General features: G+C 38.4%; 7 protein-coding genes across 10 annotated transcripts in view; 4 read left to right on the forward strand and 3 right to left on the reverse strand.

The window, feature by feature from the left end:
• The first annotated feature begins 329 nt into the window (after positions 1-329).
• On the forward strand, positions 330-3,287 carry LOC149407493 (mannan endo-1,4-beta-mannosidase 2-like). Its single transcript, XM_089614151.1, has 5 exons — positions 330-1,405; positions 1,911-2,108; positions 2,206-2,328; positions 2,469-2,680; positions 2,763-3,287. The coding sequence occupies exons 1-5, from the start codon at positions 1,019-1,021 to the stop codon at positions 3,166-3,168; spliced, it is 1,326 nt and encodes a 441-aa protein (XP_089470277.1). The 5' UTR covers positions 330-1,018; the 3' UTR covers positions 3,169-3,287.
• Positions 3,288-3,885: 598 nt separating this feature from the next.
• LOC149407494 (microtubule-associated protein) lies at positions 3,886-4,705 on the reverse strand. The gene has a single exon (XM_089614155.1). The coding sequence runs from the start codon at positions 4,616-4,618 to the stop codon at positions 3,965-3,967; it is 654 nt and encodes a 217-aa protein (XP_089470281.1). The 5' UTR covers positions 4,619-4,705; the 3' UTR covers positions 3,886-3,964.
• Positions 4,706-12,947: 8,242 nt separating this feature from the next.
• LOC149407495 (putative ubiquitin-conjugating enzyme E2 38) lies at positions 12,948-16,072 on the forward strand. 4 transcript variants are annotated; one of them, XM_089614165.1, is made up of 6 exons: positions 12,948-13,314; positions 13,959-14,056; positions 14,153-14,578; positions 14,646-14,709; positions 14,846-14,985; positions 15,251-16,072. In XM_089614165.1, the coding sequence occupies exons 3-6, from the start codon at positions 14,225-14,227 to the stop codon at positions 15,890-15,892; spliced, it is 1,200 nt and encodes a 399-aa protein (XP_089470291.1). In that variant the 5' UTR covers positions 12,948-13,314; positions 13,959-14,056; positions 14,153-14,224; the 3' UTR covers positions 15,893-16,072. The 4 variants fall into 4 exon arrangements, with proteins under 4 accessions (XP_089470291.1, XP_089470299.1, XP_089470287.1 ...); XM_089614173.1 differs by having other exon boundaries at positions 13,998-14,056; XM_089614161.1 differs by having other exon boundaries at positions 12,948-13,211.
• A 12,078-nt stretch (positions 16,073-28,150) lies between these two features.
• Positions 28,151-29,811, forward strand: LOC149407496 (putative ubiquitin-conjugating enzyme E2 38). The gene is made up of 4 exons (XM_089614184.1): positions 28,151-28,447; positions 28,525-28,588; positions 28,660-28,799; positions 28,909-29,811. Exons 1-4 carry the CDS (start codon positions 28,253-28,255, stop codon positions 29,569-29,571), a joined length of 1,062 nt encoding a protein of 353 aa, XP_089470310.1. The 5' UTR covers positions 28,151-28,252; the 3' UTR covers positions 29,572-29,811.
• A 789-nt stretch (positions 29,812-30,600) lies between these two features.
• LOC149407497 (putative ubiquitin-conjugating enzyme E2 38) lies at positions 30,601-32,479 on the forward strand. Its single transcript, XM_089614181.1, has 5 exons — positions 30,601-30,800; positions 30,882-31,256; positions 31,364-31,427; positions 31,517-31,656; positions 31,736-32,479. Exons 1-5 carry the CDS (start codon positions 30,777-30,779, stop codon positions 32,339-32,341), a joined length of 1,209 nt encoding a protein of 402 aa, XP_089470307.1. The 5' UTR covers positions 30,601-30,776; the 3' UTR covers positions 32,342-32,479.
• A 14,927-nt stretch (positions 32,480-47,406) lies between these two features.
• LOC149407498 (MLP-like protein 423) lies at positions 47,407-48,472 on the reverse strand. Its single transcript, XM_089626621.1, has 2 exons — positions 48,245-48,472; positions 47,407-47,888 (listed from the first exon to the last, which is right to left on the reverse strand). The coding sequence occupies exons 1-2, from the start codon at positions 48,414-48,416 to the stop codon at positions 47,599-47,601; spliced, it is 462 nt and encodes a 153-aa protein (XP_089482747.1). The 5' UTR covers positions 48,417-48,472; the 3' UTR covers positions 47,407-47,598.
• A 21,071-nt stretch (positions 48,473-69,543) lies between these two features.
• Positions 69,544-70,465, reverse strand: part of TPC1 (two-pore channel 1) — a 7,166-nt gene continuing 6,244 nt past the window's right edge. Inside the window, exons 21-24 of the mRNA XM_089614195.1 lie at positions 70,448-70,465; positions 70,299-70,336; positions 70,082-70,189; positions 69,544-69,866 (exon numbers count right to left, since the gene is read on the reverse strand). The exon at positions 70,448-70,465 is cut by the window's right edge and continues 57 nt beyond it. Of these exons, the coding sequence (XP_089470321.1) occupies positions 70,102-70,189; positions 70,299-70,336; positions 70,448-70,465 (144 nt within the window). The 3' untranslated portion in view covers positions 69,544-69,866; positions 70,082-70,101. The remainder of the gene's footprint in view (positions 69,867-70,081; positions 70,190-70,298; positions 70,337-70,447) is intronic.

The following is a 70,465-nucleotide window of genomic DNA, read 5'->3' on the forward strand; positions in this document are numbered from 1 at the left end:
CCATAATCAACAAGAATTCAAAATCCATAAGAAAAAAAAAAATTCAAAATCAGGAATAAATATGTCAAATAAATAAATTTTAAACACTTACATTTCTAAAAACTAAAATACAGATGTACCATGTATACGTATGTGTGTGTGCGGGTGCGTGTCACATTTCCCCTAACAAGTATAACTTGTCTTGGGCATTTGTGAATTTGTGATGTTAGAAATAGTGCATGCATTTGTCATAAATTTGATGATAAATAAATAGCAATCATGTGGTAAAATATGATTTGAAAATGTACTACACATATTTACAAGAGTACATTATTAAAGAAAAGTTGAAAATGCTCAGTTCTAGATTTGCAAGAAAGAAAAAAAAAAGTCTGATTCACTCATTATTATTCACTCATCAGATCTGAGCCTGAAATCGATTCCAACATTTCACCGCCCAAAATACCCTGCCCACCACCACCCTGACAACAACCACCGTCTTCACTTATTTTCACTCCTCTCTTTCGCTCATTCACTCGCTCACAAGTCTCTTGACCGTTACTTTTTCTCCATTGTTAAGACACATCAAATACGTTAGGTGTGTGCGTGTGTTTTCTTTTACCCGTCTCTTACACATTCGCGTATTGTATTGACTCATCTCTTCATTTCTTGTCCCGGGCTTTATTTAATTTTTGTTTCTTCCTCCTCTCAGTTGGTTACAATAAAAGCTCTCATTTTTAGCAGAGCAGACCCAACAAGAGCTAAATAGTAAATACCAACAACAACAGAAAAACCACCATTCTTTCTCAAAGATACAGTCTTTTGTGCGCTCCGGGAAATGGGTATCCGCCATTATTGATTGAACGTCACAGTGGATCTGAAATCCAAAAAAAAAAAAAAAAATCTCATCTGGGTATCATCGATTCCCACGTTTCCTTGGATTAAAGCCAAAACGGTGTCCAAAATTCGCTATCTTTTGCGTCGCCACCGACACAAAAAACACTTGGTTTTCGCTACCGGGTTCGATTCCGATTCCGATTTCATGACTCGGAAGAAGATGGGAGGTCTGAGTCTGAACGGGATGTTCTACCCAATCGTGGGATTCGCGTCGTGTATGGCGTTGATATACCTGACCTTCGGCGGCGTGAAGATAGGGAAGATCGGGTACGACGAGGGGCCGAAGATGGAGTTCGTGGAGAGAAATGGGTCCCACTTCGTCGTTGAGGGAAAGCCGTTCTACGTGAATGGCTGGAACTCGTACTGGCTCATGGACCACGCCGTAGACGATTACGGCCGGAGCCGGGTCGGAGCTATGATGCGGACCGGCTCCAAAATGGGCCTCACCGTCTGTCGGACTTGGGCTTTTAACGACGGCACTTACAACGCTCTTCAGATCTCACCCGGTGTTTTCAACGACCGAGTTTTCCAGGTTTGCCCTTCAATCGTTTATTGCTTTTCGCTTGATCTGTCTCTTTGTGCCCATGTGAGAGGTTTTTACGTTCAGTCAATTAGGAAATTTACTTGTCGGTGTCGGTGAAGTAGTTGAGCTGATTTCCTGTTTATTTTTAGAGTGAATCCCCAATTGTTTCAATTGTGCAATGTAACTAAATTTAAAATGTTGTTGTTGATTTCAAGAAAGCTTATGATAACGTATAATGATGCTGTAAGTCTCAACGTTAGAGAGTTTTTTCTGCATCTTTTCTTTTTAAAGGGTTAAGCTTGAGAGTTGAAGTTGAAATATCCGGGTTTTTAGGAGAGTGATTATTTCACCAATTCAATTATGCAATCTTGCTAGATTCAAAATTTAGGAGTTAAAAATCAGATGAGTAATCATGAATGAATTGTATCCGCAGGTTACATAATTTTTTTCAAGTATTTTCGGGTTTGAGACGAAAGTAATCTGACAGTGGCTGTGGTGGTGATTGTTGTGGCAGGGTTTGGATTACGTGATAGCAGAGGCGAGACGGCAAGGGATAAGGCTGATTCTGTGCTTGGTGAACAACTTGCAAGCCTACGGAGGCAAGACTCAGTACGTGAAGTGGGCTTGGGAAGAAGGCCTCGGCTTGAGCGCCTCCAACGACTCCTTCTTCTTCGACCCTTCCATCCGTGACTACTTCAAAAATTACATCAAGGTCTCTCTTTTTTTTGTCTATATATGCATTACGAGTCTTCTCGGGATTTGGGGAATACCCATGTTCTGAAACAGTATATGTATTTCTGTGTTTTCAGGTTGTCTTGACGAGGAAGAATAGCATCACGGGTATCAGATACAAAGACGATCCCACAATTTTTGGGTGGGAGTTGATCAACGAGCCCCGATGCGTCACCGATGCTTCTGGCGACACTCTCCAAGTATGTTCTGAAACCCAATATTTATGTTGTTTTTAATATTTCGAAGCTAGGATCTTTATTGGAGTATTGGTTCTAGTATGGTAGTGGAATTGTCCATCCAACTATCCCTAGTATTGATAATGGCGATGTCGAAATGGCAGGATTGGCTTGAAGAGATGTCGGCTTTCGTGAAATCGATCGACAAGCGTCACTTGGTGACTGTCGGTCTCGAGGGCTTTTACGGCCCGAAAAGCCCTAAAAGGTTGACCGTCAACCCCGAAGCCTGGGCTTCCCGTCTCGGAGCAGATTTCATTCGAAATTCCCAGATTCCCGACATCGATTTCGCCTCTGTCCACATATACCCCGACCACTGGTAAGAAGAAGGGAAAAAAAAAAAAAGGTGCGAGACTATTTGTTGACCTAATCCCATCCAAATAACGCGGCTTTCGATGCAGGTTTCACGGGCTGAAGTTCGAGGAGAACATAAAGTACTTATCGAAGTGGATGTTGTCGCACATCGAGGACGGAGAGAAGGAGCTGAAGAAGCCGGTGATGTTCACGGAGTTTGGGCTTTCGAGCTTGAACAAGGACTTCGAGCACGCCCAGAGAGACCAGTACTACAAGAGGATATACGACATCATGTACAAGTCGGCCAAGAGAGGCGGCGCCGGAGCCGGGGCTTTCATTTGGCAGTTTCTGGTCGAAGGCATGGAAGAGTACAACGACGATTTCGGAATGGTCCCGCTAGAAAAGCCAACCATTTACTCACTCGTCGTCACTCACTCTTGCAGATTGGCCTCCGTCAAAGGAATCGTTCAACCACACACCGACATGAAATCCGTGTGCTCTCAGAGAAAGTAGTGTTCCGCTTCCCGAATTATTATTATTTTTTTTCCATTTTAATTATCAAATTTTGTGTTTGATTTGGTTCGTCTTATATTATGGGTTCATTGAAAGGAGGCTTTTTTGTGCCTTCTGTAGTTCTGTTTCGTTTTTTTTTTCCCTATTGTTTTATTTACTCACACTCCACTACACAAATATGCACTTCCTGAAAAAAGAAATAGACTGAAGTACATACAGTTTCCACTTTGTATCTCTTCTAGCAAGTGAAGTAGAGAATATGATATATGTATAAAGATATATATAAACTTATGACTTGTTATCCTTTCTGTTAATTTGTTTTCAACAGATCATACTTTACAAAGGGACAAGAGCTATATATATAATATCATTGATGACCGTTGTCTTATAGGACTTGTATGATTGAAGTTATGCAGACCTGTTCATGGCTCTACATGACAAAACCCCACATGGTGACTCTAATGTCTAATCTCTCACCGTGTCATCACATTCATCAGTTGGTAGTACAATAATTTCATGTTTAACCACATCTCAAGTTGATCCAAAACATTCCAACGTAATTGCTTGTTTTGATGCGATCTAGCCCAAACCATGATTGTGTTATTGTGGTTAGGAATTCATGCTCTGATTTTAGTCAACTAATCATCACTTTTTATTTATTTATTATTATTGCTAATGTTGTAGGACATAAAATATCATTCAAATCCCATTTCACAATCACAAGAAAACACAAACTTCTATTCCACAATGTAAATATAGATTAAAAGCAGATTAATAAAAACTATCTAGCTCTAGCTCAGGCGGATTTAAACCTAGGAGATGTCCTGGGCTTGGTAGCAGCTGATTCCTCCCTAGACTTGGTCTTTTTGCCCCCAGACTTCACCTTATTTACAATCTCAGCCCCAGACTTGATAGAATCAGACCTCTTACCCTTAGACTTCACCTTATTTACAACCTCAGCCACAGCCACGTCATCATCCTCATCCTTGGCAGTCTCCGAGGCGACTCGGTCAAAATCATCGTCGAGCTTCTTCACCAATCTCCTCCTACGAGCCCTTCCTCTCCTCTCTTCAACCTCTTCCTCTTCCTCTTCCTCCTCTTCGATCATCGCCAAAAATCGGCGGCGCTTGACCGCCATCGGAGCCGGCGGAGGCGAGTCGCGAATCGTCGGCGGAGGCGGCGGCGCGGCGGCGGAGGAGGAGGGAAGACCTCTAGTCTTGCTGGAGCCGCGGAGCTTGGAGATCGAGCCTTCGATCCGGCCTTGGAGACGGAGACGCTTGAAGCTCAGACCACCCATGGACCAGTGAGCCTCGGAGGCCCAAGAAAGGAGAGGATCGCTCACCGAAACCGGTGGATCGACTCGCTCGTCGTTGAATTTGATATCTGTGTAGATCCGCGGCCGAGGCAGGCTCGTGCCGTAGAATTTTCCAGGACCTAGAGGAACCACCATTGCCGAAGCAGAAGAAGTATTAGGGTTAGGGTTTTTGGGAGTTTGAATGTTGTGGATCTGTCAGGAAGAAGATGATTTATATGTGTGAGTAATATAATCAGTGTATATTTATATAATACGGTATTTTCATTGTTCGCGCGGGTTTTGTTACTTGGCGGGAATGGTTTTGGCGGCAAATTGCGATCGAGATTTTGGCGCCAGAAGATGAAATGTGCTCTTTTGCGGGCCGGTCGTGGGAGGCTTAAGCCCAGTTCAATTTCGGGAGCCCACTTATGAAGGTTGATTTTTTGGATTATTCTTAAATTACGATATCAGACCAAAATTCAATAAGTTAAAATTAATCTAAAAATATTACCTTTATAAATATGTAAGTGTAAGTATAAAAAAACCCTTAATGAAATATTTTTTTATTTTTTTTTTTGTATTTAATTTTGTTATTTACTTAATGATCACAAAAGCAAAGTTAGAGATCATTTTTCATTCGGTATGTAAAGTTTTTTTTTTAAAAAAAACCTTGGAAAATTTAAAATATGAAGAAAAATAAATTGGTTTGAAAATTTTAAAAATTCATTTGAAGATTTATTGACATTTTGTTATTTTATTGACATGAATGTCAATAATTCAACAAACGATTTTGGAAAATTCTTTGAAGATTTATTGACATCGTTGTCAATAAATTTTATACATGTCAATAAATCTTCAACAGACCAAATTATTTGAAGATTTATTGACATCTAGAAAATTTATTGACATCGATGTAAATAAATTTTCAAAGAATTTCTCAGAATCGTTTGAAGATTTATTGAAATTGATGTCAATAAAAAAACAAAATATCAATAAATCTTCAAACAAATTTCTTGGTTCTTAAAATCAAACATTTTTTTTTTCAAATTTCACAAATTATTCGGTATATACGAGGCTTTGGAGGGAGTGGAATCGTGAAACACGTTGATTTGGACATAAATCGCTCTCTCTCTCTCTCTCTACGTCAATTCCTCTTCTTCTCCATCATGATGTCTTCTTCTTCTTCTTCATCCAAAATGACAAAAAAAAACACCAAAACTCAAACCTAAAGTTAAAGCCATGACAAATAAATCTAAATAATCGCTTGTGGACAGAGGCTCGAAACGAGATTGATTTCAAATGTGTACTTGTTGATTTTCGTTTGGTTTGCTTGAATATTTTTTTCCCAGATTTTTCAGGTTTCCAAAGAAAATCGTAATGTCGAAAATGTCAATAAATCAGGTAGATTATTGACGATCATGTAAATAAACTAAACAAACGAAATATTAGTACCAATAAATATATGAAAGTCATACTTTTAGCTTAATTTTAACATATTGGATTTTGGTCCAAAAGTATTGATGAAGTCATAGTTTAGGAATAATCCCTTGATTTTTTTAGGATTAATTTTATCTATGATTAGAGTGACTGCTTCATTCAAATAATGGTAGCACGACCTCAAAGGCTTAGCTTGAGTGGCAATATCTCCTATTTGTGAGGTGGCCAATGCAATGTTCAATGTAATTGATGATATAATGTATGATGTAAAAATCGAATTATTCAGAAAAAAAAAAAAAAAAAAATTAATGGTAGCACGTCAACAAAAGTGTTTATACAAGAAGAATACTCATTCAACCAAGATAAATTTTTACGAAAATAAAAAGATAAATCAGCTAAAACACATTACTACAAATACAGTTTTCCGGTGCGGATGACTTTTGGGTGTGATTTTTCGCACCTAAAAGTCGCACCAAAAACGACTTTCGGGTGCGAAAAGTCGCATCCAAAAGAAATTGAAGCAACTAAATAATTTCGTTGATTTTTTTAAATTTTGGTGTGAAAAGTCGCATCCAAAAGTTCATTAATACGGGCAAAGTCGAACCCAAAAGTCCAAATGTTTTTACGCGGTCTTTTTCCCCCGTTAATCTAAATTTTGACCGTCAGAACATTGGGTGCGACTTTGTCGCACCCAATGGACCTTTTGGGTGCGACAAAGTCGCACCCAAAACACTACTAGAAGACTTTTGGGTACGACTTTGTCGCACCCAAAGGTATTAATGTTTAAGCGGTCTTTTTCCCCTTTTGTATAAAGTTTGACCGGGCAAAAACATTGGGTGCGACTTTGTCGCACCCAAAAGGTCTATTGGGTGCGATAAAGTCGCACCCAAATGCTAGGTCTGCTTATAAAAAAACTTTGCATTCTGACAATTCTATCTCTCACTCTCTCAAATTTGGCGGGTAGGGTATTTTGGGTGCGAAAAGTCGCACCTAAAAGCCTACCGGCCAAATTTTGGGTGGGTGCGAAAAAGTCGCCCCCAAATTTGGCGGTTTAGCTTTTCGGTGCGACTTTTTCGCACCCAAAAGTCAAGCCTAATAACTTTTGGGTGCGAAAAGTCGCACCCGAAGGTAAATGCCAAAGACTTTTGGGTGCGAAAAGTCGCACCCAAAAGCTTACCCGCCAAATTTGGGTGTTTTTCGCACCCAAAATAATTTTCCGCTACTTTCAGTCAGATTTGGGTGCGAATATGGGTGTGAAAAATCGCACCTAAAAGTCGCACCCGAAAGTTCTGACTTTTGGGTGCAATTTCTCGCACCCAAGACTTTTAGGTGCGGACTTTCGGGTGCGAAAAATTCGCACCGAAAGGTATTTTTGGGTGCGAAAAAATTCGCACCAAAAAGTCTTTTTGTACTACTGACATGTGCTGAGTTGGTCCTTTGTCGTCGGGGTTTTAATGATTTCGGCACCATCACAAAGTAAGAAAAAAAATGTTTAAGATATGGATATCTCATAAACAAATTATTCTCTGTAACGAAGTCTTCCACTTTTCTTTATGTAATAAATTTCATATTGATAACAAATTTATTGGTATTAACACAATAAACACAAATATACCAACATTAACACAACTATACTGATATTAACACAAATTTTATTTTCATTTTTAAATAAATTAAAAAATAACTTAGAAAATTAATCAAATAATTTCTCCATTTCAAAGTACACTTGAGGACATCTGTATTAATTCTCTTTCTCTCTCTCTCTCTCTCTCTCGTATAAATTTTCGGTGAGGAAAAAATATAAGTTGGTCCAATACTAGCTATGGGCAATGACGCAAGTCTTTAGGGCATTGTATAGAGACCCATGTACCCATAAATATTGGATTATTCTTTATTATTATTGTTGTTCCATAGAAAATTTTCAACTTACCCTCCTCTCAATTTTTTTATAATATTTTAATTATTTATAAATTATATATATTTTAACATTAATAAAATTTCATTACTTAATCTAAAATTGACTGCGATATAAGATGTGTGACAACTAACTCATTTGCTTCTCCGCGATCAAGGACCAAGTTACTCGTCATGTACTTAAACTAATATGAAGTATTATAATTGATTTGGACGCACGTACGTCATCAAAATGACGTGATCGCATGAGCTTCATCTAGGATCGAGGTCAGACTAGTTGAAGCTGAACAATAAGCTACAGAAACAACATTGTAAAAAGCCACATCTCTTATGAAGAAGTTTTCAACAGAGAAGATGATACATGGATGAAGATGCTGAAGGGGGGCGATGGTGGATAAAATGAAGCTGGACACCGTGGGATGCCAACTCGGAACTCGTTGAAGTTGTGAATCCCAACTCCTGATAAACATGCATCAACATATTTATAATCTCATTCACGTCCCCTCTAAATCTCTTTAAACCCAACTCCCTTTTTCTTCTTCCTTCTTAAAAAAATCCAATTTCTTGTCCACATAATCCATCCAGGGAAGCTCCGTCGCCATAGGCCTTACATATGCCAATGGTGTCTCTCCTTCGCCACTCCCGAAGTGCCACGCCACCAGGTCAGCGATGATTTTTGTCTCCACAACGACGAGAGCCACCAATAGTAAGTAAACGCCACTGCAATCGGTCGCCATCGCGATGGTCCAGAATCTCCAAGCGCCAATCGCATCTAATGGCGCCCTATGCACCACCCACAGTCAGAGCCTCAACCTCGCTGCATGCTCTCTTGCCGGAGATGAGTTTTTTTGCAGAAGGAGATTTCGATGGTGGAAGTCGGTGAAGAGGAAGCTAAGGACGAGGAAGGCACCGAGTTCGGGGAGTCTTAATCTCCATGTACTTCATCTCGTGCTTATGCTGAAGGAGGTTCAACTCGACCGTCGCCTACTAAAAAGAAAATGAGGTACTTCTCAAACACATTCAAAGTTATCGTTAAATCAATTCGGGATTACCTACCTTCAAAACCGTGGCATGGGCTTGGCAGTACTGCTCGAACTCGACTAATTCCTTTATCGAAGCCAGCCTGATCCCGGGCTTGTTTACCTGTCGGAGGAGAGCAGCCGTCGCCATCGAATCTTTGTACAAGGGTCTCGAACCCCTGTAGTCAAGCTTTATCAACACGTGAGGAGACCCGGACTTAGTCATTTGAGCTTATCACTCCTTTACCGAAGCACGAGGATTCTTCTGCAAGCTCCCGTTTTGCTGACCCTTCAGCGGCCTTTTTTGGTCGCCGTTGCGAGCTACGGAGGAGTCTGAGCCTCCCTCTCCGAAGAGGAAATGCCCTTTGCCTTCACCCCATTCGGGGTCACAATGGTGACCTTCTTAGGAGCGGGCTGCGAAGCTCATTTTCTCTTAGAATGGACCTCATATTCTCTTCCTCCTCATCGTCCTCTCCAATCTTCTTCTTCCCCTTGAATCCCGCACAGGTGGCGGAGGCCCGGTCGGCTCGGGATCAGGATGAGAGACCATGTGAGTGATCACCACATCAGAATCATCAGAGCCCGCATGCAACGCGGGCTATTCTATTGTGGCGGCGGCTACCACGACCTCCTTCCTCTTCGCAGAAGACGCCAAGGAATCCTTCTCAACGGCCGCCTTCATTTCGGCCGCATGTTCTGCAGCCTTCTTCGCCCCAGCCTCCCATCGTCGCTACTTCCTTCCTCGCCCTCCAGCCATCAGCACAAGCCTTTATCTCTTCTTTGCTTAGACCCTCTTTTCTTGGATCTTCGGACTCACTTGTTCTGGTCTTCGTCTTCCCGCTCTCTATCCGTCTGGTCTTTGTCTTCCCCCTCTCTATCTGGGCTCGCTTGTCTTGGATCTTCGTCTTGAAAATTGGCTCGAGCAGATAGATCTTCCACAGCTACATCCAATAAAAGAAAAATTATGTTTCTCGGCCCGATATATTGAAAAAAAGGGATGGGAGTCGAGAACCCTTACCAGGAGTTTCCAAACCAAGAAGAGCCCGGTCAAACCGCACTTGTGTAAATTCTTCCCACTCCACAGATCCACTCCGTAGCATCCTGACGAGCTCTTCGAACCGGTCTTCAGAGGCGATAATCTTCAGAGAAACTGCAGCAGCCCATAAAGCAACATCAAGAAAAAGTACACCTAAGACGATGAAGAAATCCGAAGCAAAAGACAGCCTAACCCGATCCCCTAGACCAATTGAAGCGGACCAGAGCGGCATAACCATCCATGGTGAGCTCGAAAACTCAGGCATAAAAATACCTCTCCGCCCACCTATCGTCCCTCGTGGGGGGATCCCATGAATAATGGTCATTGTGGGCTTCCACGAAAAATAGAAAGTTCCAAGATGACGGGAATTTCTCTTACTCGTGATGAGATGGACCAGGTCGTATAGGGAAAATTTATCCCCCAGTTCTTTGGCCAAGGAAAGTAACCCGCATACAATCCTCAGGGAAGACAGGGTGAGTTATGGGAGAGTAACCTCCACCCGAGCCATAAAACCTAAAAGAAGCTTAGGAATCGGAAATCTAAGCCCATACTTCTCTAAGAAAATTTTATGAACACACAAAAAACTATCTTTTACGGTCTCGACCATATCGCCAAGACCAGGCAACAAAAGCTCTATATTAGACGAAATATTAAATTTGCGCCTAATACGGTCTAGATCGGCTCTGCTAAGCAAGGAAAAGGGGCATTCATGAAGAAAACTCCCGTGAGGATGCTTGGGTCATCGAGACTTAGTTTTTTTGGTTGGGCTAGACGTAGACGCCATTGGAGTAGTCTTAAACTAAGGTTTTCGAAAGAAAGTTTTCTTTATTCTAGAGAACCAGAAAACCCGAAACCATAACAGAAAAAAGAACAATAAAGAAAAGAGAAAGGTTTGGACTTTAGAACATACCTTTCTTCAAAACGAGGCGAGACGAATAAATAAGAGAGGCCGATGAAGACTTCCCTTAAATTTATCGACACGGAAGCCCAACAAACTCGTATTCAATGCGCCGCCATGTCATGTCCAATCGTATCTTACCAAATCAAATATTTTGTAGAATAAATCCCTTGATCTTCTCGAGATAAAATCATTACGGTTTGAATATTATATAATATATTCACCTGTTTCCAAGGTAGCACATCACACGTGGCATAACTAGAAGTCTATTCCAAACTAGGAGGGTGGTCAGTTCATTTCTTGACCAGCTCGTATATGTTTTTCGTCTTTAGTTCCATTATTATATATTAAATAAACCGGTGGACTGACTATTGATGTTGGACTTCATCCTCCATCTAACAAAAGAGAGATTAGGCCAAGTACAAGTTAATTTGACCCAAACCCATATGTTTGTCTTTGGCATGTTTCGATAATGCGCCATCCCATCAATAGATTTAAATGCTAGCTCGAGATAACCATCCCTGAAGACCCGGATATACAAAACTCGTCAGCCCGATCGATATGCAACCGCCTCTCATACGAATAGGTCCACAACGACAGGTGTCCCGAGACGCAGTAATGAGTTCCAACTGACGCACGATGTGTTTCAAACAATTCGGAGCTCATAACCTTATCTTCGCCCATTTCGGGCACGTTACTTTCCATTTATTATTGTTATTATCAAATTCTCATCTTTGTACTGTTCTTGAGCAATCTTAATAATGTTGATGCCAATTTTGGGATCGTCAACAATCACAAATGAATATACGATATATTTGTTTGATTTAATAATAGATCTCAGAAGACTTCCTATAAGAAACAAAAATAAAATCCCGATTTAATTCAAGAGAAATACTGATAAGAAATATAAAAGAAATGAGATTCATTAATAATACACATTTACAAAGGGGGCGAAGTGCCGAGATCAAGAAGGCAAACTCAACAAAGACCGAGAGAATTTGAATTAAAGTCGAAGATAGAGTACAAGCTTATATCCGCGAAAATGAATACAATAGTCGTTATTTATAAGCGAAGAAATAATCATCTCTTGGACACATGTTGATCAGCTCGTCCTCGCCACGTCGCAGGTTGGTCAGGTCTTAGATCTGGTCTTCTCGGCGACGTTCCAGCTTGACCACAACTTCGCTCCTTGATTGGATCAACGCGGGCGATCTGTTCTCCTCAGTGAGCTGGGCTTGGGCTTTTCGCTTGGAGCCGGACTGGATTACTTATTGGGCTTTGGCCGAACTAAAGTCCAATAAATGGTAAAAATTAATTTTTACACCCCCACAAATACAATTAGCCCCGAGCTAGTCTTACATCCTGCTTTCCATCTTTGTTTAATTACATGTTTAATTTTCAATTCTTAGAGAGATCAAATTTAGTCTTGTTACGGAGAATTGAGGCTCATCTATAAATCAAAATCGACCCAGTTTTAACCACAAATTTGTCGTGACTGTTTTGGTGTGATTTCTTGCATCAACACTTATCATATAGACATATTTTCGCCATCCATATATACGCTTGGTCACATTAGATATAAATCTTAAAATAAGGTTGTTAACATCTAAATAAATACATTTCATGACTTATGTGTCACGAAATGCGTATGAAATCAATCAAAACCAAATTTTTAGAGAATTAACAGAAATGCATTGAAACCACTTTCAAATTGAATGAAATCATTGAAAATAGTTCATTATTTGTTAAAAGGGTGAACTAACCCAAATCTGGTGGAAGAAGTTTTGGATCTCGACCCAAATCTCTAGAGAAAGGTTTTTGAATCAAGGTAAGGACGATTTACTCTGAGACGATGACCAACGAAGAAGACGATGTATATATTAAAAAAATTTGGGCATGAACTCAAATTAGGTTTAACATTCAAACTTGAAACTTCGACAAAAAACAAAGCTACAACGAGGGTGAGCTGCAACGAAGACAACGAGGGTGAGCTCTATTTGCGGTATTCTGGCGAGCTCCATGACGGAGTTCCGGCGAGCACCATAAAATGAGATTGCTCAAATGGATTACTTGAAAAGTGTAAGAGAAAAGAAAAAAATACTTGAAAAATGTAAGAGAAAAGAAAAAAAAAACGCGTGATAAAAAAAGAGAAATATGTCAATATTTGATTTTTTTAAAGTTGATTTTGGGTAAGCAAATAATATTACTGCTTTTTTCTCTCTCCCTCGCTCTCTCGTCCAAGGCCATGCTAGAAAAACAAACAAAACAAAAGAACATAAAAGAGAGAACGAGGGAAAAATAGAGAGGGAGACCGAAAAACAGAGAAAGGAAAGAACGGCGATTCTCGCCCGGGAAGGGGGAAGAGGGACGTCCGAGAACTGGTCCATCGTCGAGTCATGTGTCATATCCTTCATCTTATTCGAATCTTGAAGAAAAACACTTACGGTTTGTGATCTTTTTTACTTTTTGTTGAAATTAGTGATTTTTGTCGGGGTTAAGTGAATAAAGTGAGGAAACAAGCTCGCCGGAGTTCTGATTTCATCTAGAGGTGAGAGAATCCTCAAAATCTCCCTCGTAGGTCCGAAACGTGGAATGAAAAATTAGGGGTTTTTATTGCATGTTCTTGAATGTGTAATTTAATGCTTGGGGGTTGATTATTTGCGAGTTACTATGCGTTTTAAGGAGATCTTCACCTCCAATTTTAGGTTTAAATTTCAATTTAAATTCTGAAAATTTGGGGATTGTGTTCCATGCTGTTGATTTTTAAATCTTTGTTTTCGAAGTAGTTATAAACTGAGTTATGGGTGAAGGGTTATTGTTTTGGTTGATTTGAATTTCATTTTTGATATTGAGGGTTCTTAGTTTGTCTGATTTTTCAGCATGGAATTTTACTTAATTTTTTGAGGTTCTGTAATCGACGGTTGCGATTCTACGCGAGGGCAGCGTTGTGGCGTAGACCCATCAGGTCTCCAATCTTCCTCAGTCGAGTTGGGCAGTCCCTCTCGGAACTTCTTAACTTAGCTTCCAAGTCATATTTGACTTGATTTTTATTTTTAATTATATTTCAGTAAAAACTTCCAAGTCATATTTGACTTGATTTTTATTTTTAATTGAATTTGGGTAAAAAATGCTTCAAAGAAAGAAGCTAAGATCTATTGATGAGTTGATTTGTGTCCTTGTTTGTGTTGCTAGTTGGTTTCTTTTGATGAAGGTTGGATTTTCTTGAAATAGGAGTATATGCAAGGTTAAGGGTCGATTAAACCGGCCACGAATTCCTCGACCCGTGGCATGTAAGATTTCTAGGAATCGAGAAAATATATTGTTTTTAATGTATTAATGTAATGCTTCTAGAAGTTTAATATCAATATCGTATTGTTGTATATTAGTCCAAAAGACTCGTAGTATATAAATACGACTCGGAGTCTCCAAAAGAAGCCTGATTCTGTCGACGAACCACCATGGATGTTGTTGAAGATTATTACCAAGACTCCGACACTGATGCTGTTGAAGAAGATGAGGACTACTATAGTGATTTTGTGGAGGAAGAAGAGAATAAGGAAGGGGATGATTACTCGTTATTGCAATCTCACTTCGATAAAGCAGATATGCCCAGCGGTGTCGAAGCTTCACTTCCCTCATTGATCAACCTTCCTTCAAACCCAAGCCCTAACCCTGATTCTGGATTCGATGCTGCCCAGTCTAGCTCCGTCGTTAACTCGATCGACACTCTCTTGGAGTTCGTTCATTTTCGCCGATTCGATACTGTCGAGTCTTTTCCCGATCATCATTATGCTACTAAATCGGGACTAAAGGTGATTATTTCAAATTTACAACAGGTTTTGTTAATTATAATAATTAACAATCTTTTCTTTTATTCAGGGGGATAAGGCGTGGGCGAAAAGAATTAGCAAAGAGTGGTCCAGTCTTTCATCCGATTTGCCGGGTTAGTAATCAATTTGATTTTCAAGACCTAGTCTTCATTGTCTCTCACTCTAGACTAATAAAATACCTCTCTAATTACTCTGGTTCATTAGAGACAATACTAATAAAATACCTCTCTAATTACTTTGGTTCATTAGAGACAATATTCGTAAGAGTGGCTGAAAATAGAATGGACCTTTTGAGGGCGGCAATGGTGGGACCTGCAGGGACTCCATACTACGGCGGACTCTTCTTCTTCGACTGTTACTTCCCTCCGCAATATCCTCAAAAACCTCCCGTAAGTTTTTATTTTTTATATTTTTATATTTTTTAATCTCATCCATTAATTACCAAGCTAACCATATTTTTTTTTTATTGTTGCTGCTACGACAAACCATATTTTATAAGGCTGCTTTCTATTGATTATCTGCTTGTTGTTAATTGCTTAACTTGGCGTTGATTAATCTTGTGCACTGGCATGGCATTGAAGAAGATGGTGTATAGTGAAGAACAAGCCAAAAAAAATGTAATTAATCCAATTTTTTATTTTTATTTTTTGGCAGTCGGTTCATTACCACTCGGGGGGTCTTCGCATAAACCCTAACCTGTATGATTGTGGGAAAGTGTGTCTGAGTCTGTTGGGAACGTGGCCCGGCCAAAAAAGTGAGAACTGGGTGGCCGGAGAATCGACGATGCTTCAAGTCTTGGTGTCGATCCAGGCTCTAATCCTCAATGAGAAGCCTTTCTTCAATGAGCCCGAATACGAGAAACGGTTCGTCAGAAAGGAAGGGGTAATAATGTCCAACAATTACAACGAGGGCGTGTTCACTCTCTCGCTCAGGACCATGGTGTATTCCATGAGAAACCCTCCTCGCCACTTTGCTGACCTGGTGACGTGGCACTTCCAGCGGACAGGGAGAGAAATCCTCGTCGCCTGTAAGGCCTACGGCGACGGGGCTTCCCTTGATTCTGTGGACGAGAAATTCAAGCTCTTCGAAGACCCGGAAGAAAAAAAAGGAGGAGAAGAAGAAGAAGATAAAAAAGAAAAAGTGGGTTATAAGGGTTCATCGTCTTTTAGGAGTGATGTCAAGGGAATCATGAATCTTCTGGTGGCGTGCTTCTCGCGAGTTGGGACTCAAGACATCAACGAGTTCCGCTATGAACCTAACTCCAATATTCTTATAGGAGACACCAATAACGCTTGAGGACCCAGTGTGTTTATTTTGGTTAATTATTCAGCTAGTTAGTGGAACCTATATACATATCAGTATATAACATTTTTAGATCGATTCATCCTTGTAGTTTTATGAATCTTTCTATTAAGGGCTATGTAGATATAGTCATATAGAAACTTTATATTTACTAAATAATCATCGTTTGAAAAATTATAATTAAGGGCTATGTAGATATAAAGTTTCTATATGGCTATATATCTACATAGCCATCTATTATATCAACACAAGGGTCTATTAGATATATAATCTTATTTATTTATCTGATTTGCTATTTAGTCAATTTTTAATAGATTTTTGATAAATAGTCGTTAGTCATTATTTACACCTTTAAAAAGTTGTAGCAACAAAAAAGAAAATAAAAAAGTGTAAAAATGTTAAGTCCACGTCTATTTATCTAATATTTAACGAGAGTTGGCTAAATTAAGTCTGTACCGTTTTTTTTATCAGAAAAATAAAAATGTCTCCAAAATATTTTAAATACATTTTTTTAAACCTAAATATTTCTAGACATGTCTCTATATATTTCTTTCAGCAGACTAAAATATATTAATTATTCTGCAGTAATGCGCAAGACATACTGCTTGTATTTAATGAAAGTTGGCTAAACAACAATTTCGAAAGTCTAAATGAGTTTTCTAATTTTTTTTATGAATAAGAAAATTTTTCCAAAACCGTTTTTGCCTAGCAATAAATTTTGTTAAGATTAATAGCACTTATTAAAAATTGTGAGAAACGAGGAATAAAATTCACTCAACTACACAGCCGATTTGCAATTCAAGGATAAAGCCGAATTAAATATAAAAAAAATGAGAGTTCATTGCGACGAGAAAGGAAGGTAATGTGTTTTTGTAAAACAAACTAACGGTTCAATTTGGGACCAAATATTCGTTTTTAGGATTTTCTCTTAAATATGAAATTTACAAAAATTAATAGTTGGAAATCATAATACGTGTTTTCTCACAATCGTCAATGATGAGAAATCACATTTTGATATTGTTAAGTAGCCACCTTTTTTTGTGTTAAATATTTTGCATGTTAGAATTGTAAGAGGAATTTTAGAGAAATAATATTTATTTCTAGTTTACGATAGTGCAGGAAATAGGGTCCAACGGCTATATAGCCCAATATAACTTAAGTTTTTGCAAAATAGTCATAGTTCGCCAACTATAAGCAAACTAGCCCAAGTAAGATTAATCTAGGCTGGATTAAATTTAATCTCAACGAACTATAAAGACAGAATGTAAGCTTTATGAAGGCTGGATTAAAATTAATCGAGGCAAAATTAAATTTAATATAAACCTGTACTCACAATTGGCTATTTTGTTATACCTAATGAAACTATGGCTATTTTGCAAAAGTCATAGTTTGAATTGGCTACTTCATACCATTTTTCCCTGTTTCTTTCACATAGATGTTGATAAATTGTGTTTAATTGAAATTGTTGTTAAACATTTGCTTGAGAGTAATGAATCACAATTTATAGTTATTGGAGTTTGGTAGGAATACCTGAATTTGCAGATCTATAATAGATATTATTAGTTATTAATGGATACATATGTCCATATGCTTATGGCATTTTCTTGACATTAAGCATCAACCAAATTTGTTAAACTTCCAGAAAACACAACATTACATGTACCATTTTATTAAGATGCTATGACAAAAATTAGAAGTGCAAAGAAAAAAATAAAATAAAATAGAAAAGACTGTCATCAAGCAAGTTAATATATATATATATATATATATATATATATATATATATATATATATATATATTGCTAATAAATATTAACAGGATTCATTTTTGTATACAAAAGCATTTTTGTTGATAATGGTATTTGTTAAAGCCAAAAAAATGATTCAACACTTGAACTGATCGCAATTCGGTTTAGAGTCAGACCTTATGAGTACGCGGTGGTCGAACGGTGAAGATATCTCCAAACTTGATGCATGCTCATGCTAGAAAGAGAATTTTGGTGGCTTGTCACCTGAAAAATAGAGAAACGTGAACTAGAGGAGTGCTGAGGGGTTTTCTCCAGTGCGCATTCCGATGCTCGACATTAACAACGAACACAATGGTCGCGATGATGACTTGTATAACATGTACAAGGGTGACGAAGACGAAGTGTACATTCGTGATAGAGATGATTACCACAACAGTGAAGGATGTGATGAACACAATAGTGACGGAGGTGATGAATAGAATAGTGACGGAAATGATGGAGATAACAATGTTAGAGTTGAAGAATTTGAAGAATTCGCGAATCCTGAAGAATATGATGACTTTGTGGAAACATTTACAGTACCCTCGGATCATTGTCAACTGTCGTGTGAGCCTCCGATAATAGGATCACCAATGGTGCCTTATTCATGGAAAGCCCCCCGAGTTCACATCCAATGATGTTGTGAAGGAAGAACCAAGTCATTATCCAAGTCATTCTTGTACATGTAATATAGATTAAATATGTTTAAATTCGCAAATGAAATATGTTAAGTTATTAATTTTTTAACTAACCATTGAAAGTAATAGGTAGCTCAGAATAAATATATATTGGGCAGCAGTTTGAGAGCACGAAGGAATTGAAGAAACATATCCACTTGTACGCTCTGAAACATAATTTCGAATTTAGAGTGAAATGTTCTTCGAAAAAGAGATGGTATGTTCTATCCAAAGATGAGAAATGCACATGGAGGCTGAAGGTTGTTATCCATCGGAAATGCGGAAAATGTGGTGGTATGAGACATAACAGAAAGACGCATTTGGAGAGATTGAAAACAGAAAGTTATTTTAGAAGTTTAGAAGAATAATGATTTTTTTTGTTAGAAGTTTAAAAGTATTGTTATTTCTCTTTTTTTTTTTAGAAGTTTTGAAGAATAGTTACTTTTTTTTTTTATATAAGTTTAAAAGTGTTGTTATTTTTTTTTTCTTAGAAGTTTAGAAGAATGCCATTATAATTTTTTTAAAATAAGATTGGGTTATTAATTTGAGTGCTATTTCATATTTGATAGGATAAATTTCAACAATAACTCATTTGAAGATGATTTTACATTTATTTTAAATGAAGCTAAAAAATCAAGTTTAGAAGTTTATTTTATGGGCAGTGTAGCGAAATAGTCAAAATGAAACTATGCAATTTGTTTTTAATCTATGTTTCACAACTTTTAGGAAAATAGCCAACAGGTTTATGTGGCAATAATTAAGGTATGATTTAACCTTATTTATTAACAAATTCGTCATTTTCTCTCTCCTACTTTTTTCGTACTTTTTTTTTTTTTTTTTTTTTTTTTTTATATAAAAACTTCAAAAAAACCATATCTATCTCATATGAACTCGAAATTGAGTTATTTCAAATCCTACGGATTTGCGACGCCGAGATCTTCAAAAATAGATACATTGTGTTTGATGAAAAATCACGTTACTACCTTAAATATGGAAATAACTGAATTTTTTTGAAATTATCAAAAAAATAAATGGAAACGTAAAAATGATGCATTAAACATAATTTTTCATAAGCACAATGGGTCTATTTTTGAAGACCTCAACGCCACGAATTTGTAGGATCTGAAATCACTCAATTTCGAGTTCGTATGAGAAAGATACGAGTTTTTGAAGTTTTTATGCAAATTTTTTTTTTTTTTTTTTTATGAACTTTGCATCTTTTTATTTTGTTTTGTTTTTATCATAACTATAAACTATTTATTTTATAATTTAAGATATCGAAGCGATTGTCACATAACGACAAATTATTTTAAATTTAGTTCGTACATACCAAAAATATTTCAGCAATATTCAGTAATAAGTATCACGGGACAATTTTTCTATAAAATAAGTCGCATCACCATTTCTTTCTGAACCCTCATATGGACACTTTGAAGCGTCTCAAACAATTCGTTCACTAGTATGTTCTTGACGTACTTGTTGGAATTGATCTAGGGTTAAGAAAAAGTTTAACGCTTAGAGCAAGCGGCGGAATTTAAAAATTTTCTTTAAAACAAGTAAAACGTTTTTACTAACCTAGACAAAGAGCAAGTACAAATAAATTAAAACTATTAATGAGCATTATATGTTTACTAACCTTTGAGAAGCTTGAATGTCTAGAAGCCTTAGGAAGGTTGAAACGTTCGTCTCCCCTCGCAGCACGTCTCTCTTCTTTCCTCAGGAACTCGAGCAACCACGAAAGTTTCTATCACTATAATCACTTGAGAAAGAAAGGAATTAGTGTGTTGGCACTTTTAAACACGACGACTCGAGAACAAGTCTTAAAGGCGAAGAGCTAAAACACTAGGTCAAATGTGGACCTAGGTGCCAAAACAAAAATGAAAAGAACTTAGAGAGAGAGAGAGAGAGATGAGAGGGCGGCCACAAGGTCTAGTGAGAGAAGCTCTCAATCTCTAACTTATGTGGGATGAGAAAATGAGAGGAATGAGAGCTCTATTTATAGGAGAATGATTGCCTTCATAAAGGTAGTTTCCTCTTCTATAGAATATCACATATTCATGAGAAAATATATTTATTTCCCATTCCTATCAAAATACCAAGGTTGGAAGAAGTTTCCTTTTTTTTTTCTCCTAGTTGGGCGCCCAAATATATGCTCCATGGAGCAAATTTGTTTCCTCTTTTTTCTTTTGGCAAGTATCTTCATACATCAATGCACAAAAATAATTTCCTCTTTCTCTCCATGGTATGCACGAAATTTTGAGTCTAGAACATGCTTCTAGATGTTTCTTGATTTGTTCATGACAATATAAGAAAAACCCATTAAGAATTTTCACATAAAATTCCATGAAATGAAATTAATCCTCAAGGCCCAATTACACTAATATGGCCGTGTGACATATTTCATTGTCATCATATGAAATGTCAAAAAACTTATTTATTGACATTCATACCATCCTATGTCCAAAAGGACGAAAATACCCTTTAGACAATTTTCGTAAAACTTGTCTCGTTCTTGTTTTGACTTAGCTTCTAGTTTAACTATTCCTACTCGATATGATTTGTGATAGTGACCTCATAGATCCAAGTGAACAAAGCTTGAGCTAAAATACTTGGACTCAAAAGTTCACAAACCTTTTCCAAGTTTAGCTTAATGTCAACTGACTCCACTAAAGAGTTGACACTGAGAATCTCTTGGTTCAAATGAATTTATTTTCTACTCAATAATTCTACTTAATTGTGATGAGTGGATCCATTGAATATTATCTATGTTTATCCTTCATGAATATCATCAGCTAGTCGGGATTTACAAAATTACCATTTTACCCTTCTAGCTGTTATTTCCTCAACTCCTTTGTCGCTTGTGAATAAGTTAGAAACAATGTATTGACGAGGAACTAACAAGTCACATTGTTTCATCCAAAAGAGTCAGGACTCAATCTGGACACTGGCCAGTTCATTTATTCACATTGCAAAGAACAAAGCATGATGTGATATATATTGCATTTCAGCAATCTTGTACATGAATTCCATATCTATGAGAACTTCACAAAGTTACTCATGACATCTTCACAACTTAGTACTTCACCAATAGGTCTTGTTCAGAATCACATAGTGAGTCCGAACTCTGACTTTCTCAAATGAGAATACGTAAGCTGTGAAATGGCATGTCTCATTTCAGGATTGAGGTAAGCATGATGTAATTCATACGTAGTGACTTCGAGACATGAGAGTTTAAATGGTTTGTTCTTATTTTGTCTCTAGAAGTGCACTGGTTAATTCAGTACCTTCGGAAGATACCTAAAAGAACTATAGAGTCTCCAACTCCCAATGCCCCATAACCAGACATCATAGATTCTCCTAACAATCGTACTGAGGTCAATAGTCATTTGACCCTTAGATTGCGAATATATCGTTTTAAGCAAACTACGAAGAGTTTGTTCATGCAAATCTACATTTGTCTCTTAGTAAGTTGTTAAGTTTGTTTATGGACTAAAGACTAATGTTTTATCATAAAGCTTCAAACAGACAAGGACGAATGAATGAACGTTTCAACTTTTTATTAGTGAATAAGCAATTACAAGCAAGAGTGTTTGTGAGACTTTATTACATCAAATGTACAATATAAAGGCTACAACTTTTCTTGTGGGCACCATTGACAACAGTACTTCACTGCAAACATCCCGCAAACATGTTATGGACTTGTCAAATTTTTTTTGACATGTTTACTAGTCCAAACATTGTGGGACGTTCTGATCGACTAACCATGTGAAATGATGAAATTCTATTGGGCCGCCGACTAGATCCCGACATGACGTACGATGCTCGCTAAACAAACCACTCAGGGCCATAACCCTAGGTAGTGCTCGACTTCAATTCTGCACGATTATAAAAAAGTAAGAATATTATTAACTACAACATGTTAATAAACTGAAGTTATACTTTTACGTACCTCAATCAGCTCATTGAAATCATTCTGATTACCCGTCGTCTAGATAAGGTCCTTCAGCCAATCCAAGACGGTAATAGTACACTCGTCTAAGTCGACCCGGAATGTGAACCAATGAAGTTCCTGAAGTTGACGACAAATAAGATCTCTCGCGCTCCCGTCCATGAAAATATTTGCGAGTCTCTGTACCTATCGCTCGTGCGCTGGTCTTGTTCATTATTGGACGGACCGTCTTCATAACTTAACCCACAAATCAGGGAGTATTCAAGGCGTCCAAATCTCACTCGTTTACTACCTAGTCCAAACTGTATCTCTCCTCATATCGTTGTCTCGATCTTACGCTGGAAAAGAATGTGAATGAGCACCAGAGTGAAATTGAGTTCGGTCTATGTAAAAAATTGCTCGAACGGAGTCCCAATAGTTCGCTCTTTGATCTTAAGATCTTCAAATCTCTTTCTGATGGTCTTCAAGATACCGGTGCCACCGTATGTGATTTGACCTGGGAAAGGCACGTTGTAAACGAACGTCAAATTGTCCTAAAAAAACAAAATCTGCCAGAATTGCAACTTATCGTATAATATAATATCGTACAACATCGTATCGCATCGTACGACAAAAAATTTAAGAAAAATTAAAGTCATCGTATCGTATCGTACACACTTATGAATTTCATAGTATGGCATCGTACGATTCATGAAGTTCATCGTATCGCATTGCATTTCATCCCCAATTTTAAACCATAATTTTCCGAATCCGATCCAAATCAGCCAAAATCAACCCAAATCTTATAAATACGAACTTCTAATCACTATTCCAACTATATACAATGAGATTTAACACAAAAATCATTGAAAACACTCATTTTTTTGTCGTTTTAGGAGCTCGGGTTTTTGGGCCTCCCACCATCAGAATTAGAAGAAGGTCCATCGTATGCCATCGTATCAGCTTTTATTCCGTCCTACACCATCATACAATATCGTATTGGGTCATACAATATCGTAGAGAGAGTCGGTCGAGTGAAGGTTTGAGAGGGAGAGAGAAAATTTTTTAAAATTTAGCTTGAAGAGTTTTTTTTTTTTTTTTTTTTTCATTTATGGTTCAAAAGTTCATTTTTGGTTTTTTTTTTTTCGGTTTTTTTTGGTGTTTTTTTGTAAAACTAAGGTCTAATCTTGATGTTTTATTAATTTTTAGGTCCAATTAATGAAATGTCTCTAAAGAAAGTGCTAGAGAGAGAGATAGAGTGAGAGTGTGGCTGTAGGAGCTTCTTCACGTCATCGGTGTTCAAATGAGAGTGAGGTACGCCTCACGTCTTCTTTTCCATCTCTTATATTTTGAATTTCTTATAGGTTTTGAACCTCTTTTTTTGCTCGGTTTTCTTCTTCTTGAAGTGTTCGGTATATGTCCATGGAAGAGGAAGGATTGAGTTTAGGGTGTTCTTTGTCTTTAGCACGAGGTAAGGAATTTTTTTGCGGTGATTTAAAGTCCAAAAACTGATTTATTCTTGGGCTGTGATTTATTATTGTTTATCAGGAAATATGGATAAAAACCTTAATTTTATTATTAGGCCATGTTTTATTCTTGTTTATCAATTGTATCTTCGTTTAAGTGACTTAGATTGTTTTAGAAAAAGATGATTAAGTAATGCATACCATATGTTTGATATTTAGATTATGAGAAAATAAGGTTAGTTTTCAGGCTTCTTACGACATAGATATTAAATCATGTAGACTGGATTTTGATAGATTTTGTTTCTTCATGTATCTTTGAAATTGTTTGTCTTGAAGATTTTTGTGAGTCCGAGAAAGCGTGGCTGAGGCGCTTGAGGAGAGGACGAGTGGTTGGGCTCACTCTGGTCTCATTGTAGTCCTAGAGGTGGCATTGAATTAGAGGCTGAAGAAGACACACATGAGTTTGAGATAAGTGGGATATCTATTAGAGTCTTTATTATTATATAGTCGTTTTTATATTATCTTGTGTCGTTTTCCTCTTTTACAATGATTGTAATAAAAGCCTTTATGGCTTTCTAGTCTTTTACGTGTGAACACTGATAGTATAAAACTCTGTTTTACTTCAGTGTTTGGTAAATTAGAAAATGGAAAAAGCTCTACATTTTTCACAAACACTGCCTCGTTCCTTTGCATACGATTCATGAACTACGATTGTATTTTGGTATCAGAGTGATCGATTTCCGCTACATCGTTTGCTTGATCGTGTTCGTGAATCTGCTTTGCTCTATTGACTCTACAACGACCTACGTGAAGATTAGAAATGAAGGATCAATTGTCTTCAACGACTTCTGTGTTTGAGAAGCGGGCGAATGAAGTTCTCTCCAATCCTTATTTCCTTCTTCATTCGGATAATCCTGGAATGATTCTCGTGACGCAGCCTCTAATTGGAGAGAATTACATTTCATGGAGTCGATCAATGAAGATCGCTTTGTCAACAAAGAGAAAAATCGGTATTATTGATAGATCTATAGAGAGACCTTCGAGATCCAACATTTCTGCTTACAATGCTTCAATTTGCAACAACAATATGGTGATTTCTTGGCTACTTAAATCTGTTAGCAAGGAGATTTCCACAAGTGTGTTTTTCTCGGACTCGGCTCATGAGATCTGGCGAGATTTGGAAGAGAGATTTCAGCAAGGCAGCAAGCCATGAATCTTTCAGCTTCGACGTGAATTGGCGAACCTGAAGCAAGATCAAAAGTCAGTTGGTACGTATTTCACCAATTTGAAATTGATTCATGAAGAGCTGAACTAACTACAAGCCTACGTGTTCGTGCAATTGCTCTTGTGGAGGATCTAAGGCTCTGAACGAGTTTTATCACGAAGAATATGTCATGTCATTTCTGATGGTTTCAACGAGAGCTACATTCAGACGCGAGGACAAGTATTGCTCATGGATCCTATGCGTCCGATAAACAAGGTATATGGATTAGTGTCTCAGGAGGAAATGCAAAGGTCTATTGGATATGTTGAGACTGGCCAATGAGACTTGTCGAATTCCATGGCTCTAGCTGTGAGAGATAAGTCTCAGAAGAAGAACTACAAGAAGGAGAAGGACAAGCCATTCTGTACTCACTGGAAATTCCAAGGTCATACGATGGAGAAGTGTTACAAGCTTCACGGCTACCCTCCAGGTCACAAGAGGTTCAAAGGTCAAGCCAACTGTGCATATTTGAGGAATCTGATTGAGTAGTCTCAACAAGTATCTCATGGATAAGGAGCTAAGGGCATCTCGTTGCTGACTTATGATAAGTGTCACCAGCTGATTAACATGCTGTCCCAGTAAATGGCGTTCACACCTCCAACATCATCAAGTGCAGAGATCAACATCTCCTCATATCTGTCAGATAATTGCTCACTCACTCATATTAGCACATATGCTAAGGCATGTGAATATGATTGGATTATAAATTCTTGAGCGTCTAGGCATATATATATATATATATATATATATATATATATATTCACTGATAGGTAAGTGTTAATGAATTTGAAACCACTTACACATTCCATCCTAACACTTACTAATAATGCTGTTGTACCGGTCCATCATTACGGAGATTTACAAGTGACTCCTGATATAGTGCTCAAGAATCTTCTTTCGGTGCCTGGTTTTAAATTCAATATGTTGTCAGTGAGTGCTTTGACTAAGGATTCAAAGGCTGTTATGATCTTCTATGTTAACGGTTTCACAATCTAGGAAATAAAGGGCATGCGAATGATTGGAAAGGGTTCTCTAGTCTCAGATTTGTAGCTGTTGTCAAGGAATTTGGATAAGAGGCTTCACTCAACAATCAACAAGGTTTCTTCGCAGATTGGGCATGGGAGATTGGGTCACCTATCTTTCAAAAAGTTAGAGCCTATGAGACATATTTTGGATATTACTAACTGTAATAAGAAAATATGTTGCCTTGTGTGTCCTCTTGCCAAACAAAGACGCCTTCCTTTCGATGCAAATAATCACCTCTCTGACTCTCTATTTGATTTAATTCACTGCGATGTATGGGATCCTTATAATGTGCCTTCTTATGCTGGTTATCGATAATTCCTCACATTGGTTGATGATTGTTTGCGTTTCTGTTGGATATTTCTAATGGGAGCAAAATTTGATGTTCATACACTGATTCCTCCTTTCTGTGCAATGGTACGTATCTACACAATTCAATAAAGTGGTTAAAATCTTTCGCTCTGATAATGCAAAAGAATTGGTATTCACTGATTTTTTTTTCACAAACAAGGAACCGTCCACCAGTTCTTGTGTGTAGAAACCCCTCAGCAGAATTCGGTTGTTGAAAGGAAGCACCAACATATACTCAATGTTGCCCGGGCACTCTATTTCCAATCGCGAATTCCAATTGAATTTTGGTCCGATTATGTTCTCACAACAGTGTTTTTGATCAATCGTACACCCACACCGGTCCTTCAGGGAGGCATCTCTCCTTATCAAAAGTGACTTGACAAAAGTCCGGACTACGGCTCTTTGCGAATATTTGGCTATCTTGCTTTTGCGTCCACTCTCCAAGGTCATCACACGAAGTTCGAGCCTCGAGCCCGTCGCTATGTGTTCATTGGTTACCCACCTGGGGTAAAGGGCTACAAAATGTTTGATTTAGAAAACAAGGAGGTTTTTGTCTCGAGACGTTAGCATCCATGAGATGGTTTTTCCATTTGTTGATGTCAACCTTATCAGCTCTAATCCTGATCCTTTTGCAACAGTTGTGCTCCCAAAGGCATTTGACAACTCTGTGCCTGCTCCACCAATCCCTAACCATGTCGTTGACCTCAGCCCCTTACCGATGAGGTTGATGAGTTCACTCCTAGTGTTTGTTCAGCGTCACCACCTGTTATTCAGTCATCAACTGATCTGTTTGCATCTGCATCAGATAGCTCGACCGAACAATCTCTACTTGCTCCGGTTGTTTGTCGTTCTATGCGACCTAGTTGGTTACCTCCAAAGCTACTTGATTTTCATCTGAATCAAGTCCTCGAGGTTCCAGCACATTCACCCCTACATTCGCTAGACAAGGTTATCTCTTATGCTTGTTTGTCTTCATCCTTTCACCCTTTCGTTATGGCTGTTTCTATGGTGTTAGAGCCACGCTTTTATCACCAAGCGGCTAAGAATGATCAGTGGTGCTTGGCTATGAAGGAAGAGCTAACATCCATGGACGCTAATCGTACATGGTCGGTGGTTTATTTGCCTTGAGGAAAGCATTCCATAGGATGTAAATGGGTGTTTAAAAATAAAGTCCACTCAGATGGCTCTTTGGCTCGGCACAAGGCACAATTAGTGGCTAAGGGATACAACCAACAAGAAGGCGTGGATGTTGTGGATACTTTTTCCCCGGTAGCTAAGCTAGTCACGATCAAGCTCTTACTTGCTTTGGCAGCTTCTCATGGTTGGGAACTTGCTCAATTGGACGTAAACAACGCCTTCCAGAATCCGAGTGCCCTGTTTTCTTTTTTTTTTGGGAATGTAATTTTTTTTTGCTAACTTTTTTATGGAATATAATTGGCAGATTTAAAATATATTTAAATTTAGAATCAATTAAACAAGTGTTTTAGTTTTATTTTTATTATGTTTTTGATAATTTTATCTCAATAAATTCAGTCCGAATGTCTAAAAACGACTAAAATACGATTAAATAAATCATTTAACATGATTATTCAATAGCTTAATTTAAATGATTATGGATTTGTAAAAAATAATTGGTCGGATTTGAATTTAGACTTTAAATACAATTAATAAATGATCAGAGTTTATTTTAGCAATTATTGTAGAAAACACGATACGGTTACCACGAGCAATCACTTTTTAAGTATATAAATACGACCCATGGTTTCCAAAATACTAGTATAGCGATTTTGTGGAGGAAGAAGAGAATAAGGAAGGGATTGATTAGTCATTGTTGCAATCTCACTTCAATCAAGCAGATATGCCTAAGCCCAGAGGTGTCAAAGCTTCACTTCCCTCGTCGATCAACCTTCCTTCAAACCCAAGCACTAAACCTGCTTCTGGATCCGATGCGATCAAAAGCTCCGTCGTTAATGCGATCAAAAGCTTTCGCCGATTCGATACCGTCGATTCTTTTTCCGATCATCATTATGCTGAATACCAATCGGGATTAAAGGTAGTGATGACATCATATATATGTATATATGATCGGTTTTGTTAATTATAACAATCAACGATCTTTCTTTTATTAAGGGCGATAAGGAGTGCGCTAGAAGAATTAACAGAGAGTGGTTGATTCTTGCAACCGATTTACCAGGTTAGTGATCAATTTGATCTCCAAAACTCTAGAGTAATTAATTATGCTAATTAATTACTTTGGTTCGTTAGAGACGATATTCGTAAGAGGGGCTGAAGACAGAATGGACCTTCTGCGGGCGGCGATCGTGGGACCCGCAGGAACTCCGTACTACGGTGGACTCTTCTTCTTCGACTGTTACTTCCCTCCTCAGTATCCTCGTAAACCTCCGGTAAGATTTAATCTCTCCGTTCTGTCGATTAATTACCTATCCTAACCATTGATCAATAATGGTGAAACGAGAAATTAATCATCAATTTCTTTTGTTATTTTTTTCCCAGTTGGTGCATTACCACTCGGGGGGTCTTCGCATAAGCCCTAACCTGTATGCGTGTGGGAAAGTGTGCCTGAGTCTGTTGGGAACGTGGGCCGGTGAAGAAAGGGAAAATTGGGTGGCCGGAGAATCGACGGTACTTCAAGTCTTGGTGTCGATCCAGGCTCTCATCCTCAACGAGAAGCCTTTCTTCAACGAGCCAGGATTCGACAAACATTACGTCGGAAAGGCAGGGGTAAAAAGGTCAAACGAGTACAACGAGGACGTGTTCACTCTCTCGCTCAGGACCATGGGGTATTCCATGAGAAACCCTCCTCATTACTTTGCCGACCTGGTGACGTGGCACTTCCAGCGGACAGGAAGAGAAATCCTCGTCGCCTGTAAGGCCTACGCAGACGACGGGGCTTCCCTGGATTCTGTGGACAAGAAATTCAAGCTCTTCGAGGACTTGGAAGAAAAAAAAGGAGAAGAAGAAACAGATAAAAAAGAAAAAGTGGGTTATAAAGGTTCACCCTCTTTTAGAAAGGCAGTGAAGGGAATCATGATGAATCTTCTGGAGCTTTTCTCGCGAGTTGGGACTCAAGACATCGACGAGTTCCGCGAGGATCCTAAGACAAAGAACACTAAACGGGGCTCCAAGAACTCTAGACGGGGCACCAGTAGCACTTGAGAGACTTAATATGTTTATTTTGGTTAATTAGTCAACTAGTTAGTGGAACCTATAGGTATATAACCTTTGCCGATCGAATTTTTCTATCAAGGCTATGTAGACATATAGCCATTTATAAACTTTAAATTTACTTTTGAGCCAACGTTTGAGAAGTTGTACTTGATTAGCCATCCATTATATTAGCAACAATACAGTGTGTTCATAGTACTGTTCTTTTCTTAGATCGTATTTGCTCTGTTCTCTCTCCCTTCTCCTCAGAGTCCTTCCTACTTGGTTATCTCCCGTCTCTCCGCTTTTCTTTGCTCTGAACTATCTTCTTTGGCAATTTCTTGCCCGTTCGACCCGGTATTTCTCAGCGCTAGCCTTTCAGTAGCATCAGTGACTGGTGTTATCCCAATAATCACCGTCATGATTAATAGGAAAATGATACCTCTTCATTTTTTTGCCTTCCATCTCGACATTTCAATATAGGGCTGAAATTACTTCCGCTTCGAGGAAGTTCCCAATCACCGTCGTGATTAATAGGAAAATGATATTAAGAATACATGGCCATGAAATTGTCTATACGTGTGGTTCAATTATATATTATCATTAATGAAATAACAATACTTGTTGAAAAATGATCGATAAAATAATTATTTTTAGTATACATACGTCAATAAATTTATTAAAAAAAATAACATTAATTCTCTCTACTTTTAAAATATACGTTTTTATTTATTTTTCATATTTTTCTTCTAGTAATATCTCACACATACATATAAATTTACACTAAAATTGAGTATTGATTTAAAATTAAATTTAGAATGGGACATAAATATCTTTTATAAGACAACCACGTCCAAATCCCATTAAATTACACTATACAAACTTTGTTACACTAATTAAGTAATTTAATTTTACTCTAATTAATATTTGTATGTAGGGAAATCGGGCAAGTAAATTACATATTAGATGTGTGACATTTAAAAAAATATCAACATCTTGTATTACTATTCCTTTCCGTGTAGAAGTAGGAAAGGCCCAAAAGTAGGACTCCAAATCACCAAACGCATATATATACACACATGTACATACGATCGAATCACTCCATCTTCCCAAAAAAAAAAAAAAAAAAAAAAAAACTCCATACTTCTAAATTTTAATCTATACTTCACTATCTAAATCCCTTGACTTGCTTTTACTGAGACGAGATTCGAATCACGATGGATAATTCCGAAGAAATCAAGGTAAGGCATATGCAACTTCAGATTTTTCTATACAGGAATATATAGACATATAATTATAATTTGTGGTGTTGTGAATTACAGAGTATGATAGAGGTTGAGGACGATGATTATTATGATTACATGGACGACGACGACGATTCTGGAGATTACAGCGATTTGGGGGAGGAAGAGAATAATACTGCGGACACCGATTACATGCTATTGCAATCTCACTTCGACAAGTCCGATATGCCCACCGGAGTCGAAACTTCACTCCCTTCGCTCGTCAACCTTCCTTCAAACCCTAACCCTAACCCTAACCCTAGCCCTGATTCTGGATTCGACGCAGCCGGGCCTAGCTCGGCCGTGATTAATTCCATCGACACTCTGTTGGAATTCGTTCAGTTCCCGAGATTCGACACTGTCGATTCTTTCTCCGACCATCATTACGCCGAAGAGGACGGGTCTGGTGTCAAGGTAAAGAATCACATTACCTAATTTCTACTATTGCTTGCGATGCAAGGTATTTCACACAGGTTCGGTTTTGTTATTTATAATAACTAACGATCTTTTCTTTTATTCAGGGCGATAAGGCGTGGGCGAGAAGAATTAGCAAAGAGTGGTCCAGTCTTTCAACCGATTTACCAGGTTGGTGATCAATTTGATCTTCAAATCTAGTCTTCTTCTCTCTAGACTAAATCAAGGTTAATTATTAATTAATTTGGTTAATTAAGCAGAGACCATATTCGTAAGAGTGGCTGAAGACAGAATGGACCTTCTGAGGGCGGCGATGGTGGGACCCGCTGGAACTCCGTACTACGGTGGACTCTTCTTCTTCGACTGTTACTTCCCTCCTAAATATCCTGACGTACCTCCGGTGAGTTTGAATCTCTCGATATCGTCAATTAATTAACCACAATGACTAATTAATCATCAATTTTGTTTTTGTTTCCCAGTTGGTGCATTACCACTCGGGGGGTCTTCGCATAAACCCTAACCTGTATGATTGTGGGAAAGTATGCCTGAGTCTGTTGGGAACGTGGACCGGTGAAGAAAGGGAAAATTGGGTGGCCGGAGAATCGACGATGCTTCAAGTCCTCGTGTCAATCCAGGCTCTCATCCTCAACGAGAAGCCTTTCTTCAACGAGCCAGGATTCAACAAACATTATGTCGGAAAGGCAGGGGTAAAAGAGTCCAACAAGTACAACGAGACCGTGTTCGTTCTCTCGCTCAAGACCATGGTGTACTCCCTCAGAACCCCTCCTCACCACTTCGCCGACCTGGTGACGTGGCACTTTCGGAGGCGAGGCAGAGACATCCTCGTCGCCTGTAAGGCCTACGGCGACGGGGATTGCTCGGAGTTCGTGGCCAAGAAATTCAAGCTCTTCGAGGACGAGGAAGAAAAGGAAGAAAAAGAAAACGAGAGTTCGTTTAGGACGGACGTGAAAGCGATGATGAATTTTCTAGTTGGGTGTTTCTCACGCGTTGTGACGCAGAACATCGATGAGTTCCGACACTATCCTAACTTGAATTCCGCTCCAGAGGACACAGATTACACCTAAAAGCAAGCGTCTTACTCTCTAGAATACAATATCTATTAAATCACATCCTTTTTAACTATAGATCTTTTTAATTAAAATAGTGACTGTAAAAGTGTGACCAAGTGGCCTTTTTTTTCTCATTTATTAAAAGTTTTTCATTGATAATAGGATAAAGTAGCCACTGATGCATTGAGAAAAATATCTCAGTAATAGGCACACCTCAAACTTAAATTCACCAAGTACCGATAATTACTGATCATCTTATGCTTGCTTCCGGTGACTAAAAGACCATTTTTATAAAAATAAACAATTACCTTGTCTAGGTGTGAAAACTCATATATTTTCTATAAAGTAATTCAGCTTTATCTATTTTTGTTTTCCAGCGAAATTTACAATATGCATCTCTTACGTTCTTTTTTTCAAAATGTAGTTTCAAAATTGAAAAGACTTTGTTCGTGAACGTGATGATGAATTTTTCTAGTCGGGTGTTTCACACGCATTGTGAATTTTCTAGTCGGGTGTTTCACACGCATTGTGACGCACAACATCGACAATTTTCGAGTCTACCCTAACTTGGATGCTGCTCCAGAGAACATAGATCACACTTAGACAACCGCCCGCCTACACCGAGCAGTATTACTCTCTAGAATACAATATCTACAATATCTATTAAACTGAATAGTATTTTATTTTCGACTTAGTACTAAGTTTTATATTATCAAGAAAATACATATTAACCTCATGTCCTTTCTAATCTATATATATTTCTGTAGAAATATGAATTCAAGGTAGAGAGAATATAGAGAATGAATCTTTTTTATATATTATTTGTTATGAGAGGTGAAGCCTCTATTTATACATATAATGAAGATAAGTAAACATGATTACTTTACATGGAAACAAGGAAGAGTTAATCTAGGAACTATACAAAAAATACATGGAAAATAGAATGTTGCAATTTCCAAGGATGATGGACCTTCCAAGGTTATGCATGGACATTGTTTTTCTCCACTTATGTTTTCAACACTCCCCCTCAAGCTTGGTTGTATATGTTGAGAAGGTCAAGCTTGCTACATAGCTCGGAGAATGTCGCTCGAGGTAGGGCTTTGGTGAAAATGTCAGCGATTTGGTGACCCGTCGGAATGTACTCCAGGTCGATGATTTTTCCTTCAATCTTTTCCCTGATGAAGTATCGGTCGATCTCAATATGCTTGGTCCTGTCGTGGTGAACTGGATTTTTAGCTATATTGAGTGCGGCTTGATTATCACACAGGAGCTTGACGGGACCCTCGACATCGATTTTGAGGTCGTCGAGAACTCTCTTCAGCCAAATGCCTTCACATACTCCGCTCGCTAAAGATCTGAGCTCGGCTTCAGCACTACTTCTCGAGACGACAGACTGTTTCTTGCTTTGCCATGTGACAAGGTTTCCCAGACATAGGTGCACATGCCTGATGTCGATCTTCGACCTGGGATATATCCTGCCCAGTTCGCATAAGTGAAAACTTCGATACCACGACTTCGTCTTTTCTTGAAGGAGAGACCAGGAATGGGACAGCTTTGTGGTATTGGAGAATCCTTATAACTGCGTCCATGTGAGTTTTCGAAGGATTACTCATGAATCTACTAACCATACTTACTGCGAATCCAATATCTGGTCTCGTGTGAGTGAGGTAGATGAGTTTTCCTACGAGCTGTTGGAATCTTTCTTTCTCGGTGACGACCTCGGTGGTGCGAGCTAGAAATTTCACATTGGTATCCATCGGGGTGTCAACTGGTTTGCAGCCGAGCATGCCAGTTTCTTTGAGGAGATCCAAAGTCTACTTGCGCTGAGATACATAGATGCCTTTTTCAGATCGGGCGACCTTCATGCCTAGGAAGTATCACAGACTGCCGAGGTCCTTGACTTCGAACTCGGATGACAAAGTCTGCTTCAGTCTCTTGATTTCTTCTAGATCATCTCCAGTGATGACTGTCATCCACATACACACTAAGGATGGTGTGCTCGCCTTGCGTGAAGATCTTTGAGAAGAGCGTTGGGTCTGCTTGACTCTGCATATAGTCGCATTGCCTGAGCACGTTGGTGAATTTTCCGAACCACGCTCGAGGAGACTGCTTTAGTCCATATAATGACTTTTTGAGTTTGCAGAATTTGTTGGCACCTTGATCATTGTCGAATCCTGGTGGGAGTTGCATGTAGACTTCCTCTTCTAGTTCGCCATTCAGGAAGGCATTCTTCACATCGAGCTGAATGAGGGGCCAATCTAAGTTGGCTACTAGTGAAAGAAGGATTCTGATGGTGTTGAACTTCGCGACTTGAGCGAACGTCTCTTGATAATCGATGCAATATGGCTGAGTGTATCCTTTTGCGACAAGATGAGCTTTGAACCTCTCCACTGTGCCGTATGGATTATGTTTGATGGTGAAGAGCCATCTACATCCCACAACTTGCTTGCCTGGTGGTAGTTCGGTGATGTCCCACGTTTCATTCTGTTCGAGGGCTTGAATCTCGGCATGACTAGCATCTCGCCATGCTTGAATCTGAAGAGCTTCCTTGATGGATTGTGGCACATTCTCTTCATCCAGCTTCGCCACGTAGGCCCGATAACCCGCAAAAAGGTTCCATAGTACACGTAATCCTTCATTGTGTATTAGCCACATGATCGAGTAGGTTTTCTCAATGCAATAGGTAAGTCAGGAGATGAAGTGTTACCTTGCTCATTAGTGTCGAGGTTCAGGTCTGGAGGGATTTCATGGTCGCGAGCTTGTACCAGACTCTGGGTCAGTTCGTAAGGACGCAGTGGGCCGGAGTCTGATGGTTCAGTATTTGGCAAACTAATGATGGGAGTTTGTGACGAGCTGGGTATAGAGAGTATTTTAGGTGACAAACTTGGAGATGAGGTCGAACTTGGGATGAGTAGTGGGTTCGAAGTCGAGATCGGACTTGGAGATGAGGTCGAACTTGGGATGAGTGGCGAAGTCGAGGGTCTTAGAGACGAGGTCAAACTCTGAAAAGAGGTTGAATTTGGGATGAGTGGCGAGCTAAAGACCGGATTGATGATGAGCCAATTTGGGAAGTCATTGTCGGCATTCTCCCCCTGACGAGCTGAATTGGCGAAGTAAGGACTCAACTCATGAAATGAGACATCCATAGAGACTATGAATTTTCGTGACCGGGGTTCATAACATTTATAGCCTTTTTGAGTTGCTGAATAACCAAGGAAGATACACTTAAGGGACTTTGGTTCTAGTTTACCTTGGTTATATGAATGGGTGAAGACTGAGCAACCGAATACCTTTGCAGGTAATGTGGAAATGAGAAGAGAATGATGGTATGTCTCGAGAAGAACTCGAGCTGGGATTTTGTAACCAAGGATGCGTGTAAAGGATAACTTTTGAATCTCGCCGTTTGTAAAGTCACGTTTAATAAATGAGCTTCCGTGTGTTAAAGTAAGTTCTTGAATGAATTATGGACGTTGAAGTTTATCGAGTTAATTTAAATGATTTTAAGGTAATGGAAAATCTCGGAATAAATAAAGGATTTATTGAGTTCGTCTCGAATAATAAATTAATTTCCGAGGAAATATATTTCGGAATTTAATTTAAGAAAATAAATTCTCAAGGACGAGAATTATTTCCGAGAAACCTTGAATATATTTAAATTAATCGAGAACGAACGAGAAAATTCTCGGTTTAGTTATTTAATTAAAATCCGACCGGTCACAGATTTAATTAAATAATCACATTGTAATAAAATTCCGGACCCATTTATAAGAATTTTTGGAATTATGGGTCGATTTGGAGATATGAGGAAATAAGAGTTTTGAAAAAAAACTTTTCTTCCTTATCTTCTATGCCATTCCATTCTCTTCTTCACGTGCAAGAATTTTATTCTTCTCTCTTCCTCAAACGCGCGGCATCCAAAACAAAACATAGGAAAGAAAAAAAAATCTCCCGCGTGAACAAACCAGGCCACGAACCAGAGAAGCCAACCACCACCACCTCCTTCCTCTACCTTCTCTTCCCTCGTCTTCCTTCGTCGCTCAGCCTCCTCACGCGACCCAGCCACGCCGTGAGCCAGGAGGAGTCGCGAGGAAGCATGGCGCAAGGTACACCGCGCGCGCGCGAGGCCGGTCACCGGAGAAGGATGAGTGGTCACCGGAGAAGGAATTAGAGGGGCTCGAGCACCTCCAGCGAGGAAAAGAGGAAGAAGATGACTCATATAGTCTGACTCTTCAGGCGAGCTCAGTCACAGATCAAGTCGAGACAAGCGAGGGCCGGCGGAACCAAATGCGTCAAAGCCGGAAAAGTAGAAAATTCAGAAAAAGATTTGTAAAGCTCAATCTCACTCTTTCTCGACGCTTCAGGACGTGTTAACGCTTCAGGACGTGTAGAGTCTCGGGAAGCGTGAAAAAGCAAGGAAACTTCGGAAGTCAACAAATTTTCAGACGATCTTTTCCGGGTAAGTGTGGAGACTTAAGTCAACTACATACCAAGGGAATAACCTTGTTTGTTTGTGCATTTATTTGCCAGTAAACAAGAGTAGGTGAAAGCCCTAAAATGGATAAACTTGAAAGTTAAGGCTTCGGCCACTCTTGCTTGAAAATTTAGTTCGGGTTTTTACCCATAAGGTTCAAACGCTAACTTGAACCAACCACGATGTTATCTTGTTTTATTAGATCCCTTTGCTAACCATAGTGGATAGGTTAGATCAAGGGTGACGGGAGAGCATAAGTCAAACTCTTGAATTCGAACCAAGAATGGAAGTACCGGGAGTCACATCCCGAATCTTCTTTTTAAAGCACTTAACGAGCACGAAAGAGAAACATTAATTCCTTCGGAGTTTATCTCGAGAAGCTCTCCTGTAGTAGTATGAGTATGTACTCTGCGCGCTGCAGAGTACTCGAACCTTAATTGAACAGTTGTCGATGGTACCCACAAGTCAACGACTTGTGTTTGTGGAAAATCAAGGTGGTCTGTATGGTGCTGAGTACTCAAAACTGGGGAGAACCCAACAATACGGGAAGACGCCACGAGCGAATCCGATGGTAAAGGGCAGTCGCCTCGAGCGAACACGATGATAAAGGGCAGTCGCCTCGAGCGAACCCAACGGTAACGGACAGTCGCCACGAGCGAACCCGATGATAAAGGGCAGTCGCCTCGAGCGAACCCAACGGTAACGGGCAGTCGCCACGAGCGAACCCGATGATAAAGGGTAGTCGCCTCGAGCAAACCCAACGGTAACGGGAAGTCGCCACGAGCGAACCCGATGATAAAGGGCAGTCGCCTCGAGCGAACCCAACGATAACGGGCAGTCGCCACGAGCGAACCCGATGATAAAGGGCAGTCGCCTCGAGCGAACCTAACGATAACGGGCAGTCGCCACGAGCGAACCCGATGGTAATAGGCAGTCGCCTAGAGTGAACCCATTCAGCAATGAGCAGTTGCCTCGAGTGAACTCATTGTCGTGCCAAGGCGGCACACATGCACCGACGTCAGATGAAGATGGTACCACTAGTGGATCCCAGACAATCTTAAAACACCCAAGCCACCGTAAGACTGCTGCTCGAGGTCTGAGGCTGGCTTATTGTTGTTTTGGAGATCGTAGCAGAAGAGGATGTACGATCTTGCAAAACGACAAGTGAGTAGATAGAGTGTGATATCACGCGTCAGTCATGCTCTAATGTTATGTTCTAGCTACATCTAGCAATCATTCTGCGTTCTTGTATGCTTGTTTGCACGTCACATGGCATTAGTCGTTTTACTTTATACATAGACTCCCACTTACTGAGTCAATCGACTCATAGTTTTATGACCCTTGGTAATGTAGATAAGAGAAAAGCTCGTAAGCGGGAAACGAGATTGAAGACCGAGACCGAGCGCGTATTGCCTTGACCTATGGGCAATGGGGTTTCTTAATCGGGGGTTAGTATCTTTTGATAAAATATTCCGAAACATATTTGTATAGGAGTCGCTATAAGACTCTAAGTTATAAAAGCGAAAAATTTCCCCGAATTTTCGCAAACTATTTTATTATATAATCTTATGAGATTTTATGTTTAATTTATGTTTTTATATTATGCGTTATGTACAGATTTGAGTTGATCAGTCGCGGTTCGTGGACGAGCTGCCGCTCGTGGGTCGTGACAATGCGAGATGACATTCTGTTTATGAGGTAGGTGGCTGTGAGGACTGCTTCTCCCCAGAAGTAGGATGGGACATTGGAGGATAACATGATTGCTCGGGCGACCTCGAGAATATGCCGATTTTTCCGCTCGGCTATCCCATTTTGTTGCGGGGTGTGAACGCATGAGCTGGAGTGAATTATTCCATGGTTTTTAAAGAAGCTGCCGAGCTCAGAGTTGAAGTAATCTCGAGCATTGTCAGTATGGACGATTTTGATAGAGGTATCGAACTGTGTTTGGCTCATTTTGTGGAAAATTTTGAATAGTTCGACTGTTTCTGATTTTTGTTTCATCATGTATATCCAACTGAGTCTAGTGTGGTCGTAAACAAATAGAAGAAACCACCGAACTCCAGTGATATTGGGAATTTTTAAGGGACCCCATATATCACTATGAATTGTGGCAAATGGGCGAGATGATTTGTACGAGGTTGGACGATATGAACTTCGGGTATGTTTAGCGAACTCACACATATCACACTGAATGGAATTGATATTTTTATTGATAAACAAGGATGAGAACATTCTTTTGAGATACATGAAATTTGGATGTCCTAGTCGAAGGTGATTGAGCATGATCTCTTTGTACTGGGGCGAAGATTGGACCATTTGACACTGGAGAGAAATGACGGGTTGGTTTGGCTTGATGAAATAGAGTCCGGTACTCAACTCGGCATTACCAATCTGTCTCCCTGTGACCTGTTCCTGAAACACACATGAACTTTCATAAAAAACAATTCGGCACTTAGAATCTCTATTGATCTTGTGTACAGATAGGAGGTTGCACTGTAGCTGAGGGACAAAGAACACAAATTCTAGCCTCATGGACTTCGACAAGACCACGGTGCCAATACCAATAACTTGAGTTTTGGCTCCGTTTGCAATGGTGACTGATATGCTTCTATCACACATAAAGTAATTCATGAATAGACTTCGATTACCAGCCATGTGGTCTGAGGCACAGGAGTCAAAATCCACGCCGAAGGATTCTCCGCAATTACATGAAGGGCTCTAGGGGAGTTACCTAGAGGGCCAATGCCTGAGCTTTCACCACCGAGTTGGACTTGTTGAATAAGTCTCTGGAGCATGGCGAGCTGGTCGTTGTGAGGTGTCCAAGGTCGAAGTTGAGGCAGCGGACGAGGTGGATACCAAGTTTCCGATTGAGTTCGGATCTTTAGTATTTTGAGTAGACTTCGAACTTGGTTTCCCATGCAACTTCCAGCATGTGTTTCTTGAAGATGACCAGGTCGTCTGCAATGGTCGCAGTAGGGATGAGCTTTGCGAGGTCTCTCTGTTGAGGCGCGAACTGCGAGGACTTCGTCTCTATGCGAGGTGAGAGCGGACGAGTCTGAGGATGAGCTCGGATTTGGGCTCGTATAAGGTAGATTCCCTCCGAGCATGAGTTTTCTCCTACTTTCCTCTTGTCTTACCGTGGAGAAGGCTTCCCGGAGAGATGGTAGTGGTTTTGTACTGAGTATACGACCTCTGACTTCGTCGAGGTCTTTGTTGAGTTCGGATAACAGTTTAAACACACGCTTGGTCTCCATGATCATGCGGTAGAGCTTCAAGACCTCAGGGCAGGTCCACTGGTGATGTTCGTAGAGATCGATCTTCTGCCATAGATGTGTGAGCGAGCTACCGAACTGAGTAACAAACATCTCTCCTTGACGTAGGTCATGGGGAGTGTTCTCTATTTCAAACTGGTCGGACATGTCTTCAGAGTTGGAGAAGATTTCTCTAGCTGCTTGCCAGATTTTCGCCGTTGTGGAGTAGAGAAGGAAGGTTTCTCCGATTTCGGGGTGCATGGAGTTTATAAGCCAGGACATCACCATATTATTTTCAGCCTTCCAACTTTTGAATGTTGGATCTTCGCACTTCGGAGCTTTAGATACGCCGGTGAGAAAGTCATCCTTACTTCGTCCCGAGATGAACATGAGTACAGATTGAGACCACTGTAGAAAGTTGTGGCCATTGAGTTTGTGACTTGTTATATGTTGGGAGAATGAGTCGGGGTTTGACTGAGTGGGCGTAGTTTGTGAAGTGGTGTTGAACGCGGATGAGTTTTCGAAGGTGTTCATGGTGATTGAATTTCTGAGCTCTGATACCATGTAGAAATATGAATTCAAGTTAGAGAGAATATAGAGAATGAATCTTTTGTATATATTATTTGTTATGAGAGGTGAAGCCTCTATTTATACATATAATGAAGATAAGTAAACATGATTACTTTACATGGAAACAAGGAAGAGTTAATCTAGGAACTATACAAAAAAATACATGGAAAATAGAGTGTTGCAATTTCCAAGGATGATGGACCTTCAAAGATTATGCATGGACATTGTTTTTCTCCACGTATGTTTTCAACAATTTCTTTTGCTATTTATTATTAAACTAGTGACTGTAAAAGTGTGACCAAGTGGCCATTTTTTTCTTCTAATTTATTGAAATTCTCAAATTTTGCCCCTTTTACCGTAGTAGTTCCCTTCTTTTACACAAATAAACGATTACCATGTTTAGGTGTAAAACTCATCTATACATTTTCTATAAAATAATTCATCAATCTCATTTGTTTTCCCATAAAATTTACAATATTACTTATGTTCTTTAATTTAAAATACATTTCCCAAAATTGAAAAAGACTTTGTTTGTCCCAAATATTAAAATGTCGATGGCCAATTTCGTATCCAAAATTCCGAAAATGGAAAATTGAAGTATCCGTTGAAAATTGCAATGAAAATATTGTGGAAATAAATAATATATATATATATATATATATATATATATAATGAATCAAATTATATATATAGTTGCTTTGCACAGTACACTAACAAATTTTGTACCATTGGTTTTATAAAAGGGATTATGACACAATTATTACTAAATTCATGGCACTTTTGTGATTTATATGTCATAAAATTTTAGAATCGTTCATAAAATAAATTATTTTATGACCGAATTGTCCAAAATTTATTTCGTATTTCGTGACCAGTCTGTCACGAAATTTTATGAAAGGTATTTGCATCATTACTCATTTAGTAATAGAACTGTTAAATTTTTAATTTTAATTTATTTTGATAAGATGACATAAATTTAATAATATTTGTGTCAAAATCTCTTATGTTATTTAAGGTCCCACATTTTCTTATACAATGTATAAATAATATAAATGTATAAGAGATTAGTCAATTAATTGTTCTCTCTCTCTCTCTCTCTCTCTCTCTCTCTCTCTCATACAAATATATCTCCTTTTTTTTTCAAAAAGTCGGCCCATCTTGTCTTCCTCTTCTTCTTATTCTTCTCTAATGTCACGAGTTTGAGATTTGTACATAGAGCTTCAAAAACTCCGTCAGCCTCATCTCTCTCTCTCTCTCTCTGACCCCCTCTCTGTCAGCCTCTCTTCGTCCCTCTCTCTCCGACCCTCTCTTCGTCAGCCTGTCTCCAACCTTCTCACTCTCCGTCCCGCTCTCCCTCATCCTATGGAATCCAATGTCGCATTCTCCGCCAAATAGTAGTTGCAAATCTTCAGCTGAGTTAGTTTTTAATTGGGTTAATATTAGATTGAGATTGAATTTGAGAATGTGATAATTTTATGTGATATGAAATTCTGATTTGTTATGTTAGTTTTTTATTTTTGATGAAATTTGTATGCCATGAGATTGAATTTGAGAATCTGTTAGTTTTAGTTTTTGAATTTTTGTTTGTGTATAGTCTTATCTTATCCAGATTTTTGCCTCTATCTTGATAATAAATTTCGGAACTATTTAGTGGCCATAGTCTCGTTGTGTATGGCTATTTACCATCAAGTGTGTGTTTTATAATTTTTTTTTTGTTTCGTTAAGTCAAGTGCCTTTAGAAATTAATCTCCGAGTATTTCTTTTGTGATGGATTATCTTTGATCAACATTTGATATTTGTTGAGTTTTAGTGTGATGAATTATGTTGATTCTATGACTATAGGAAGTAATAAGAGACCTAGACGAGTGCTTAATCCTGAAGATGACGGAAAGAGAAAAGTGATGCTTATGAGAAAAGTTAATAAGGTCAAAAGTTTAGATTTAAAGATAAATGTGACAATTGACGAGTGTCAACCAATGGGAAGCGAGGGCGACAAATTGCTTAGCTGTATTGGTATACTTGCTAGATAACACGTCCCAATTTCGATAAACGATTGGAGATTGAAGGAATTGAATCAAGTGAAAGATCGAATTTGGGATGAAGAATACGGAGGATTTAACCTTCCAAAGACTTTCAAGTCACATTGTCTTCAGCAAGCCGGCGAAATAGCACGGGGTTTCCGACACGAGTTATATGTGGCGTTTGTAAAAGGAAACATCAACGCCCAAATAACATTAGAACGTCATCCAAGTGTTGTGAATTTCTACACAAGTATCACTGACGAGTATTGGAAGAAATATGTCAACCATAGACAAACCAGAGACTTCAAATCATGCTCTCAATAAAAAAAAAAGAAAAGAATTTCGAAAGAAAAGTATTTACAACTCTAGAGGAAGACAAAACGTATACTGAAAGCTTAGTCAAGAATTATTAAGTTTTTATTATGGTTTGATGCATTGATTTTGATTTTCATATTTCGACTTGTGGAATTTATGGAATCCGTTAAGTATTACTGTTTTTGGCCATTGCGGGATTTTTTCATGCCGCGGCTAGGATATTTTTATCACGTCTCTTGTCTACACTGTGTGTAACCATGCTGCGGCAAAATTGATTGTCACCAAGGCTAAAACAAGAAAACTAGGTACTCGCCGCGGCAATCGAAAATTTAGCCGCGGCCGTACAATGGAAATTGCACCTTCTAATATCTTTTTGTTTTGTTTCATAATAATAGTACGAGAAAAATGGAGAATGGGCTGAAAGAGAAACACTTTGGCTAACAACATGTGCATACAAGGATCCGGCTCTAAAAGAATTGAAAAAAATTGTAAGAGCTTTATATTATTATTTTTTAATCATTTTTAATTATTACTCTTAACATTGTTTATATCGCAAAAAATTTATCGTCGCAACTAGCCAAAGGGAATTAGAGTGGTCAAATGACGTCTTACAAGTAGCATTGGGATCTAAGGATCATGCAGGTCGGATTCGGGGACAATCCAAATTCATCACACAAACCAAATACTTTTGCACGCCTTATATTCACGTTTCAGATAGATTTCATAAGTTAGAATGTGAAATGCTTGAAATGAAATCGAAGATGGAAGCGGTGATCTCGCATACCGGAGTTAATGGAGATCGGATTAGCGTTGATCATGGAGACTGGGTTAGGGAAGAAGATCATGTCACTGGTGAGAAAGAAACAAATGCCGAAAACATAGCACAATGTGCTGAAAAAGACAATAGTGTCCGCGGAAGTTGCTCATTGAATGAAGGATCGCCACAATCTCTCCCTCGGACACCAACTTCAGATGATAGTAAGGAATGCATTCTCATGATTGTCGGTGATTTAGGAAAGAAGCACCATCTCTGCGACTGGACGAGTTTCGATTACTAGTCTACCGACTGTTCATAATACACATTTAGGTGATGAGAATGTAAAAGTGTCTATTCGAGCTGCTGTCTTAAAAAATGTTGCTTCCGATTCCAACATACGATGTTATGATAGTTGAAGAAGCCGTCGGGAGTTTCATAGCTTGGCCGAGGAGCTTGGTTGAGGTCAACATGACCAAAGGGAGTCGCGGCCCCAATCCTAAAAGAGGCTCACACACAACGAGCCAACCTCTCGTGGAACAAACCGAGAAAATTTCTTACGATGGGATCTTGCCTAAGATGAGAGTTTTTGCAAAGTATGCCAATACATCAATGTTATCCGGTGATAGAGTAATTTATGTAGAAGTATGCAAGACTCTTTCGGATATTGACATTGTGATAACATTCAATGACATCTCGTGGGTTATGAATTTCAATGAATTAAGTCAATCGTGCATAACGACTTACATGAGGTAAATTTCATCTTTTTTTTTATCATGTGAGTTTTTATGTTTGTTTTTATACTAATTTTAATGTTGTCATAGCTACTAATTTCAATGTTGTTATAGCTTGCTAAAAGCTAAAGTGGACAAGGATCGCCGAACCAACGAAATAGGTTTTATACCTCCACATGTGTACGACTGTTACAAAATTGTCGTGCAAGGTCTAGATTCAAAAAAGAAGAAAAATCAGAAAATTTCCACCGTGGCGAACAATATTAGCGATGCGGCTCGGATTATTTAAAAGACATTTACAAAATGCTTACCGAGCCGTGGCTAACTAGGTACGCGCCACGGCAAACATCTTTTTTTAAAAAAATAAAAAAATCTAAAATACATGACAGTTTAAATTTGTCGTGCAAACATTTATTTTTCCACGGCCTCAAACAAAGATGCCACGATGAACGTCAAACGCAGAACTTTCATGCCGTGGCCTGAGGTATTCCGCCCGCGGCAAACTTTATTCGTGCCACAGCAAGAATAATTTCAGCTGCTGCAAACTTTCCATCTACAATCGCTTTGCACGATATTTCCCAATGTGTCGTGCAACCATTCATCCCAATCGCAAACTATATTCCTGCCGCGGCTGAGTTCCAATTTTTAACAACTTTGCACTGCGATTTTGATGTGTCGTGCAAATATATTGCACGACAGTTTTTGAAAGTGTCGTGTAACCACGCACGACTTGCTCTTGCACGATAGTTTAAACCGTCATTCAAGCCCAAATTTGTACTAGTGTGATAGACTGATGTCTGAGTCGGAAACATATGTTGGCGGACATTTCGATCTATTACATGTGCGATAGTTTGTGAGCAGGTGTGGAGACTGAGGAACGAGGTTTTCCATGGAGGCCAAATGCTAGAGTTAATAGCGGTGGTGGATTTGGTTGAAAAAAGAAGCCAAGAATATGTGAAAAGCAGACAAGTGTCCAGGCTGAGTGAGGGCGTGAGGCTGGAGAATCGCGAAGAACCCGCTAGACGATAGCTGGGCAGCGTTGGCTGCGATTCGCCGGAATAGGGATGGCTTAGTTGTAGCAGCTCGCTCCGGAGCTGGAAGTAATCTCGCGATGGCTTGCGCATGGGATGTGGAACAAAATTGGCAAATGGTGTGGATTCAGTCGAATGCTCTCAACGTGGTGAAGGAATGGAAGATGGAGCACCTTCGCTCTACTATTTCTCTTTTCGCTGATAACTTAATTTGGATTAATCGGAAGTGTAATCTTTTAGCTCATAACATATTATGTAAATGAGCTTTGAACTCTGTCAGTTTTGGAGATATCTCATCCCAGGAGAGTTACCTGGCTTTGAGTGACTCCTAGTTTTATGAAATACATCATTCAGATAAAAAAAAAAAAAAAAAAAAGAGAGAATAAGGTTTTACATGTTTTTGAAAGTTATATTTTCATGTTTATGAAATCAATATATACGCCTTCCTTAGATTCTCAACAAATAAGCAAACATGACCATTCCACGCGTGCTAGAAATATCCAATAATAACAATAATTATTTAAAATTTAAAAGTGTATAAATATACATATATATGTATATCGTGAACTTTTCTTTCTCTAATATTAGAAAATAGAATTTCAGGGTTCCTGAGTTACAACGAGATAGATTAATTTTTTCTTTTTGCTTGGAGAAAGAGAGAGATTGACAAATCCTTTGACGTTTTTGAAAATGAATATCATTTGATCTTTTTTTTTTTTCAACTGTGGATAATTAGTAAAGTTCTTGGCCGTTTGAGTGGTCCAAAGGGCAGTGAGGTTTATTTCCTAATGTTTTAATATAATATGATAGACATTGATTTCCATTGAAATCAGTAAGAATACGTAATTATGTATAGATGACAACTTTGTTTTGCATTATCAACTTTGATTCGATGTTTCATTATATAAGTTCTTAATTCTTTATGCCTTTCGCAACGTGCACATTTTAAATTGATAGTCTTGAGTTATGGTACGTTCTCATGATTCCAAACCCTCCCCTTTTTTCACGCATAATTAATCTTTATTTGTTTTTGTTGTAGTTACATGTAAATTAGAGGACCTTTAAACTTTAGGAACTAGGAAAATGTATAAAAAGCTCCGTCCTGGCTACTAGCCAGGTCTAGGCAGTTAAATAATACAACTTAATATATAAATTTTTTTTAGTAATTAAGAGATTATTATTCAGTCTCTATTTTTTATCCCGGCATTTTTATCGAATAACTCAATGTCAGTTTGAGTTTAACATTTAGTAAAATTGTAGCTTTCATTGACAAATTTTTTTTAATCAATCTACCTCTTATACGACTTCATTATCATCCCCTTGTTTTTTTTTTCACCACTTCGATTCATCATATAATACCTATGTTTGAACAAGATTTATATGATACATAGGTACCTCGTAGTCATTGATTCATTCCATGGAAATATAAAGGCTTGTTTGCACTTCTGGTTTCTGAAATTTATCTATTCGCAGATTGGTCATATTCTTTTTTTCTCAGCACCAAAAATCTCCGACTTTCGAAAATGTGGTCTATTTGTCTAATCACCGTCGAATCGGCACATGGAATAAGTGCTCAATATGGGAATTTGCTTTATTTTTATTTTTATTTTTTTATGGTAAAATGACAAGTCCATGTGGAAAACATCATCAAATCAACATATCGAGTTTCAATAACAAAATTCATCAGTCGTACATTTGAAATATTCTAAAACTGATTTGGTCATAACTTTTGTTCGTGAACTGGTCATATATACTCGGAGAAAAAAAAAATTACTAGTGCTAAGTTTCCAAAATTCATAGACTGCGCACATGCTATAAATAAATGCGTCAAAAATCGCAAAATAAAAAGATGACGAGCACAAATAAACCAATTATTAAAGTAGAGGTAATAAGGAGCTAGTTCTGCACCATCAATTCATAAAGTTTGTGCACATAAAATCACACGCACAACATATATTAGTAAGAGCGCAATGAAACGGCCATGAAGATACCACATGTCCAAATCCCCATCTCTTATGAGTTTCCATCCCTTTATAGATTATTTATACATATTAGATTATATTACGATAATAACAACACGTCACAAATTTATTATGAGCCATAATATATCTATAGCACTAATAAGCTAGGCATAGAGAGGGTGTTTGTCAAACTTGTCAAACCATTCGAGGAATTTGAGTGCGGCGTTTTTGGCGAGTTCCGGCGGAGGAGTGGCAGGAGTGAGCGGCTCGTACTCGGCTTTCCACTCGGCCACACACTTCCCGGGCTGAGCCTCGAGAGGCGTGAAAGTGAAAGTGACTCTATAAGGGTTGTACATCATGTATAGCTCTCCGCCGACCACCTCGTAACTCACCGACCTTCCTTTCTCTACGCTCTCTATCTTTTCCGTCGACTCTTTCACGTAATCCGCCACCGCTGTTTGAGTGTATGTGACATGCATGAATAGCGATAGGGATACCTAAGCCTTAACCATTTTGTTTGACCTACAGCCAAATTTTGAAACGAGGTTTTTTTTTTTTTTTTTTTTTTTCTCGCTAATTTGTGTGCTAAATTCCATACAAAAAAAAAAAAAATTAAGGAAGCGAAAATAATTGTTATAAATCAATTCTATTATTCATTCATGATGGATGGGATTCTATTATAAAATAACAAGATTAACCTAAAACATATCAGATTAAGTACAATATTCAAAATATATACAAAACATTTTAGACCTCCTAAATTAGGGGCTAGCTTGATTAATGGTAATAATTAAGACGGGCTGAGCGTACCTGGACCGAGCTTGAAGAGCCTGAGACTGCCGGGACTGCCATCACCGTGGATATACTCAGCGTGGGCAAGCATGTTCGGTTGGATCTGACTAATTATAGTGTTATCTCTGTACATCTCCCATGCTCTCTCTGCTTTCATATTCAACACCACGTCTCCTTTCATGCTTCTCATCTCTCTCTCTCTCTCTTCTCTCTCTCCTGTATTGTGTACTGTGATGGGGATATGCATATCTCTTTAAGTAGAGGACAAATGTTACACATGCACATCAACTTGTCTATAGATATCCCCACTTCCATCACTAGTGTCACCCAAGTTGTACTTACATGTTTTACACTGACATCTGTGCGGCTTTTTATTTTTATATTTATTTTTCTTATAGATTTTGTTTTTATATGGTTTTGGCTTTGGTTTTGGTTTGATAGAGCTCCTACTTAGATGATAATAGTTGATTATTTTTCTTTCTTGCACCCCGCGCACACCAAAGTTTTTTTTTCATTGAAAAAAAAGGAGAAAAAAGAATGAAATACTAAAACCGGTGAGTATACATGTGATTTCATTTTACGGGCATATTGTCTACGAAGAGGGGTGTATATTATTGAGAAATTTGAAAAATTGATACCAACCCATATAGCGACGAGTATGTTATTTACCGACGAAAATACTGACAAATAATCAGGAAAATTACAAAAAAAAAAAAAAAAATAGAATTTAAACATTAACATACAAAAAAAATGTAAAAAAAAAAAGAAAATAAAAAGTAATAGTATCAATTTTATCTATATACAGAAACTAGATTATGGTGTGAAAAAAATATATGAGCTAAATGATTTTTAAGTGACAATGACTATAATACAACAATATTGATCCGAAAATATGTAAATGCACATTTGTAAATGGCGTGATCTGAAAGTATGTATGTGTTAAGATATCTGCAAACGACATCAAGACTAACACTTGTGATAAACGACAATCAATATATTTGTAGCTGTCCTGATGAGGTGGCACAACAAAGCACAATGAGAATATACTCTTATTATCGTTGGGCATCAGCAAGAACATATACAACACATTACCAATTCATTCTTTAGCATTGTATTTTGTAAATATCTGATTGACTATTGTACAACCCTAATGTGAAACCCTTACTAAAATTATTTCTCTCTCTCTCTCTCTCTCTCTCTCTCTCTCTCTCTCTCTCTCTTACATTACTTTCATGGTATCCAAGCTATTATAGCACTCTTTTCAGCAGCCTTAACAAATGGCAGACCCACCTTTGGGACCAATCGCAGAAAACTCTGAAATTCTGAATCCTGGCCTGCAAAATCCAGAAATAGCCATACCTCTACAACCAGTCATAAACCTTGGAAACCAAATACTCACCATTCACCTCTCAGATTCAAACTACCTTCTTTGGAGGCAACAAGTCACTACAACTGTCAGGGGACATGATCTAACCGGATACCTAACCAGAACAAACACCAAACCCCCAGAAACATTAAATTACCTTCTAAACCCACAGCCTTTGATTTCTTGGATTGTCAAGATCAGTTACTAGTGTCCTGGCTCTTATCCTCAATCAGTGAGCTGCTTTGACCACCGTGATTAGTCTTACCACCTCAAATGAAGTCTGGTCAACTCTTGAACATGCTTTTGTAGGCGAATCGCGTGCTAAAATCTTGCAATACAAATTGCAAGTTCAAACAATGAAAAAGGGCTCCCTGACCATGCGTGATTATCTAATAAAAAGGAAATCTTGCATGGATTACGTTGCTCCAGTGGTGGTTCCCATCACCACACAAACTGCTAAATTCACCACCAATGATGTCGAAGCTCTACTCTTGAGTTTCGAGGCTAGGCTTGAAAGAAACCTAATAGCCATCAACCACGACACCTGTCTGCCATCAACCTCACTACACAAAGAAGGCCAAACTCACCACGTCTCAACCAGTCTTACCAGTTCAACAGCAGCAACAACTTCAACAGCAACTTCAACAACAGTCGTAGTGGTCAAGGCAACAACGGAGGCATAGGGTATTATAATCCAAATCGGAGTAGCTACGGTGCCAGATCTGTGGAAAATAAGGGCATCAAAAATGTTACAATAGATTCAACAACTCCTACAACTACAACAATGAAAGCAACAATTATCAAAGCAACATCAACACCAACAACGATGGAGGCTTTCAGGGTCACAACCCATCTTCCATGGCAACACTATTCTCACCAAATGAACAGATGGCAGATGAGTCCTGGTATTCATATTCAAGGGCTACAAATCATGTGACAAATGAGCTCAACAACCTCAACATGGGCACGGAAAACAAAGGAAACAACCAAGTTCAGATTGGTAATGGTAAATGTTTACTTATCTCTCACATTGGTTGCTCATCTCTTGCCTCGCATAGAAATAGCCAAAATAATTTTTTCTTGAAAAATCTACTCTATGTCCTTGCCATCACAATAAAACTTATTAGCTTGCACAATTTTTTCCATGATAATGACGTGTTTTTTGATTTTCATCCCTTTCATTGTGTTGTTAAGGATCGAGCAATGGGGCGAGTTCTTCTTCAAGGGCAGCTTAGACGAGGATTGTATCAACTCTACCTCTCACTTGTACATCTTCCCAAAATCAATGATGTCAACACCAAAAAAGTCAGAGGTTGTAGTTTATCTTTAAATTCCCTAAAGGTCATTGAACCTGGTGTTAACATATGGTTCATGAGACCACATAGTCTGTAGGTAGTGAGTTTAGCAATCAAATTGAGTGAAGTGATGTAATATCGTGGCAGCAACGTCTTGGCCATCCCACAATTAAAGTTATCAAAAAATTGTTTCTCTTTGTCATTCGTTTTTTTATTAAAAAAAAACCTTTTGTGCAGCCCGCCAACAAGGGAAATCACATAGACTACCCTACAATAACAGTGAAACCATGGTTAACAATCCTCTAGATATCATTCACAACGATCTTTGGGGACCCTCGCCTATAACCTCTAGAAATGGCTAGAAATAATAAGTTAGCTTCATTGATGCCTTCAATTGATATACCCGGATCTATTTTCTCAAAAACAAATCCGAAGTCAACCAGATTTTCCACAAATTAAAAACAAAGGTTGAACTCTAATTTAACCATAAAATTAAAAGAGTGCAGTCAGACTGGGGATGTGAGTATCGATCACTTACCTCATTCTTTCTCGACCAAGGCATCGAACACTTTCTCTCATGTCCTCACACACCTAAACAGAACGGCATAGCGGAGCGAAAGCACTGCCACATCGTTGAAATTGGACTCATTTTGCTTGCATAAGCCAGTATGCCACAATGTTTTTGGGATGATACGTTCTTTTCTAGTACATACCTCATAAACATACTGACTTCAAGTGTCATTAATTATCTCAGCCCCTACAAAAATCTCTTCAACGGAAAACCCAACTATCACATGCTCAAAGTCTTCGAGTGTGAAAGTTTCGCATATATGGGTCAACACAACAATCACAAGTTAGAATTCAGATCCCAACCCTGCCATTCATAGGCTATAAACCACAACACAAAGGTTACAAATGCTTAGCTCGAGATGGAAGACTCTACATCTCTAGGGATGTGACTTTCAACGAATCTGTTTTCCCTTTTGCCTCATTATCTCACAGGTCACCACATTCATATACTCACCATGATACAATCATTTCTCAACAGCCCTTGATCAGGCTGCCCATGCTCGACAACAATCAGGTACTTTCAAAACCCATATCTTTTGGCAATATTTCTTATACACCTTCCTTACCTACTCATATTACACCTCATGGCTCACATGCACATCATTCACCATAGTCATTGTTGTTATTTGAATGGCATAGTTTATTTGGAAAAATAAATTGTAACAGAGTTGTTCAAGTCAGAGCGTCTACGAGTTGTTCAAGAAACTTAAGCAACTTGCAGTCAGGGCTGTTACATTTTTACATTACAAGGAAATCAAGTATTGGGCAGTTACCCGATTTTCTTGGAGATGTAATCTCGGATCTTAAAGGATTCGATTGATTTAGTTTCCGCATTCGATTTCAGAACATAACCATATATAAATCCACTTATGGTTTGTATCTTTGGTGGACGAGGTTCTTCGACTGTTTGGCTATTCACGGAGCAGTTTTTCTTTGCATGTCATATTTTTCCAGAAAACTTCATCGATAACAGGCTTTGATTAACTCAGAGCTTTTGTATCGTCATACTAAGCTTGAGATCATGTGTCGCATAGGTGTGATATTGATCTTCGGTTAAAGATCATGGTAATACAGGGAAAGAAGTCTCTGGTTCAAGACGAGCTTGAATCCATACCTACTGGATATAATCATTGAAGAGAGGTGTTAGCAAAGAGGAGTTTTGTCTAAGTTAATATTCCTATAATGTGGTTGATTGATATAGTGGATTGCTTTTACCCGAGCGTCGTAGTTCCCCATAATCCTACAGCGTTACCAATTTGTCTGTGTTCTTTACTGCTTTCTATTTGATTGTTTGTCTCTATATCATTGCATCTAATATGCTAAAAATAATCAGTTGTTCTACAAGTTACTTAATCTAAAACTTGAACAACCATCTTAACAGCGTTAGGTAATTTCAATTGGTATCAGAGCGGTTCACTCTAGCATATTGATTTTTTTGGAATATTGCTAACGTGTATTGCTCGTTAAGATGAAAACAAAAGAAGGACACAATATATGATGTCCTCCTATTGGAAAACGAGGATGAAGGCGTTTCTGAAGGCCATTGACGAGAGTACCTATCAGGCTATTGAATAGGGATAAGAGCCCCCTACCATCGTGATCGAAAAGGAAACCGTTGATCTGCCTCTTGACAAGTGGACATATGTGCATCGCGAAGATGCCAATGGGAACTCTAAGGTGATGAATGCTATTTTCTCTGTAATCGATGAAAACATCTTCAAAATGATCTCAAACTGCGAAATTGCTAAACAGGTATGGGACATTCTCACTGTTGCTAACCAAGGTACCAAAAAGGTTAGAGAAGAGCGCATTCGTCAACTTACTACTCTGCTTGAGAATATCACTATGAAAGATGATGAGACTATAACATAATTCAGAGCTACAATTAATGATATCTCAAATGAATCTTATTCTCTTGGAGAGACAATTGATAATTCCAGGTTGGTAAGCAAAGTGCGGAGAACCCTCTCAAAAAGGTTAGTTCTTGCAATAGAAGAAACTCATGATCTGACAACGATGAAGCTTGATGAGCTGTTAGGATCTCTCGAAACTTATGAGATGAACCTCAAGGAGAAATAATAGAAGTTAGATAATTAGACTAAAGAATCTCCTTGAAGGCCGAAACTATTTTTGGAGAGGAGCTGGATTACAATGACCAATTTGCTTTTCTTGCAAAGAACTTTGGAAGGTTCATGAGAAAAGTAAATCAGAGAAAAGGTGATCAAAGGCAACAATACTCTCCAAGCTTCTAGAATAGAAGGGAAGGGAGCTCTCAAAAGAAGAGTCGCTTCCGTGAAGACAACAACAACGGCAATGGAGATAAGACCAAGAGAATTCAGTGCTACGAATGTGAAGGGTTTGGTCATATTGTTGCTGAATGTGCAAACACCTTGAAGAAGAATAACAAGTCCCTAGTGGCCAGCTGGAGCGACAATGAGAAGAATGAGCAGAGGTCTAACATGGCGTCCGCTGATGATGATTCTGAAGATTGGAGCAACGATGATGATGCCAAAGTCTCAAGAAAAGAGATTGTGAAGAACTACTGTCTTCTGAATGATAAGTAGCTGGCTTTGATAGACCACAATGAGGTGCTGAATCAGAGGATCAATGGGTTAAATCTCGAGAAGGATGATTTGCAGAAGAAGATCAATGAGCTTATGACAGAGAACGCCAAGCTCATCAGCACAGTTGATGTTTTGAAGGAACATGTGAAGGACAAGCAGAAGACATATTCAGGGCTGAACCAACTAAAGAAGAATTTGAAGATACTGAATTCTGGATGGGAAATATGGATTCCATAATGGCCTTATAGAGAAGGAGTGGGAACAGCAGAGGTGTAGGGTTTCATGGAGAAATTTCACAGTCATCTAACAAGTTCATTAAAGACACTGGAAGACAGCCTGATCATGATTCGAAGAAGATGTCCAATCAAGCTCCTGCTTCAGGTATCTGGCTTATCTCAAGAGTAAACAGAGCTCAAATCTTCAAATCTCGTGTCCCTATTCGTCAGGAATGGAGAATCAAGGAAAAAATGTTTGCTTTATGGCATGTGATCCTCCTAGCAATAATGAAGAAGGAAGCTGGAACTTCGACAGTGGGTGTTCTGGTCACATGACTAGTGATGAAGCTTCTCTTATGCACGTGAAGAAAGTCAAGACTCTCTTTGTGAGATTTGGTAATGGTGAAAAAGGTGGTGTTGTTGTTAAGGGAATCCTTAATCTGAAAGGGGTACCCCGGATCGAAGATGTTCTCCATGTTGATGGTCTCTCAGCTAACTTGTTGACTATCAATCAATTATGCGACAAGTATCATAGTGTAATGTTCACCATCGAAGGGTGTCAAGTCTTTGACAAGCTACGCTCATGTGTTGATTGGGAGGAGAATACTCATCAACTGTTATCTCTTAGGAGGCTGCGAAACTACTCCCATCACAGGAGAGGACGACATGTATACTAACTCTATAATGGATTCAGTTAGAGTGATCGTGAAAGAAGAAGCTGAGGTCAAGACTCTGGATGATGAAGTTCCTAAAGCTTACCATATATGTTCAAGAAGTTGCTTCACTATGGATGAATTAGTTCATGACTAGAATGAGAAGCAAGTCTCTATGATGAATGATGAGTACATGCTGAAACCCGATACCTAGCATGAAAGCTAGACAATGTTGTTTTTCGACCATAGCTATGTTCGAGGGGGAGAAAACAAGGGTTTGTCAAACTCATTAGGTCTGACATTTCTATGGTGGTGGTGTTCAAGTTGGATTCCACTGCGCGCAGATCAGACTGTTTTTATGTTGGTGCAAACACTATTATGAGACATCTAAGTACTGAAGACTCGAAAAGCACATTCTCTACAGCTAAGGGAGAACGCTTTACTGTAGAGAGGAGTCATGATCAGATAATGAACATGCTTGATGGTAAAGGAGTTGTTATGGCATCATACTACAACAACATATGTGTCATGGTGTTTTTTAAGAATTCACTGCTTCATTCGAGAAGACAGCTCACAGAATTCAAGCAACAAGTCATTCGAGAACTACCAGAGAAATTGAAGACTGGATTAAAGCGCTTGGCTATCCTCACTAATGTTGGAATTGATCTAGGGTTTAAGAAATAGTTTAACGCTTCGGGTAAGCGGCGGAAATTAAAAAATTTCTTTTGATAAGTAAAACAATTTTACTAACCTAGACAAAGATCAAGTACACGTAAATAAAACTATTATGAGCATAATAAATTTACTAACCTTTTTAGAAGCTTGAACGTTGATGAGCCTTTGGAAGGTTGAAAACGTTCGTCTCCCTCGCAGCACGTCTCTCTTCTTTCCTCGCCAACTCGAGCAACCACGAAAGTTTCTATCACTATAATCACTCGAGAAAAATAGGAATTAGTATGTGGGCACTTTTAAACACGACGACTCAAGAACAAGTCTCAAAGTCGAAGAGCTACAAATGCTAGGTAAAATGAGGACCTATGTGCCAAAACAAAAATGAAATGAACTTAGAGAGAGAAGGAGAAAGGGGCGGCCAAGCTAGAGAGAGAAGCTCTCAATCTCTAAAACTTCGGATGAATGAAATGTGAAGAATGAGGCCCCTATTTATAGGAGAGGCTTTACATTCAATAAGGTAGTTTCCTATTCTATAGAATATCACACTTCAGGAACAAATATTGCCTTATTCCTTCATGAGTCACACGGCCAAGGGAGCCTTCTAGAAGGCTTAGATTTGTTTCCTCTTTTGTTCCCTTGCCTTGCCTTGACTCTACTTGGCCGAATTCCCTTCTTCCCCTTAGAGGAGATTTGTTTCCTCTTTTTCTTTTGGCAAGTATCTTCATACATTTATGCACAAAATAATCTCCCTTTCTTTATTTGTGTTGGGCGGCCAAATACTCTCTAGAAGGAGCTTCTAGAAGCTTCTTCATTTGTTCATAACAACATGAGAAATGCCCATCAAGAATTTTCAATAAAATTCTTATGAAATGAAATTAATCCACAAGGCCCAATTAAATCAATTTTGGCCGAGTCAAAAAAATTTATTGACATTCATTTCATCCTATGTCCAAAAAGACAAAAATACCCTTTTGACAATTTTCGTAAAATTTGTCTCGTTCTTGTTTTGACTTAGCTTCTAGTTTAGCTATTCCTACTCGATGTGATTTGTGACAGTGACCTCATGGATCCAAATGAACAAAGCTTGAGCTAAATACTTGGACTCAAAAGTTCACAAACCTTTTCCAAGTTTAGCTTAATGTCAACTGACTCCACTAAAGAGTTGACACTGAAAAATCTCTCGGTTCAAATGAATTTATTTTCTACTCAAGAATTCAACCTAATTATAATGAGTGGATCCACTGAATATTATCTATGTTTACCCTTCATGAATATCATCAGCTAGTCGGTATTTACAAAATTACCATTTTACCCTTCTAGATGTTATTTCCTCAACTCCTATGTCCCTTGTGATTAAGTTAGAAACAATGTATTGACGAGGAGCTAACAAGTCACATTGTTTCATCCAAAAGAGTCAAGACTCAATTTGGGCACTGGCCAGTTCATTTATTCACATTCCAAGGAACAAAGCATGATGTGATATACATTGCATTTCAGCAATCTTGTACATGAATTCCATATCTATGAGAACTTCACAAAGTTACTCATGACATTCTCAGAACTTAGTACTTACTGTTCAGAATCATATAGTGAGTCCGAACTCTGACTTTCTCAAATGAGAATACGTAAGCTGTGAAATAACATGTCTCATTTCAGGATTAAGGTAAGCACGATGCAATTCATACGTAGTGACTTCGAGACATAAGAGTTTAAATGGTTTGTTCTTATTTTGTCTCTAGAAGTGCAATGGTCAATTCAGTACCTTTGGAAGATACCGTAGAAGAAATATAGAGTCTCCAACTCTCAATGCCCCATGACCAGACATCATAGATTCTCCTAACAATCCTACTGAGGTCAATAGTCCTTTGACCCTTAGATTGCGAATATATCGTTTAAGCAAATTACGAAGAGTTTGTTCATGCAAATCTACATTTGTCTCTTCGTAAGTTGTTAAGTTTGTTTATGGACTAAAGACTAAGGTTTTATCATAAATCTTCAGACAAGGAAGAATGAATGAACGTTTTCTAATTTTATTGATTATTCAGCAGTTACAGGCAATGAATGACATCAAATGTACATAAATAGACACTACTACTCTTCTTGTGGGCACCATTGACAACAAACTCCCATTTGACTCAAAGAAGATGTGAGTAGTCCTTCATGCCTAATCCCTCACGATGTTGGTCGAAGACCTTGTTCGCTAGGGCCTTGGTGAATGGATCTTCCAGGTTGTCCACCGTTGAGATCTTCTTCACTTCCACGTCTCCGCGCTGCACGATCTCTCGAATCAAATGGTATTTCCTCTCAATATGTTTAGAGCGCTTATGGCTTTGAGGTTCCTTTGAGTTAGTGACACCCCCACTATTTTAACAATAAAGGGTCATGGGCTTGTCGACGTTTGGAACGACTTCCAAATACTTAAGGAATTTTCTAAGCCGTACAGCCTCTTTGGATGCTTCACAAGCAGCCACAGATTCTGCTTCCATTGTGGAGTCAGCAATGCAAGATTGCTTAATACTTCTCCACACAACAGCTCTACCATTGAGGATGAACACAGATCCCGAAGTGGATTTCCTGGAATCCTTATCCGCTTGAAAATCAGAGTCGGTATTTCCCGTCATAGTCAGGTCAGTACCTGAGTATGTAAGCATCAAGTTCCTAGTTCTTTGAAGATACTTAAGAACATGCTTAACAACAATCCAGTGCTCGGGTCCAGGGTTGGATTGGAAACGGCTAACTACGCCAACGGCGAAACAGATGTCAGGTCTAGTGCAAAGTATAGCATACATGAGGCTTCCTACGGCAGAGGCGTAAGGAATTTTCCTCATATCTTCAATCTCTTGTGCAGTCTTGGGAGATTGGTCCTTAAAGAGTGAGACTCCATGCCTAAAGGGAGTTTGGCCCTTCTTGGAGTCTTGCATCGAGAAGCAATCCATCACCTTATCAATATAAGATGCTTGAGAGAGCGACAGAGTCCGGTTCTTCCTATCTCGAAAGATTTGGATCCCCAGAATGTACACGGTTTCTCCTAGATCCTTCATGTCGAATTGCTTTGCTAGCCAGACCTTAACCTCAGATAACTTACCCACATCATTACCTATGAGTAATATATCATCGACATATAGTATCAGAAACACAACTTTGCCTTCGTGTATTAACTTGTAAACACAAGGCTCATCTATTGATTGTTCAAAGACGAAGCTTTTCACAGTTTGATCGAATCTAATATTCCATGACCTAGATGCTTGCTTTAGTCCATAAATGGACTTAAGTAACTCACAAACCTTGCTCTCTTGACCTTTTTCCACGAAACCGTCTGGTTGAGCCATGTAAATGTGATCGTCAAGATTGCCATTCAGGAATGCTGTCTTGACATCCATTTGCCAGATCTCATAGTCGAGAGTTGTAGCTATGGATAGGAGTATGCGGATGGATTTAAGCATCGCGGCTGGCGATAAGGTTTCTTCATAGTCAATCCCTTCTTGTTGGGTATAACCCTTAGCCACAAGTTATACTTTGAACGTCTCGACGTTCCCATCCGGACCCCTTTTCTTCTTGTATATCCACTTACACCCTACGGGTTTAATCCCTTCAGGAAGGTCTACAAGTTTCCAGACTTTGTTGATATACATCGAGTGCATTTCAACTTTCATGGCGTCAAGTCAAAGGTTTGATTCAGAACAAGCCATCGCTTGGCTATAGGAAACAAGATCATCCATGTCAGAGATGGCTATGAGAGAGTCTCCATACGACATGTACCTGTCAAGCTTTTGAGTAGCCCTCCCACTACGTCGAAGTACTACTTGACAAGATTCTGAAGAGTTAGGTTGTGTTTCGGTTGGGGTAAGAACAGTTCTTACAGATGAGTTAGAAGTTTCCTCACCCAACTTTTCTTCAAGCACAATTTTGCTTCTAGTTTTGCATCCTTCATAAAGTCCTCCTCAAGGAAACGAGCATTCATGCTAACAAAAGTCTTGTCGTCCTCGGGACTATAGAAAGTAAAACCTTTGGTTTCCTTTGGATATCCAACGAACAGACATAATTATGACCTACTAGCCAACTTGCTAGTCTTTTCCCTCAGCACGTGTGCGGGGCATCCCCAAATTTTGATGCGACCAAGATTTACTTTACGGCCAGTCCATTGTTCATAAGGTGTACCAGGAACCATTTTGGACGGAACTTGGTTCAGAATGTAAGCGGCTGTTTCGAGGGCATATCCCCAAAAGGAAAGAGGAAGTGATGAGTAACTCATCATTGATCTAATCATCTCCATAAGAGTTCGGTTTCTTCTCTTTGACACTCCGTTTTGTTGAGGTGTGCCAGGTGCGGTAAGCTGAGAAGCGATACCTTCTTCTTTAAGAAAGTCATCGAACTCTCCAGACATATACTCACCACCTCGATCAGATCGAAAAGTTTTGATCACTTTTCCAGTTTACTTTTATACTAAAGCCCTAAAGACCTTAAATACGTTAAAGGTCTCGGATTTGTGTTTGAGCAAATAGACAAAACCATATCGCGAGTAATCATCGGTGAAGGTAACGAAGTATTCGTATCCTCCACGTGTCTGTTGGCTGAGCGTACCACATACATCGGAATGTACTAGTTTCAGCAACTCAGTGGCTCTACGACCCTTATCGGAGAAAGGTCGCTTAGTCATTTTTCCTTCTATGCGGGATTCATAAGTAGGTAGTGAACCTATTGCATAGGCTTGGAGTGGACCGTCCCTCACAAATCTCTTAATCCTATCTAGACTGATATGACCAAGTCTTAAGTGCTAGAGGTATGTTGATTTTGATAGATCGGAGGATTCATAAAGTTTGATCCTCTTTGGCTCCCTAATTAGATCGGTATCTATTTCGGAGTCTAAAAGAGAAGGTTGAGTGGGATAAATGTAAAAAAGACCATTCTTCATACATGCATCAGTGACAAAAGAATTTGAAAAAGAAATACGAATTCCATTCTTTATAAACTTTAAATAATAATCTTGCTCGAAAAGTTGAGCAACAGATATTAGGTTTTTCCCAAAGGAATGAACATAATAAACATTATTCAAATTTAAAGTGCGATCTTCAAAAGATAGCGTCACGGATCCCACAGCATTCGCAGACACCACGCTCTCATCACCCCACTTGAAGTAGAAGTCGCCATCCTCTAAGCTTTTGCTTTTCCTAAAACCAGTTAAGGAGCAGCAAATATGGTTAGTAGCAGCGGAGTCAATAATCCACGATGATATATTATCAGCTACTAAACAAGCTTCAGTAATAAGTACAATACCTTTTACTTTGGTTTTGAGGTAGGCAAGACAATTCATACGCCAGTGACCAGGCTCATTGCAGTGGTGGCACTTGTCGTTAGACTTGTCCACCTTCGGAGCCTTTGGCGTCTTCTTCTTCTTTTGAACCTTCGGTTGGTTCTTCTTCTCGGCCTTGCGGGGTCTCTTCTTAGATCCAGAGGTGGAGGCAGTAGCGTGTACCTCTCCTTGAGCCCTCTTTTTCTTAGTGAGTCCCTCAGCGGTGTGAAGCTCATTCATAAGCTCGGTAACAGTGTACTCTAGCTTGTTCATGGAGTAGTTCAGCTTGAAGGTATCGAAAGATTCGGGGAGAGTTTCCAAGATCATATCTATTTTAGTTTCCCCATCAATTTCAGATCCAAGAATCTCCATTTCGTTTAGATAGCTAATGATCAGCATCATATGATCTCTAACGGGAGTTCCAGCCTTCATACGATAGTTCATAAATTGTCGGACCGCTTGTTGCCTAGCTTGACGTCCTTGCCCTCCAAACATCTCATGGAGATTGTAGAGCATATCGGCGGCAGTCTCGATGTCACGATGTTGTTGTTGCAACACATTGTTCATAGATGCCAAAATATAGCATCTCGTAATCTCATCGGATCGAAGCCAGGCCGCCAGGGCGTCTTTTTCCTCTTGCGTCGAATCTTCATTCGTTTGAGGACAGGGGTTGGTGAGAACCCATTTGTGCTTGTCGACAGTAAGGACTATGTTGAGGTTACGTTTCCAGTCGACGTAATTGTCGCCTTCGAGTTTATTCGAGGAAAGAATGGTTGAGAGAGGGTTGAGAGACATTTTGCCTATAAAAGTTGAAACAAGTTTACGATTAGTCTTTGGTTTAGGGTTTAAGTTTCTTTAAGACTTGATAAAATCCTAAGGTGTTATAAACCAAACGATAATTTACTCCCTCAAGAGAAGGCCGCAAAAAATCTCCATTTATAAGTAAATGACACAACATTAATGCTTAGCCAAGATGTTACTACACCAATTTTGACTAGCCACATTTTAAATTGGTTTGATCACTCACCTCACATCCTTTCGCAGAGCCTCAATGGAGGATTACTAGGGATTGAGCCTAAGTGTGCAATCAACCACTTAGTCCAAAAGGTCAACTTTGAAAAACAATCCCCCAAGGGGAGACCTTGTCTTCATTGTCTCACTCTCGGATGTAGCTCATTGAGCAATGATCGAAGCAAAAACGCCTTAGAGTACTCCCATTTAAGAGAGGGCCACAAGAGCGGCTCTTAGTCTCACGTTAATTGCTTCTTTCATTAGTGTTGGGGATCGTGGGTTACAAACAACAAGTATAACCCTCCCACTTAGTTTTTGGAGTTGGTACATCGACTCTTATAAGTTCGGGAACGGTTTTCCTAGTTATAGAGCGATAGAGCGGACAACTAGAAAAGAATCCTAGAAGTTCATGTTCAGAGCAGTGTTAGTGCATAAAGGCACAAGGTATATACTCGGATCTTTTCCTATTTTCTATTCGGGGAAAGTGCATGAGGGAAGTGTGAACTTCAACTCACTCGAACACTAGAAAGTTTGAGATTACACATCTTTTATTTTTCGGCTTGTCTACTAAGAGACCTCCCACTCAAATTCTCAAGAGCATATAGATTTTGAACATATGTGATATAGATATAGTTTTGAAAAAATTTTGAAAACTTATTTGATTTGGATGACAAAATATTTTCAAGTTTGAAAACGAAAATGGTTTTTCAAAATTCAAACTAATTTTGTAAAAATTCAATTTCAATTAAACTTTCAAAAATCAAAACATTTTTTACTTTCACATTATGTTTATAATCTTATAAAAAACAATTTTTCTCAAGATAATTTTCTCATTAGAGTTCTATAACTCATGGTAGTGGGGCTGAAAATCCGGATATCTAAAAAACTAGACTTTCGGAACAGCCGCGCACCTTGGAGTAAAATTGCCATAACTGGCGGCTCCGATGTTCTTTTGACCCAAAACTGGTGGCATTGGAAAGAGGACAGACTGACCTTTAATTTGATTCAAGAATCATTAAATTTCAAATTCTGAGCAGAGAGTTATGCCACTTTTACTGCGGGTTTTACTCCAGCTCGAAGATAACAGAAATAATTAAAGTTTGGTCTTTTAGTGTGTAAAAAGAATCGAGTGTAACGGAACGTTTTAGGAAGTTGTTAAGGATTTTATTTGTGTTTTATTAAGATGGTAATAACATAATATAAAAGAAAAAACAACAAACATAAAACGATTCAAGCAAATAAAAGAAACTAGTAAGACAAGAAAACTAGTCACAAAATTTACTCGAAATTTTCTCAAACTTAAAAACATGATTTTTAATATAAAAAATTAAAAAAATTTGGAACTGATTCTAACGTGTTTTAATAACATCCCAAACTTATAGAAAAACAACATGATTTTTAATTTAAAGGCAAGAGCAATAAATTAAAAAAAATCTAAGAAAACAATTCTAACTTGTCACAAAATTAGTAAACTTTCGAAAACGATTTTCAAGCTCATAATTTTAATTACATGTACATGCATATCTTTGACCATAGCTCTGATAACATTTGTTGGAATTGATCTAGGGTTTAAGAAAAAGTATAACGCTTCGGGTAAGCGGCAAAAATTAAAAATATTCTTTTGACAAGTAAAACGATTTTACTAACCTAGACAAAGATCAAGTGCACGTAAATAAAATTATTATGAGCATAATAAATTTACTAACCTTTTTAGAAGCTTGAACGCTGATGAGCCTTTGGAAGGTTGAAAACGTTCATCTCCCTCGCAGCACGTCTCTCTTCTTTCCTCACCAACTCGAGCAACCACGAAAGTTTTTATCACTATAATCACTCGAGAAAATAGGAATTAGTGTGTGAGCACTTTTAAACACTACGACTCAAGAACAAGTCTGAAAGTCGAAGAGCTAAAAACGCTAGGTCAAATGAAGACCTAGGTGCCAAAACAAAAACGAAAAGAACTTAGAGATAGAAGGCAAAAGGGGCGGCCAAGCTAGAGAGAGAAGCTCTCAATCTCTAAAACTTGGGATGAATGAAATGTGAAGAATGAGACCCCTATTTATAGGAGAGGCTTTACCTTCAATAAGGTAGTTTCCTCTTCTATAGAATATCACATATTTATGAGCAAATATTGCCTAATTCCTTCATGAGTCACACGGCCATGGGAGCCTTCTAGAAGGCTTGGATTTGTTTCCTCTTTTGTTTCCTTGCCTTGCCTTGACTCTACTTGGCCGAATTCCCTTATTCCCCTTAGAGGAGATTTGTTTCCTCTTTTTGTTTTGGCAAGTATCTTCATACATTTATGCACAAAATAATCTCCCTTTTTTTATTTGTGTTGGGCGGCCAAATACTCTATAGAAGGAGCTTCTAGAAGCTTCTTCATTTGTTCATGACAACATGAGAAATGCCCATTAAGAATTTTCAATAAAATTCTTATGAAATGAAATTAATCCACAAGGCCCAATTAAATCAATTTTGGCCGAGTTGAAAAAATTTATTGACATTCATTTCATCCTATGTCCAAAAAGACAAAAATACCCTTTTGACAATTTTCGTAAACTTGTCTCGTTCTTGTTTTGACTTAGCTTCTAGTTTAGCTATTCCTACTCGATGTGATTTGTGACAGTGACCTCATGGATCCAAATGAACAAAGCTTGAGATAAATACTTGGACTCAAAAGTTCACAAACCTTTTCTAAGTTTAGCTTAATGTCAACTGACTCCACTAAAGAGTTGACACTGAAAATCTCTCTGTTCAAATGAATTTATTTTCTACTCAAGAATTCAACCTAATTATAATGACTGGATCCACTGAATATTATATATGTTTACCCTTCATGAATATCATCAGCTAGTCGGGATTTACAAAATTATCATTTTACCCTTCTAGCTGTTATTTCCTCAACTCATTTATCGCTTGTGAATAAGTTAGAAACAATGTATTGACGAGGATCTAACAAGTTACATTGTTTCATCCAAAAGAGTCAAGACTCAATTTGGACACTGGCCAGTTCATTTATTCACATTCCAAGGAACAAAGCATGAGGTGCTATACATTGCATTTCAGCAATCTTGTACATGAATTCCATATCTATGAGAACTTCACAAAGTTACTCATGACATTCTCACAACTTAGTACTTCACCAATAGGCCCTGTTCAATATCACATAGTGAGTCCGAACTCTGACTTTCTCAAATGGGAATACGTAAGCTGTGAAATGACATGTCTCATTTCAGGATTAAGGTAAGCACGATGCAATTCATACGTAGTGACTTCGAGACATAAGAGTTTAAATATGGTTTGTTCTTATTTTGTCTCTAGAAGTGCACTGGTCAATTCAGTATATTTGGAAGATACCTAGAAGAACTATAGAGTCTCCACTCTCAATGCCCCATAACCAGACATCATAGATTCTCTTAATAATCGTACTGAGGTCAATAGTCCGTTGACCCTTAGATTGTGAATATATCATTTTAAGCAAACTACGAAGAGTTTGTTCATGCAAATCTACATTTGTCTCTTCGTAAGTTGTTAAGTTTGTTTATGGACTAAAGACTAAGGTTTTATAATAAAGCTTCAAACATACAAGGAAGAATGAATGAACGTTTCAACTTTTTATTAACGAGTAAGCAATTACAAGCAAGAGTCTTCGTGAGACTTTACTACATCAAATGTACAAACTACAGACTACAACTCTTCTTGTGGGCATCATTGACAACAACTGACCCTTGTTATTATGCTCATATTGAAACACTTAGATCTTTATTGGGTCTTTTTGTTATTGAGAATTAATTTTCTCTTGAGCATGTCCGTCAACCAGGTTTGCAATTGACTACTTTATCTGGTTGACATCGAATCGAGGGGAGTAACATCATGGATCAATGGGTTTATAATCTAATTACTCGTTTTGGTTCGGCTAATGGGATACATTTTTTTAGTCGAATTAGTGGGACACGTGTTATTCATGTAAGCGTCGTTTTGAAATCCGTGGAAGATTTTGGCATAAATTGGAAATTCAATTTTATTTCTCTCTATATTGCTCATTTGATCAAAGATACCCTCAGCCAAAACCCTAACCCTATTCTCTTCGTCGAACTTCTTAGCGAAAATCTGCATCTCTCCCTCTACGACAATAATGACTACCTAAGCGTACAGTTATGAATGTTCACGCTCCTGTTGAACCCATTGCTCAGTCAGACTCGTCACCGACTCCTCTGAGTATTCTTGCTGAAGTTGCCTCTCAAGAGGTCTCTAGGTCATCTTCTCCCTCAAATCACCCAACCCAAGTAGTGCGTTCCGGTGAAGGAATGGCCCAAGTTAGCCCTAGTCATTCTTCTCCTGTTGATATTGAGAACAAAAGACTTGTAGTGGGTCTAGAGATTGTTGTGGTTGCATCTCAAGAGGAGGAAACAGAAATCTCTAACCCTGAGGAAAAAATAAAACCCATATCGACTAATGTGCTAAAGGACTTGAAGAAGAAGAAGAAAATAGGAAAGACAAATAAGAAGAAGAAGAAGGTTGTCCAAATGGCTTAACAACATAAAGAGACCACTGGCGCTAAGGAGAGCACGGTTCGGTTGAAAGAATTACTGTAGTTGTTGCTGATGCCATTCCAGATAATGATTCTCCTCAAAGATCCATGAGGAAGAAAGCTGCAGCCTTGAAGCGTGGCTCAGGAAAGAGACTAGTCGAGAAGAAAAAAATGTTGTGTGGGGCGGAAAAAGCTTCTCTGCTTTGAAAGGTGTCTGGAAGAAGGGTACTTGGTTCAGGTTTATGAAGCATGCGGGCAAGTGGGACTCTGTGTTGAAGAGGTCAGTGGTTCATGAAAAGAAACATGATGAGGACAAGTACAATGTTCCTCAGATTGTCACACTGCTGAAAGAGGCAAGACTGTTCTCCACTGTCACTTCTTCCAACAAGTATAGTGCTCTGCTTGTGAGAGAGGTTATTGTGAACCTAACCAAAGATTTTGGCACTCTACCAATCCAATCTTTGGAGAGATTCTAATCAGAGGAAAGAAGACAATGATCACGCCTCATGTTAACTACGAGTACTACAATTCGTTGAATGCTTAGCACACAGAACCAGAGCCGGCCTGATTTCAGCAAGATCACCAAGTGTATCACCGCTGACTAGAAGACTTGTTGGGTTGAGAACAAAATGTCCTCAAAAAATCTAAGCACAAAGTACTCCCTGCTCTATGGGATTGCTATTCAAAACTGGTACCCCAACAAATACAAGGGCTCTCTCTCGAAGCTTATGGCTCAGCTACTGTATGCCATTGGGAACCATTAGCTAGTCAACATTGGAGAGATCATTTTCTCTCAGATTGCCAAGCATGGAGATTCGGATAACGTAAACCATCCCATAGGTTTTCCTTATCAATTCATTCTTTGGCATTGTATTTTGTAAATCTCTGATTTGCTATTGTAAAACCCCCTAATGTGTAACCCCTTACTCTATAAAAGGGAATGAACATTAATGAATACAATTGTAGCTGTTAAAATTATTTTTCTATCTCTCTTACACTTCTTTCAAGTATGAATGCACATTTGTAAATGACAATTGCAAATTTCAATGGTACAGAGAGCACACACACCCACCAGTTCTATTTTACAAAGAAGATATACTGGCATGATATATCCACAGAAGCATATATGTTTGTGTATATATATATAGATATATATAGATATATATATATATATAGATATATATAGATATATATATATAGATATATATAGATATATATATATATATATAGATATATATATATATATATATATATATATATATATATATATATACACACCAAAGTAGAAGTTGAGGATTATGAACAAATGAGCAATTAAATATAGAATTAGTGTACGTCCACTCGCCCCTAGCCATGAACTACTCATAATAGAGGAGAAAGTATTGATGGTGAGTCGGCTTTCACTTTAAAATCCAGAGTCTCAATTTTAATCATTACATCTCCATATTAATGGGCACCTAGATCATATATCATATATCATATAATATACAATCCATATGGTATGGGATTCTTTATTGGAGAATCGACACGAATGGTCGTGGTCCATCTCCCATACACAGCACACAAAAGGAAATTTTGATACGATTATTATAAAATAACATCTTATTAATTCCAAACCACGTCTCCATTTACCATGATTAGTTTTCTTATCTTAAAAAGGTATTAACTGTTGATTAGTTTGACTAATTTCTCAATTTTTGTTGCAAGATCTATTGATGATTTGATTCAGGCATTTTAGAGTCGTATATCTTATAGTAAAACAAAAAAAAAACAAAAAAGACAGAAAAAGGTAATTTATAATGGTGAAGCGGAATCGAATTCATGTAATCTTAGTACGGAACATAGCATAATCTGTTAGTGTTATTGGGTACATACATAGCCATGGGAGAGAACCAATGCTTTTCAAAGATGCAAGGCTGGGCCAACGAATTCTCGCTGAGGTATCCCATTTTCAAACCCATATATTCCATCGATTATTATCATTATTTAATCTTACAAATGGCATGGCATAAGATATCAATCTGTAAAGCTTCTTTGCATCCTTAGTCAATGCATTATTAGATGATGTTATGTCATCTAAATTTTACGTCAGCCCTCGTAGAAATTAGAGAAAGTTGAGATTTAATCATATACTCTAAATTATGCACAGGATTAAATTACAAATAATTGATTAAGTAGCCATCTTAAACACTAGCAATTTAGTTTTAGTCAATCTTTCGTTAATTTTTCGTAAATAGCCATCTTGTTTACGTGGCATCTTCTTAATTGAATTAGTTTTACACTTTTACCCTTATTTACTACGCCCGCTAATTGAATTAGGCAGTTTTTTTTAATTTTAAATTTAACCGATATGGAAAGATTGTTAACGTGTATTTGGAAATTTTCAGCGTTGACTTTAGTTACTTAATTTCTATTTTCGTGACAATTCATTATGGATAAAATCTGTTAATATATTCTTCATTTATTGATACTATTTGTTTTCATAATTTTAAAACGTTCAAAATATTTTCAAAATTTTTTTTAGTTTATTTACACGAATATACTGTAAATCATCTTTGTATTTACAATGCATTATGATGAAACAATTGGTATTAACTGTAAATCAACGTCGTATTTACAATACTGGATAAGAATTCACCAGAACCAAAATCTCAGCAAATTCACAATCATTGAAACAAATCTCATACACTCAAAACCATCAGCAATTCCGATGAAAAAGAAGAAGAAGAAGAAGAAGAAGAAGAAGAAGAAAAAGAATAGAGAAAAAAAAATGAAGGATCATCATAATACAAGAAATTCTGTAATCCCTCCACCAATCCAATCCGATAGGCACAGCCCGTTTTCTGTCACCATCGACGAGCGTCGACCGATGTCACAGAGGGTAGAGCGTCGACCGATGTTGCAGAACGTTAATTTTGTTTTTATCGATTGTGTAGAGATAAAGAGTGAGTATAGATATCTACAAATGGAGTTTTAAATGCTCTCTCAATTTGTGCGAGTAGTTATGGCCGAATATTTTGTTTTCTATTTAAATTAATGGGCTGAAAATAATGAGCGAGAATTTGGCTAGAGTTATTTGATGTCATTCATGTCTTTTAACATGCTGTAAATAAATTGTTATGGCTATTAACAAAAAATTAAAAGAAAGTTAGCTAAAACTAAAACCTTTATAACATTTTGGCTATATACCTATATAACCCATTAAATTAAAAGAGCACAAAATGTTACACACTATACGAGCAAAGAGCAGTTCAAAAGATTACAAACTCGATGACGCACTGGCAGCTAAAATACAAACAAGCACAGAGAGTTAAAACGAAAAATAATATAAAAAAAAAGGGCAATTGTCATTTACGCTTTTGCAAACTTGTTTTCACCAACTGTTGCTTTCCTTGATTTGACTTTAACTAAAGGATCCGATATAGCCATCCAAATATTGCCGTTTTGAGGTACAGATTTCTGGATTATTATATAATCTGCGAGGCACATAAATTTTGGTGAGACGAAGAAAAAAAGAATCAGGGGACCGTAAAAATGGACCGGTACTGTAGATCCAAAGACTGGATAGACATTATCTTGCACATAAACATACCTCCTAAACGCCTGAATTGTTACACTTACACTCACTCAAAAACTTCCAATATATATAAATTAACAGTAGAGGTTTAAAAAGAAAAGGCTTGAAATATACCAGATTAAATAATGGCGCCACTAGGCTTCTGAGCTCTGTGGTTGACTTAGCTCCGAACTCAACATATGGTGAAGAAGGGCATCGACCCTTTGGCTCCGAGACTTCGAGCTGAATAACGCAATTGAAACCAAATTATTAGGTAACAAATTACTTAACTTGGAGAACAAGAAGTAAGGACTTATCCGCTGTGAAGGAATAGTGGGCCAGAAATATGTACCCGACAGCTTTACGCCGACCTCTTCCCGGTGCCGATCGCTATATTTGGCAAGGTGAAGATATTGTCATCAAGTTAATACTTAGCAACATGGAAAATTGAAAAATTATCTAAAAGCAAAATTATCTCTATGTTTCAAGGGCAAGACAAACCTGGTCCTCTTCACTTAT

This window comes from Urtica dioica, chromosome 1 (assembly GCF_054948205.1).
Source record: "Urtica dioica subsp. dioica isolate 48M chromosome 1, U.dioica_male_clone48M_v1_H2, whole genome shotgun sequence".
Classification (NCBI taxonomy): domain Eukaryota; kingdom Viridiplantae; phylum Streptophyta; class Magnoliopsida; order Rosales; family Urticaceae; genus Urtica; species Urtica dioica.

What these genes read in the sequence shown, in the direction of transcription:
- LOC149407495 (XM_089614165.1), top strand. Translation starts at nt 14,225, where the DNA reads ATGGATGTTGTTGAAGATTATTACCAAGACTCCGACACTGATGCTGTT. An exon ending in CTACTAAATCGGGACTAAAG is followed by an intron (nt 14,579 to 14,645) that starts GTGATTATTTCA and finishes TCTTTTATTCAG; the next exon opens with GGGGATAAGGCGTGGGCGAA. An exon ending in TCTTTCATCCGATTTGCCGG is followed by an intron (nt 14,710 to 14,845) that starts GTTAGTAATCAA and finishes TTGGTTCATTAG; the next exon opens with AGACAATATTCGTAAGAGTG.
- LOC149407493 (XM_089614151.1), top strand. Translation starts at nt 1,019, where the DNA reads ATGACTCGGAAGAAGATGGGAGGTCTGAGTCTGAACGGGATGTTCTAC. An exon ending in TCAACGACCGAGTTTTCCAG is followed by an intron (nt 1,406 to 1,910) that starts GTTTGCCCTTCA and finishes TTGTTGTGGCAG; the next exon opens with GGTTTGGATTACGTGATAGC. An exon ending in CTTCTGGCGACACTCTCCAA is followed by an intron (nt 2,329 to 2,468) that starts GTATGTTCTGAA and finishes TCGAAATGGCAG; the next exon opens with GATTGGCTTGAAGAGATGTC.
- LOC149407498 (XM_089626621.1), bottom strand. Translation starts at nt 48,416, where the DNA reads ATGAGAAGCATGAAAGGAGACGTGGTGTTGAATATGAAAGCAGAGAGA. An exon ending in GCTCTTCAAGCTCGGTCCAG is followed by an intron (nt 47,889 to 48,244) that starts GTACGCTCAGCC and finishes ACACTCAAACAG; the next exon opens with CGGTGGCGGATTACGTGAAA.
- LOC149407494 (XM_089614155.1), bottom strand. Translation starts at nt 4,618, where the DNA reads ATGGTGGTTCCTCTAGGTCCTGGAAAATTCTACGGCACGAGCCTGCCT.
- LOC149407497 (XM_089614181.1), top strand. Translation starts at nt 30,777, where the DNA reads ATGGATAATTCCGAAGAAATCAAG. An exon ending in AGGACGGGTCTGGTGTCAAG is followed by an intron (nt 31,257 to 31,363) that starts GTAAAGAATCAC and finishes TCTTTTATTCAG; the next exon opens with GGCGATAAGGCGTGGGCGAG. An exon ending in TCTTTCAACCGATTTACCAG is followed by an intron (nt 31,428 to 31,516) that starts GTTGGTGATCAA and finishes TTAATTAAGCAG; the next exon opens with AGACCATATTCGTAAGAGTG.
- LOC149407496 (XM_089614184.1), top strand. Translation starts at nt 28,253, where the DNA reads ATGCCTAAGCCCAGAGGTGTCAAAGCTTCACTTCCCTCGTCGATCAAC. An exon ending in AATACCAATCGGGATTAAAG is followed by an intron (nt 28,448 to 28,524) that starts GTAGTGATGACA and finishes TCTTTTATTAAG; the next exon opens with GGCGATAAGGAGTGCGCTAG. An exon ending in AGTATCCTCGTAAACCTCCG is followed by an intron (nt 28,800 to 28,908) that starts GTAAGATTTAAT and finishes TTTTTTTCCCAG; the next exon opens with TTGGTGCATTACCACTCGGG.